The sequence below is a fragment of the Nicotiana attenuata genome, unplaced genomic scaffold (assembly GCF_001879085.1).
Source record: "Nicotiana attenuata strain UT unplaced genomic scaffold, NIATTr2, whole genome shotgun sequence".
NCBI lineage: Eukaryota > Viridiplantae > Streptophyta > Magnoliopsida > Solanales > Solanaceae > Nicotiana > Nicotiana attenuata.
This window is the reverse complement of record NW_017672070.1, coordinates 48,786-120,394: the sequence shown is the minus strand read 5'-3', so window position 1 is coordinate 120,394 and position 71,609 is coordinate 48,786. Positions and strand designations below refer to the sequence as shown.

Sequence of the window (71,609 nt, the reverse complement as noted above, 5' to 3'; positions counted from 1 at the left end):
CAGGTTTTTTCCCTTGTACACAGATGCAAGCTTTTCCTATTTCTTCCTGTAGTTCTTTCCACTTTTTATGATATTGGCTGCCTATTTTTCAGTTCAATGATGAATCACGTTCGCCTTTTATAAAGAAGTACAATACTACTATTGATCCTGCCGAGGTACATCTTTCTTTGCCCTATCTTATTATAGGATCCAAACTTGAATTTTTCCAAACTTAGGTTATATTGTTAAGAGTTTGTGTAACTTTTATATAATGCAAACGGAGGACCACCGCTGTTCAGTTAGTAGAAACTAAAATAACCTATCAGTAGATAACTTCATCTAACTGACTATGTTCCAGGAAGTTTAATATGGATAAAAACTTCATGTAGCTTTGTTTGGCTAATTTGAATTAAACATGGGAAGTTAAAATTGAGGTCCTCTACTCTTCCTTTTCGTTTCAAGTCTGTTGAAGCATCAAATAAACTGGAACAACTGTGGGTGTTTATTAAGTGTTAATTCTTCCAATATTGAACCTTACTCTGTCGCACAANTTTGTTATAATGGAACTTCTTTTGGCCTACTTACTACAAACTGAATTATCTATAAAAATTATGAAGTTCCATACTTGCAATTAGAAGATTGGGTCCTGTACTTAATAAAACATTTTAATAACAGTACCTATACACACATACATACATATATATATATATATATATATAATGGCTTTTGCTTTTCTTTTACTTTGTTCTTCCAGTTATATATCCTTTCATATAAGCAAATGTGTTGGGCAAAGTGAAAAATTTGCTACATTTGTACCCAACCTATCTGGGAGGAAGCAATGATAATAGAAGTATTTCAAAATTCTAATTTCAATGTCAAAGTAGAATCCTAATACTTAATGGAACGAGACTTCTAGCACTTTTGTGATTCGTAAACGACTTCGACGCTTTCTTTTTGTACGAACAAACATGATGATTTACAAAATTTGTTGTTGCCACAAAGTTTTCCTGCTTATGTTATAGCTCCCTTATCTTCCATACATGACATAGAGGGAATTAATGGTATATGTTGATGCCTGAGATACTATTACAAGATGGAGAATATATACTGTTACTGGAATGTTGAGTATAGGTAAAACAGATTACATTATTGCAGCATAATGTTTGCATGTGTTATTCTGAAATTTTTTGCTTTCTCTTTGGACAACTAAAATATATATGTGATGATGATTGCAACATTTAGAAAAGTATGTTTCATTTCTTCCGCTGCATGCTACGTCCTAAATTTGACTGATTCTTTCTGTCCTAGCTCTGTTATTGTTGTTCATTCACTAAGATATGGTTCCAAGTACTTCTGTTGTCTGCTTTTTCTTTCTCTATGCTTTTCTGTTCTTGTGTGCTTAGAGTTATTTACAACGTCTGTACTATAGGTGTTTGACTATGGTTATGTATCTTTCGCCAACCAGTTTTATGAAATGTTGCATTGTCTATGAAGGCAACTTTCCTCAAATATCGTTATTTACGCTTTAGTTATTTCACTGATTCTATAAAATTTAAGTTTTCTTTGTCATATCTAAAGTGCCTTCCCTGGTGCTTCTGCAAGTTGTGGTCTTGCAGGCTTTGTTTTTGTCTACAGTTTCTGATCTTGTTCTTCTTCTCGGTATATACAAAAGGAAAAAAAAGTGTATCTTCGTGCATCTTCTAAAGTCAATCTTGGGGAATATGAGTGGATGTATAAACTTGATTACAAAGATAAAATAAAGGATACTAGGTGCAATTTTGTGGGTTTTGAAGAAAGATGCCATCTTTTGTTCTATTGCACCATTAGAGTAATCTACAGGTGTGGGAAACTATTGCGGAGATGTTAATCGTGATGACTAATCATATAAAAAAATGCAGAATTTTATTGATATTATGAATCTTAAAGACATGATCACCAAAAGAAAGGGAATTGGATCCTTGAATGGGTAACTTGTAACTTCTTTTAGAATATTACATGCTTTGTAAAGAAGAAAAGAGAATACTTTATACTTAATTATCTTATTATTCTTCCTCCAAGCCATTAGTGAAACGGTCAATATATGAACCTCTATGCGAGATTTATTTGTTAATGCAGTTGTTGAAGTTCATTATCTTCTGCATTCTCTGATGAGAGGTTGTTGTTCATCTGTTGGACGTTGTATCTATCTTTTCAGTTGGTATGAAGTTTTGTTAGGACCAATCAGTTTTTGGTAAAAAGATGAAGTACTACGCTTCTTTTTATTTTTATTTTTTTATTCTTATCTTTTTCACCTTTTCATAACTCTGTTTAATTCATTGGTCCACGTTGATTCTCTGTAGAGTTTGGCGGTACATGCTTAAAATCGTTTTAAGTTCTTATGAAACATCTTATTGCCTTGATTTGTGAAGCGCAAGGTGCTCTCCTAATTTGGTCGCGCACCTTTGCTTACTAACTTGACTTGCTGTTGGCACTAAATTGCAACATACCACTTACATTCCATTACATTTACCAAAATGACTACACTGCCGGCCCACGCCAATAGAAAGGAGGAGGATTTACTGTTTATTAGAAATTAGTTCTGTAACTGCTTTAATTTCATTTCTTCGTTCGATTCTACTCTCATAAATTTGTCCTTCTCTGCTGTAATAACACAGCTTCTTATCCACCAAAGTGCTTTCCTATTTAGTAGTGATAAATTTACTACAAACTTTCCTAATTGCTTCTATTTCCTTTAGCGACTTCCGTTTTTTTACTATTTATTTTTTCAAGTGCAGTTACGTAGAAATCACCTGGAACAATCAGAATATCTCTTACAATTCTAAATAGCACTTTAGGTGGAAGTAGACTTTGATCTAAAGCAAATATATTTTGCATTGATATTGCATTTTGCCCTCCCTTTGTCAATTTAATATACTTTTATGTTTCACAGCTACTAACTCTTATAGTTCCTCATCTGCGTATGACATCTTTTCTAGACGTGCTCATTTTGTATAGGCTTTTCGTCGATGATTCTTCAAGGTTTTAAACAACAATGAAGCCTAAAGTTCTGGTGTACTCAAGAGAACTGAACCATGATATACAAATTAGATAAAGATTGCTCATATAGAGTTGGGCCCGGGCAATAGCCTGGGCATACCCTCACTAGTAGTATATATAAGTAACAAATTTAATCTCGTATAACTCAGAGGCGGATCCAGGAATTTAGGAGGATGGGCACTATTATGAAGCGGTGGATCCAGAATATAAATTTTAGGAATTCAACCTTTAGTTCTATTATTGCATCCACTATACTTTTGGAATTATAAGGTCAAATTTAATATTAATATAGTAATTTTCTTACATCTATATATGTCTTCTTTACTCCCTATCGAAAATGTTGGGATCAGTTGAATCCATTGACTATATGCTACATCATTCACTACTACTAGTTTTAATATGCACATTTCGTTTAATCATATAAAATTTTATGGTAACAAAAGAATAATAGGAATTTCAATGCGTGAAATTTTAAAAGAATAAATCAAACAGAGAAAGAAAGAAAAAGAAGAAGTACTTAATTAATATGCAAAAAGTGACACCTGATATGTCCATCTCCCTTGGATGCCTAGTACTAAAAAAATAAAATTTGATTGACATGAAATTTGATAATCCACTCAGAGAGGTGCATCCTATAATCATCGCATCATATGATACGTTGAGCTTGGTGCACACACATATTTAACATTAAAAAAAATATAATATTACTATACATGATTTAGGGAGGGGAGCATGGGTACACGTGCCCCATGGAACCCCCCCAGATACGCCCCTGGTATGACTTATGCAGGTATTTTTGTGCAGAGTTCTTTTTACCTAAAAGGCTAAAACCAAATGCTGTATTAGTAACGCTGTATTGTATTAGAAATGTTTTGTACCTGAAGACAGACACAGTAGTATTAATGCCGAGTATTATATTTTCCTTAGCCCTTAGTTTCTTGCAGATGTAGACATTAAAGAGAGAAAGCTAGGAAGCACCATATTAAGTATCATTAAAGATAACATGTAAATGCTTAATAATAACAACTTCTAACTTGTACTCACAACACAGGCTACGTTCAGAGCATTTTGGATGTTTGTAATGTAATAAAAAAGAAACTCTATTGAAAAGAATTATCTGAAAACAATAAAAATAATTTTAAAAAAAAGGAGTTTGTGTTGGATTGGCACAACAAATCTATGCACAATGCTCGACTTATAGATTGAAGAATTATGAGTCAGTTTACTTACGGGTTGTTTGTTTCACACTTTTCATTTGTTTCTCGGCTGGTGTTTAGCCTCAGTTGGGAACTGTAGTTTATCTTGTAAACTCTGCTCTAGATGTGAATATATCATCTCTCCTTTAAAAGAAGAGAACTCACATCTTCTACATCAATTTGGTGCGACAGAATGGTGTTTAACTTTGCTGTTTTATTTCTGGATATTTATTATTGGTGAAGCATTAACAGCGTTATCAGATAGGTTAATTTTTGTCTTTATTCAGTTTCCTTCTTCTCCAGATATTGTATTTTCCAGAAATTGCCTTTTAAGTAAAAATATTACATGATCAATGTCTTATGTCCAGACCCCACTTGTGGGATTACACTGGGTTGTTGTTGTTGATCAATGTCTTATCTGATTATCTTGTTTGTTTTACAGGTGACAAAGAGATGAAGTTTCTCTGAATTGGTCTTGTACATGGAGGAGAGCCATGGCATTTGCAAGCTTTAATGGCTCTCTTTGAAAGAGATGAGGAGGTGTTCTATTTTTGGTTTTTCGTACCATTGTCAACTCTTATCTTATCATCGATACTTGGGTTCTGTGATAAAACACACCTCATTCTCTTGCTTTTCAACTAATTGTGCAGCTGAAAAGCTTTCTTTCTTTCCTTTAACTGATGCGAGACCCTTTCCAGATTATTCGCCTAAAAAAGCCTCCATTAGAGACTCTGAACTCGTGCATCGCGTAGCAACTTCTATTAAGCAACGTTACTCTGAGCACATTCGCCGTGTTTTAAAGCCCTTTGAATCAAAAATCAGACCTGACCACATCATTTGGGTTCTCATGACTGTGAAGAATGATTACAAACTAGTTCTGGATTTCTTTGACTGGTGGTGTCAACGGAGGGACCCGTCAATTGAAGTCCGTTGTATTGTCGTGCATATTGCCGCTGCTCAAAAAGATGCAAGGACAGCACATAGGCTTATCCATGATTTCTGGACAAGACCCAGTGTAGATGTGACAGTTTCCTTCTCACAGTTTCTTGAAAAATTAATATACACTTATAAGGATTGGGGTTCTAATCCATATGTTTTTGATATTTTCTTCCAAGTGCTTGTTGAGTTGGGAATTCTAGATTATGCAAGAAAACTTTTTGATAAGATGTTGCACTATGGCTTGGTTTTATCTGTCTCTTCATGTAACTTATTTCTTTCTCGTCTCTCGCATGATATTGAGGGGCACAAAATGATGCTTAAGGTATTTAATGAATTTTCGGAAGTGGGTGTTTGCTGGGATAATGAATCTCATAATATAATGATCCATTCTCTTTGTCAGATAGGAAAAGTTAAAGAAGCTCATAACTTACTCCTGCAAATGGAGCTGAGGGGCTGTATGCCTGAAATTGTAAGTTACAGCACCGTGATTAATGGATACTGTGCTACTGGACAGCTTGAACAAGTCTTGAAGATCATCAAAGAAATGCAAGTAAAAGGATTGAAGCCAAATGCTTTTACTTTTAACAGTATAATTCTTCTTTTGTCTAAGACTGGGAAAGTGCTTGACGCCGAGAAAATCCTGAGGGAGATGACTTCCCAGGGAGTCGCTCCAGATAATGTTGTTTACACAACTCTTATAGATGGCTTCTGCAAAACTGGGAACATAAGTGCTGCATACAGACTGTTCAATGAGATGCAGTATTTTAACATTACTTCTGATTTGGTAACATATACTGTCCTTATTTCTGGTCTGTGTCAAACTGGAAAAATTGGTGAAGCAAATACGCTCTTAAATGATATGCTTGGCCGGGGATTAGAACCTGATGAATTCATTTATACTGCGCTTATTGATGGTTATTGCAAGGCAGGGGAGATAAGGGCAGCCTTTTCTCTTCACAACAAAATGGTTCAGATGCAGTTGGCGCCAAATATTGTGACTTACACTGCACTGGTAGATGGGCTCTGTAAACTAGGGGAACTTGATACAGCGCACGAACTTCTCCATGAGATGTGTGGAAAGGGTCTTGAACTGAATATCTACACATACAACTCACTTGTTAATGGTCTTTGTAAAGCTGGAGATGTAGAGCAAGTAGTAAAGTTAATGAAAGATATGGAAGCTGCAGGGATCCATCCTGATACTTTTACTTATACTACTCTAATGGATGCATATTGCAAATCTGGAGAGATGGGCGAGGCTCATGGACTACTACGCCAGATGTTGGTCAGAGGACTTCAACCAACAATAGTTACATTCAATGTTCTGATGAATGGTTTTTGTATGTCAGGGATGCTAGAAGAGGGTGATAAACTGTTGAAGTGGATGTTGGAGAAGAGCATAATACCAAATGCTACCACCTACAATTCTCTTCTGAAGCAATACTGCATTCGAAATAATATGCGTATGACGTCAGAAATTTATAAGGGGATGCTGGGCCAAGGAGTTGTACCAGATGCCAATACCTTTAACATATTGATACGAGGACATTGCAAAGCTAGAAATATGAAAGAGGCTTGGTTTTTGCACAAGGAAATGATCAAGAAGGGATTTACTCCCACGGTAGATACTTATCATGCACTCATCAAAGGTTTTTTAAGGAGGAAAAAGTATTCTGAGGCCAAAGAAATGTTTGAAGAGATGAGAAGGGAAGGTTTGTTGGCAGATAAAGAACTTTACTCCATCTTTGCGGATATGAACTATGAATTAGGGAACTTTGATTTGGCGCTTGAGCTTTGTGATGAAGCATTAGAAAAGTGTGTTTCAGACAAGACTGATAACAGGAATACATGATAGTTCTCTGTGATTTAAATCTTCTGATAAAAGAGTTTCAGCTGTATTTGTGCTGCTACAGAAAGCAGGAACCTGAAATTGTAGTCATCATCCAAGAACCTTGGTAAATCTTCCACACCATAGAAGAATAAGCTTCCATAAGAATTATGCTAAAGTTTGACTAGCTTACTGCTAGACATTCTTCTTTAGTTAGCATACCAAATACTTCAGCACGTAGTCTTTTTCTTTTTCGGGGATAAATCAGTTTCAAATTTGTTGTTTCAGGTCTCTTGAGCTACAGCAATACATAGTTTGGCTGACTGTTGGTCAAAAATTGGTACCAGCATATGGGAAAACCACTAGTCATTGAAGCATCCAGGAACTAGTGCCTCGAGAGACTTCAAATTGTGGAAAAGAATGATGGTACTTAGCTGCCCAGAAATATGCATGTTCTTCAAATTTCCGAGCAGTCCCAAAAATTTGACAGCTTCATGGCTTTCTTTCATGGCTTGCATGTATCAGATAAGAAGGTCTCTAGCAGCTTTGCTGGAGGTTTGATTCATTGAGCTAAGAGCATGAACACCGATATGCTCAAGAACAGAGTCCTTGGATGGCCAGAGGGATCTTGCTTATAGCTGCTTCAAAGGTTTTGCTTATTGTCAGAATTGTGTCAATCTGGAGGAAGAAAACATAGAGGCTGCAGGTTTTGAAAAATTCCAGGAATTTTCTGTTATTATTAGACCATGTTACATTAAATCTCGGACCTTTGATCTCCTTTGCTAGTAGATTCACCGGTGTCAAAGCTTCATGAAGCTAAGCACTCTCAGACTTTTTCATTTGAGGAACCTAGAGCCTGAGAGAAATGTGGCTTTTTAAGTCTGGATTAGCATTTCGAGCATTTTCAGAAGCAAAATGCTCTCAGAGATGTTTCTGCATCGTGTTAGTGGTGATCCTGTAGCTGATTTTGAAACTAGCCATAATAAATCAGGTGCCTTGCTCCTCATGATGATAAGTCTTTTTGTGCGGTCAAGCCAATTCAAGTTGTTACTCTTTTAAATCATCAGATGATTATTTGAAACAGCTGAGTTCATTATACTTGGTAATTGCGTATTGTTAGTCATTTCCATTTCTTCAAGGAACTAAAACTGAATACAATTTTTGAATGCATGCTGCAATTTAGCACTGTACTGCACTTTTGCTTCTTTTTTTCCCCCTTCACTTAGATCCGTAGCATGCGATGCAGGGAGGTGAAAGGAGGACTGATGGTCAGCTTTAAGAAATTCCTGCTTGGATAGGAAAAGAAGCATGAAAGCTAGGTAAAAGTTGCAAATTGAATTGACTGTCAGTTCCTCCTGTAGTTTAGTATGGAAAACAGATAACTCTAGAATGGACTTCCTTTTTCAGTTTCCTCCGGTGATTTGAAGTGGAAAGCGGATAACTTTGGAATGGACTTCTTTTATAAGGGTACAAAGTTAGAGTGGAGAGTGGACTTTTACGTGGCTGCTGTATCCTTTTTTTTGTGGGGGGGTTTTTTTTGGGGGATGGGGGTGAGGGGGGGGGGGGGGAGCCGTGGGGGGTTTCTTGGGCGTTGAGGATGTAAAGTCAGAAGTTCCAAGGGGCAGCATTATTTTAACCTATATTCGATTTCCATAGCTGCAGAAGTGGTAGTGAGTGATCTAACATTCATCTTTCTTCGTGTATCAGGTGTTGTGGGCCTGGAGTTCTACTGCAATGCAGTAAATTACAACATACCATCAAAGATTGCCATCCATCTGTGTATTGAATAAAGATCCCAGTTGGTTGTGCTTTTCTAAGCTTGGAATAGATGTAAAAAGAACACCGGAAGACTAGGATAAGATTCTGGAGAGGCTGTTGTTTCGGTAGATGGAAGTAGTAGTTCAATGAATAAATGCATGATCGTTTAACCTGGTTAAAACTGTTGGAGGAGGTTATATGATAATCAATGGCTGTCTTGATATGTATGGAAGTTTTAATTGACTCACGGTTTGCTAGCTATGCCATAGACGTGTGGCATCAGTTTCAGGAGAGGTAAATTTGTAAATCACGCATTGCAAACTTCGAAAGCCAAAGCAGTATTAATCAAGTACCTGTTCCGTTCTTTTTTTCTTGTATCTCACACTTCCGCCGAAGCTAAGGTAGCTTTGCTGTTTTATTCTTTTTCTTAATGTTTTTATTTAATTAAAACCTTGTAGATCATGGGTTCAAGCTGTGGAAACAGGCTCTTGCAAGAAACAAGGTAAAACAACATATAATAAACCCATTGTGGTTCATCCTTTCCCTTGGCGGGAGTTTAATGCACCGGACTGCCTTTTCTTAGGCCTTGTATTGTTGTCTACATTATTTGATATGCCGTGTCTTCTGTGGTCGAAGTATTCGGTATTTAAGAGAGAAGACGATCATAACGCTTTTAGGGTTGGTCATGGTTTTAATCTTACAGTTGATTTCTCTTCTGCAACAAGATGTACAGTTGCTCCGCCACAAACTATAGCTTGTGTATTATAACTGATGTCATAGTCACAGTGAAATTTCTACAAGATAAAGCTAGTCAAATGCAGCAGGCAGTAAAGAACAAGGACCAAGCAGAAATCTGGTTTAGCAATGTGACCATCTGAAGGTGCAGAGGGACCTGGGCTCTCAGCAGCCCTCACTGTCTCCTTTGAGCAGGTGTAGTTGCAGCGACTTGGACGAACCACTCTGTATATGCCGGTGCTTGTTAAAACATGGGTATCCTTTCTGTTATCCTGTCCAAATGAGAATATGTAACCTAAAGCAGGCAATGGACTATTGGGTACTGAGCTGCAGTTGAGAGGGGAATCATGAGCACAACTAAATGGTATGCCTCTTGTTGTAAAGTTCCCACTATTGTATGGATTTTCTTGAGCTGCCCAGAAATTCTTAGCATACAAATCTCCATATAGGTAACTGCAAATTTAGCCATCCTTCTGTTAAGTTTGGTTTGTAAAATTTGAAGTTGCTTCAATTATATATCTAAATGGGTGTTCATATTTACCTTCCATATATGCAGGGATCAGTCTTGGAGCGATAAACATAGCCACCTGAGATAGCTGCAGATCCAACCTCTTTATTTATATCAGAATGGTTGTATCCTAATACTGGGAAGATGGGATCCATAGAATCATCAGCTGAAGCATTTTTAAAGCGGAAAGGGCCTTCGTACATGCTCCATCCATAGTTTCCCCCTCTCGTGATGATGTCAACTTCTTCATATTGATCCTGCATGATTCAAATGATTGTCAGAAAGTCATCATCAAGTTACAAGTCAGCATGGTGCAGAGGTCTGTAGAAATGAAATTTAACAAAAGTGAGACCATCATATTTACCTGCCCAACATCTGCACAGATGAAGTAAGAAGGCCTTTCTGAATCGAAGCTACAGCGCCAAGGATCTCTCAATCCTAGAGCCCAAATTTCAGGCTGCAAATCCTTGTCTTGTGAATAAGGATTATCTCGAGGAACTGAATAGTTACCCCAATGTCCAAGGTCTGATATTTCTTCTTGACCTGATGAAAAAAAATCACCCAGTATCTCATGACATAACTCAAGAAAGTTCAAGGCAGGCTAATTAGGCTTCTAGTTTTGGTGTCAATTTTTGTAATAAATCGAAATGCTCACTTGGTATGTTATCGATATCAACCCTCATAATTTTTCCTAGCAAGGACTTCTTATTTTGAGCAAAATTGAAAGAATCACCCTTGCTTCCACCATCTCCCATCATAATGTAGAGATATCCATCTTCAGGGCCAAAGAGTATTTGTCCTCCATGGTTAGCTGTAAATGGGAGCCCCATTGTAAATATTCTTCTCACTTCCGATGGTTTCGCCTTCTCCGCCTACAAAATGTATGAAATGTCAATTAACAAAGTCAAAACACAGTGCCTAGAGACGCAGCAAAGAAACCTTTGAAATGGAATTGGAGAAAATTCCATTTCAAGGTAGAATTGTAATGTTGAGTTTAACTTCTATAAACTGATAGAGTAAAGAATTTTACACCATCAGCAGAAGTGGATCCAGAAGTTACAGTTGATAGGTTCAACCTTTAAGTTCTTATCATTGAATCCAATGTATATATGTCGGTATATAGAAGTTCGCTGTCCCAATTTAAAGGTTTAGCTGAACTCCATCATTGATACAGCTGCTGTTTTAGAGCATATTGAGAGTGAAAAACTTACCTTGGATGGATTTGGTGCAGTCCCATTAACACTGAACTCTGCAACAACAGTATGATATTGACATGGCTGCTTATTATCATCTGAGTTTATCTTTGAAGGGTCACAACCAACATCTGAATTACAAGCACATCTTCCAGCACATCTGGGAGACTTAGCTTTATCACAGTTAAATGATGCAAAGAACCTTCCATTCTTGTCAAAGTTTGGATGAAAAGCCATTCCCATCATCCCAAATCTTGCATCTAAATAAACATCATCTGTTAAATCAGCAAATGGACTTGATTCATCAAGTTCCATTGCTTCTCCTGAGTCTTGTTCTGGTATAGTTGCTAACCAAATTTTTCCAGGCTGATTGGAGAAGAATACGCGGTTGGATCCATCAGGATGAGGAACCATATTGAGGTAAGCTCCATCAGCAATCTTCTCTAAACACATACCATTGGGAGGTTGTAAAGTTTCATTTTTCTTGAGTGAAACCTGTTTTCCATTGAAACATAATGAATCTTTATCAGAGTTTCCACCAAATGCTTCACAGAAATCGGTTTTCGATTGCCAGAAGTCTGTTAACAAGGAGGAGTTTGAGTTTTGGCTCTCTCCTGCTTTGGTTTTCAAGGATGGAGCAAAAGGAGAATTTGTTATTGGTATGTTTTGACAAGTATCCCAAACAGATGAACAAAAACTATTCTCTGATGTAGCAGTTGAATTGCAAAGAACAGGAACTGGTCTTGGCCCTGATTTCACCTTAAACAACTCTGCTGAAAACTGATCACAAGTCTGCAAATGTTGGAAATCTTTTTAATTAGCTTTAAAGCAAAGTTTATTCATTAGATGTTGAAACTATTCTTATGTAAGTTCTCAAATATCATATTCTTTCTACAAGAATTTGGCAAAAAAAGCAAATTAGCTAACCAACAACTACAACATCAATAGTCCCTGTGTAGTGTGTACGCACACCTTACCCCTACCTTGTTAAGGTAAAGCGGCTGAATGAAATTAGGAAACTTACTGAGCAGAGTATTGACTTCACAGCAGAACTACATGCAGTGTCAGTTATATTCATACCCTCAAAAAGCTTCTGCAATTGCAGATCTTTTGAAGAGTCACAACAGACTCTTCCATTATATGGACAAAAGGCCAAAGGCTTCTGTGGAATAGCAGGTGCTCCTACATATGTACAATGAATAATCAGCAAAAGAAAACAAAAACTTATGTAAAAATGACAGTTCGATAGTGATTGAACTGCCCCCATAAAAATCTTGAAAAAACTTACTCAAGTCTGTGCATAAAGGGAGTGAAGAAGATGGATTGAAGAAGCTATACAGAAGAAGACAAATGAATGAGAACAGCAGATTGAAGTGGTTATTCATTTCTGGAAAGATGAAGCAGAGAGGACAAGAACAAACATGCAGCAGCAAATCTGGTATTACTCCCTTATTATTCTTATCATGATGGAGATATAAGTAACAAGATATATAAAAAAAAAAGGAAAAATAGCTTTGTTACAAAAGATGTCATTATTCAAAGAATTTTTTTTTTTTGGAAAATATTTTTTGGTGTTTGGCTGGCGAGCAAAAAATATTTCAGAAAAAATATTGTATATATTAAAGATCAATAATAATAATAATAATAATAATAATAGCAAATCAGAAACGATTCTGGTGAATTTTGGAGTATTACTAATAATGCCTATATATTAGCTGAAACAAATAATATGAAGTTAAGAGGTAAAATTATTATAAGAAAAACGATTTATGTCTATAAGCGAGGGAAATTATTTTTATTCTTTTGGTGAAAATAGTGTTCTCCCTTGGAAAACATTTTCTGGTTACCAAAAAAGAAATATTTTTCAGGATGACTTTCGTCTTACCAAACATAAAATTGTTTCCATTAATAAAATATAATGATTTTTCAGAAGAAGTTGAATTTTTTTTCGAACTCTTTTAACTTTAAGGTATGATATATTATCTCTACCAGAAAGGTTCCAAGTTGGTAAAAGGAGAATTGGAAATTGGCACCCACGTTTGAGCAATAATTCTAGAGTTTAGATTGACTATTAGCCTCTACGAAATCTCAGTGGATAGGTAGTGGTTGAAAAGGGCAGTAATGATAAAGGACAAAAATAGATATTTTATTGTTACCTAGAAAAAAAACAAAAAAGAATAAAAAGTTAAAATTTACTAAAAGTTGGATTGGATGTTCATTTTCATTGATATTACTAGTGGGTACAAACCGAACCGGAAAATCGCACCAAATCAAAAAGTCAAACTAAACAGATTAAAAAACCCGAATAAGTTTTGTTTGATTTGGTTTGATATTGAGTTTAAAAAAATCGAACCAAACCGACATATAAATATAATATATAATATAAAAATTTTATATATACTTTTAAGACTTTTTATAAAATTTTCTTTAAAAAATATCTAAAAATATATGCAATTCTCTTATGAGATGTAATACTTAGTTAAATATGAAGTGCTCCATATTTATTAACTTTAAATAATGGATTGTATGATCACTTTCTTGTTAAGTGTTAGTGAAATGCATCAATCTTTTTGTTCTTCCATATTTATATACCAAGATCTATTAAATTCTTATATCTTTTTCGAGTTTGAAATGCTATTTCGATAATGTAAAAGAGTTTTAAATGGTATTTCGATAATTTAAAATTAAATAGAACATATCATTATATAGGTTCATATTTATTTTTATGTTTAATTATTAAATTCGGTTAATCTCGAAAGTGTACATCAATATAAAATTTTTGTTAGACGACTAAAAAGCAACTATCATGTGTTACTAAGAAAATTCTTCCATAAGAATGTTTTAATAGATCACATATTTGTCATTTTTTTTTAATTTTTTTACTAAACATATATTTACTTAATAAAATTTAACAAAGTAAGATTGAAATAATATTCACATAATAAAAAAAATTCGAAATACCCAACAAAACCGAACCAATCCAAACCAATATAGTTGGTCGGTTTGGTTTTGATAAAAATCAAACCAATCACGTCCGTGTACACCCTTAGTTATTACCTTAGTGATGTGTACATTTGCATTGATTGCTTATACTTCTACCCGGTATAAATTTAAATTAATAAAATTTTAATAATATCGAATACCGAACGAAAAGCCAAACAAAAAAACATACGGCGTGTACTTGCCTACAATTCAAAAAGTGGTATAGTGGGTTCACACTTCAGCCACTAAATGGTCATTTTCTTGAATGCGATTTATCACTATTTGTACCAATCGACATTTATTTTATTATCCTTTTTTATACTTTTTGCTTATATAGTCGTTGAATGTACTGATAAACTTTTCTGATCCTATAAACAAATCTGAAGTTTTAAGAACAATTACATACACTTCATAAATGCAGTAGAAAACTCTGGTGTTCCTATTAGAAAGTACCAAGGAATTGTGAGAAAAGGAGAAGAAATTTTTTAATATACAATAATAAATGGATTAACGGACTGAGTTCCGAGCTGGATATTTTTATACATTTAATAATTTTTTCAATACAAATACTGAATCTAAACAAAAGTTATTGAGTTCCCGAAAACCCGTAACTAATACACTAGATCTGCCCCTGCCTTGAAAATTTATCTGTTTCATTATTGACCGTATTTTGTTTAAGCATAAAGGTACTTGACGGTTATTTAGAGTAGAAGGTAGGAGATAAGATATGGGGTCGCATTAATTTGGTAGGGAACGCTTTTTTCGAAAGTGAATTTTTTTTGCACCAATTCAAGTTAATCGAGTTCCAAACCGAATATCGAATATCAGACGAGAAACAAAGAAAAAATTTAGAAGATAGGATATGTTGGATGGCGTTTCGAGTTATCACTTTGAGTAATTAACAGTTAACAACAATATTGTTAATTGATACTTCAAATTATTTCATGTCGCTTATAAATGGCATCATCATTATATATGTAAGTGGTTTTCTTCCATGTAGTGTGTATCTTCACTGAAATAAAAAATTTCAGAAATTTAAGATAACCAAACACTACACAGTAATTCTTGCAAGAAAACATCATCAAAAAATTATTTTCGACATACCAAACACAACTAACGATTCGATTATTAATACTTATTAGCACAAATCAAGGTTTCTTGGGTTATTATATGTGAAATATCGATGTATTTCCTCTCCAACCGGACACCAAGATCCTAGAAACAAAGCAAAATCAAATTAAAATGATGGTCACTTTGTCAGACGATCATATTCTTGCCAATATTAATGGTATCATTATCTCATATGGTTAAACAAATAATACAAAATAACAAAGAGATCTCTGGCTATATTTTAGTATTAATAATCTGATCAATGCTATATTACTTAACATTAAACGCATGTTCGTCGTCGTATAAACTCCGTGTCTGGTCCAATAACTAAATTGGAACTCTAAATTATTCAATATGATTACTACATTAAGGTAGGTCCATAATCTTCATAGTTTCCTATATATTTCAATATGTAATCCCTCATAACAAGATGATCCTTGAAAATAACTGCACAATCTTAAATGTTTTATTATTAAAATATATATACTTCTCAAAAAATTCTTTATTGTTACGAATAGAATTGTACTTAGAGTGAATATCTATCTTTTAGAGAGTTTGTTACTTTGTGGCTAAGTCATTTTCCCCTATAAATAAAGGGCTCTTACCCCATTGTAATTCATCCCAAAATTCAATAAGAATTACCTCTCTCTTTTCCTTGCAATATTATTCTTTTCCTTATTATTTTATTTCACGTTATCAGGAGACTCTACCGTCTCAAGAAACTCTTTGAGGAGACTAAGGTATAACTTTGCTCCTCTTTTAATTATGACTGATATTATGAAAAGAAAGTTCATTGCCCTTGAAATTTCGGGCAAGAACTATATGACATGGGTGTTGGATGCTGAAATCCATTTAGATGCAATGGGTCCTGGAGGCGCCATTAAAGATAAAAATAAAGCATCTACCTAAGACTGTGCTAAGGCCTTGATTTTCTTGCGCCATCACCTTGATGAAGGGTTGAAAATTAAATAGAATATCTCACAGTCAAAGATCCACTTATTTGTGGAATGACTTAAAGGAAAGATATGACAACTTAAAGTTGGTCACTCTTCCACAAGCACGATATGATTGGGCTCATTTGACGCTCCAAGACTTTAAGTCTATTTCTGAATATAATTCTGCGATGTTCAGAATTACTTCTGAATTGAAACTTTGTGGAGATAGTATCACTAACTATGATATGCTTGAAAAAACATTCACAACGTTTCATGCCTCCAATATGGTCTTGCAACAGCAGTACCAAGAGAAAGGTTTCAACAAGTATTCTGAGTTGATTTCTTTTCTCCTTGTGGCTAAACGAAACAATGACTTGCTCATGAGAAATCACGATAATCAACCCACTGGGTCTACACTATTGCCTGAAATGGATGAGGTGTATTCCCACTATTGTGGAAAAAGCCGTGGTCGTGGCCTTGGACGAGGCAGAAATTTTTCTGGTGTTAATCATCCCCCAAAGAAAAATAATCACCAAAAGTGAAAAGGGAAAGATAAGAAGCCAAAGGCAAATGGTTCAGAAACTGAATATTATCGTTGCAGTGGAAAAGGGCATTGAGCAAATATTTATCGTCCACCAAGATATTTGGTTGAGCTTTATCAAGCATCTCTAAAGAATAAAGACCCTGAAGCTAATTTTGTCTAAGACAATGAATTTGACATTACCCACTTGGATGTGGCAGACTTCTTTGAGCGCCCTGACGGAAAAATAGACCACTTGATCGGTGATGGATCCGTGGTTAAAGATGATTAAGTAGTTTGATTTTTATTTTTGCTTATTCGTAGTAGCTAGTGAATAAATATCATGTAATCACAGTTCTTTACATGAGTAATAGTCATTAATATCAATTAGTATTAATACAAACATACACAATCATAAATTACGTGTGATGTTGGAAACAATCTTGTCTTTTGTTTATTAGTATACACGTAGATTATGCGTATGATATTTTATGTTGCTTCCTTATTAGTGACTAAAGTTTTTATTATCATTACAATAACTATAGTTGCACATGATACAAAATTAGTTAGTATTAGTAAGAACTATAGTCAGAACCATGCGAGTCTACATGTTACGAACACATAGAATCACTACGTAGTTTCATGAGTGTTCTAGTTAATGTGACGTAACAACATGCACATTATGACAAAATAACGAATAAACATGATTTGTAATTTACATTCAATATTGAAACTGTAACGGCATTAGAATTATTGGGTATAAATAATGCAACCTTGAGATCTAATGGCTGAAACAATTTTTTTTACTGTAATTGGATGAGGAAGACGAAATCATGATTTAATTGAAAAACCTTGTTTTCTTTCTTAAAAAAAACTTCATTATATTTAAACTTTGTTTCCTTTCCATTTTCTCTGAAAATACTAATCTTTATTCGTATATTTCTTTTGTATGTCAAACCACAGGAAGCATATATGGATATCTCACAAAGCAAACTTGGATCAAAGTTTAATTGTAAAAATATTTGTTTAATTGATTCATGTACGAAACATACAATATTCAAACAGAAGAAATATTTCTCTCATTTAAGTATGTGTAATGCATATGTTACTACAATTTTTGATAGTAGTAATTTAATTGAAGGCTCTGGAAGAGCTACTATAACTCTGCCTAGGAGAACAATACCTATCGTAGATAATGCAATGTTCTCCTCCATGTCCAAGAAGAACTTGTTGAGTTTTAAAGATATCCGCCGAAATGTATATCATATTGAGACAATAGATGAGAATAATCTTGAATATCTCATCATTACCAAGAATGCCTCTGGCCAGAAAAGGGTTATTGAGAAATTCCCATCTTTATCTTGTGGCCTATATTGGACAAGAATTAGTGCAAGTGAGGCACATTCTATCGTAAATCAAAAGGTTACTGACTCCAATACTTTTGTACTTTGGCATGATCGATTGGGACATCCTAGATCAATTATGATGTGACAGATTATAGAAAACTCAAATAGGAATCCACTAAAGAATTGGAAGATTCTTTTAAATAATGAATTTTCTTGCACTTCTTGTTATCAAGGCAAGTTATATTAGACCATCACCAACAAAGGTTGGGTTTGAGTCCCCTGCGTTTTTGGAACATATACAAGGGGACATTTGTAGACCTATTCACCCACCTAGCGGGTCGTTTAGATATTTTGTGGTCTTAATAGATGCATCTTCTAGATGGTCTCATGTGTGCCTACTGTCATCTTGCAACCTGGCATTTGCAAAATTAATGGAACAAATAATCCGATTACGGGCACAGTTTTCCGATAATCCAATTAAGTCTATTAGACTTGATAATGCTGTTGAGTTTTCATCCCAAGCATTTAATGATTATTGCTTATTAATTGGGATAAAAGTGGAACATCCTGTAGCTTATGTTCACACTCAAAATGACCTTGCAAAGTCTTTGATTAAACGTCTGCAATTGATAGCAAGACCGTTACTCATGAAAACGAGATTACCCACTTCTGTTTGGGGTCACACCATTTTGCATGCAGCAATGCTAGTTTGTCTCAGACCAATAAATTATCATAAATATTTCCCTTTGCAATTAGTTTTGGGTCATGAACCTAATATATCTCATTTAAGAATTTTTGGATGCGCAGTTGGTGATAGGCTATAATTGCGTATTTTAGTCGCTTATTACACTCTAATGTACTGCACTCTAATTGAGTTTGAGCTTTAATCGCTAGTGTTTTGCACTAATTGTGTATTTTATGCCTTGTAGGAATGATTCCGAGCTATGTAGATATTATGGAATGAATTCAAGTGATTTGGAGCTTTGAAATCTGAGTAAAAGCCCAAGGAATTAAGCTGGGATCATGTTCGGGGATCAACGGATGATAGTTAAGAACGAAACGAAGAATCGAGCGAGCGTACGACGCATTGTCTAGTAAAATGCACATAACTTCTCGCTCAGAACTCCATTTGGGCTCCACAATATATTTTTGGAAAGCTATTTGAAAGGGCTACAACTTTCATGTTTTGCATTTTCGCCAATTCCCACTACCGCGGCGCATAGAGCGGCGCGGGACGCGCCGTGCCTGTGGAAAATTCCTGCAGCCTGTCAGAATCAGCTCTCTGAACTTCCCCACAAGCACACCGCATGGCGCGTCGCCCCATGCAGCGCGCCTGTGCAAATTTTACAGAGCCAGAGTCCTATTTTGCGCAGAAAAAGGTATTTCGTCTGGGCCCGACCCTATTTGGTATAAATACATGTAAAAACGCTATTTTGAGCAAGGGAGACAGACTTTTGACACACTTTAGACCTAGGGAGAGCACGGAGCCGCCGTGGAGACCAGGGATTCGACCTAAGGAGGCAAGAACACAGTAGGAGCAAGGCGGAGAATTCTTCTACGAGTTTTTCACTTCCTTCTTCCTATTTTCTTATTGGTTATGAATTCTAGTATTATAGTTATACATACTATTATGAATATCTAATTTGTTATCTAGAGTTTTGATAGAACCTTTTGTTGGATAAATTTTTGTTATGTTTTTATATAATTGAGCCGTAGCTTTTCTCAATTTGTTCAACTACGTTTATATTGTGGTTGGTTGAAGAGCTCTCAATCGACCGTGCTTATTTAGTGTGTATTACTCGGGAGAGAGTGCATATTTAGGTAGTTGTTGAACAACATCACTCCTAACGTATATGAGGGATCAATACAGAGGGTTTAAAGGTGGGATTAGGGATAACGAAACCTTAATGCGATCCGAGTGAGCCTTACTTAATGCCAGCTAGCGTAATTCGGGAAAATATGTCTAGTAAATTGTGGTAGTTACTCGGGAGAGAATTACGACACTCAGAGCGCTCATGATCGGTAGAGAAGACTTAGGCAAATTTATAGAAAACGTAGCGGAAAGGATTCCGACAATAGGGGAAATCATAACTCTAGACCTCCTTAATCTTGTCTCCAATCCTTATCCTAGTTAATTGATAGTTTTACTGCTTTCTGGTATTTGTTAGTTAATTAGATAAAAATAAGCATTATAATATTTATAATTAGAAAATTTTTGGACTTATGTTTCTTAGCGATATTGAGCAACTATAATTAAGCCTTAGTTCTCTACCGAGGACTTACTATTCTCGTCACCTTCGCTTAGTCCTTTTTATAAGGCATAGTTGGGCGTGATCAGCAGTATACATGCATGTAGCACCTCCATATCGCACCAAATGGGTCCTCAAAGAAGGCTAGGAATATATGTTGGTTTTGAATCGTCCTCCATTATTCGCTACCTCAAAATATTAACGGGAGATTTGTTCATTGCACGACTTGCAGACTGTCGATTCGATTAGACACTTTTCCCAAAATTTGAGGGAGAAACTGGTGAAACCAAACGGAAAATTTTGTGAAAAAATTCATCATTGTCTCATCTTGATCCACGTGCCTCTATTAGTGAAAAAGAGGTGAAAAAAATCATTCAGTTGCAGAAAATAGCAAATCAAATGCCAGATGCATTTATGGATCTGAAAAGGATAACAAAATCACATATCCCTGCAAAGAATGTTCCAATCGGTATTGATGTCTCTGTTGGACAATCTTCTAGTGTCATAGCTAATGAGTCAAAAACACGCGTAAAGCGTGGCAGACCATTGGTTTCTAAGGATCGAAATCCTAGAAAAAGAAAAACAAATTCTCAAGATGACACTACGAAAGAGCCTCATGCAGAAATCCACGATTTGCCCAATCCTGATATTCATGAGGAAATCAATGAGCTTGAGACTCAAGAAAATAAGGAACTATCAATAAACCCAATCGATATTGAGACAAATTTGAATCGAGTGGATATAGTGGTGGATTATGTCTTTCCATATAATGTTACATCTAGCATTATGCAAGATAGTGAGAATCTTGTACCTCAATCTGTTGGAGAATGCCGACAAATAGGTGATTGGCCAAAATTGCAAGAAGCAATCCAATCCGAGTTGGATTCACTTGCAAAACGTGAAGTTTTTGGGCCTGTAGTCCAAACACCAAATGGTGTTAAGTCTATTGGCTATAAATGGGTCTTTGTACGTAAGAGAAATGAGGTACAAAGATATAAGGCACGCCTTGTTGCACATGGATTTTCACAAAATCCTGGTGTCGATTATGAAGAGACATATTCACGTGTTATGGATGCAATAGCATTTCGTTACCTCATTAGTTTTGCTATCCATAAAAAGCTTGATATGCATTTAATGGATGTGTTTAAAGACTACCTTTATGGTTCACTTGGTAATGAGATATAAACGAAAATTTCCGAAGGATTTAAAATGCCTGACGCACATAATTCAAAGTCTCCGAAAATATTTTCAATCAAATTGCAAAGATCTTTGTATGGTCTAAAGCAATCAGGACGAATATGGTATAAGTGTCTTAATGAGTATTTAGTAAAGGGAAGTTATATAAATGATGCCATTTGTCCATGTATTTTTATAAAGAAAACAACATCGGAATTTGTTGTACTTGCCGTATATGTTGATGACATAAACCTTAATGGAACTCCTATAGAACTCCAAAAGGAAATTGATTATTTAAAGAAGGAATTCGAGATGAAAATCTCAAAAAGACAAAATTATGTCTCGGTTTGCAAATTGAACATTTGGCAAACGGGATTTTTGTTCATCAATCTTCCTACACAAAAAAGGTATTGAAACGGTTTTACATGGATGGAGCACATCCATTAAGTACTCCGATGATTGTTTGATCACTTGATGTGAATAAGGATCCGTTCCGACCTCAAGAAAAGAATGAAGAGCTACTTGGTCCTGAAGTACCATATCTTAGTGCAATTGGTGCACTAATATATCTTGCCAATATAACAAGGCCTGACATTACTTTTTCAGTTAATGACTTATCAAGATATAGCTCTGCTCCTACAAGGAGACATTGGAATGGAATCAAACACATATTGCGGTATATAAAAGGAACTACCGATATTGGCTTATTTTGTGGCAATAATTGCAGTCCCGATCTTGTCGATTATGCTGATGCTGGGTATTTATCCGATCCACACAAGGCTCGATCTCAAACAAGCTATGTGTTTACCTGTGGAGGCATTGCCATATCTTGGCGATCAACTAAGCAATCAATCGTGGCTACTTCATCTAATCATGCTAAGATAATTGCTATTCATAAAGCAAGTCGAGAATGTGTGTTGTTGAGGTCTATATACATCTTATTCGAGACAAACGTGGTTTGAAATGTGACAAACTACCCACAATTTTGTATGAAGACAATGCATCATGCGTAGCTCAATTGAAGGGAGGATTCATAAAAGGAGATAGGACAAAGCACATTTCACCAAAGTTATTTTTCACACATGAGATTCAAAAGAATGGTGATATCAATATGCAACAGATTCATTCAAGTGACAATATGGCTGATTTGTTCACCAAATCTCTACCGACGTCAACCTTCAAGAAGCTGGTGTACAAGATTGGGATGCGAAGGCTCAAAGATGTGAATTGATGCACTTATCAGGGGGAGTTAATATGCGGTGTACTCTTTTTCCCTTACAAGGTTTTGTCCCACTGAATTTTCCTTGCAAGGTTTTTATTGAGCCAACTAAAAGGCGTATTTCTAAATATGTGTACTCTTTTTCCTTTACTAGAACTTTTTCCACTGGGCTTTATTTTAGTTAAGCTTTTAACGAGGCAGATTATTTATTGAATAGACATTCAAAGGGGAGTGTTATGAATAGAATTGTACTTAGAGTGAATGTCTATCTTTTAGAGAGTTTGTTACTTTGTGGCTAAGTCATTTTCCCCCTATAAATAGAGGGGTCTTACCCCATTGTAATTTATCCCAAAATTCAATAAGAATTACCTATCTCTTTTCCTTGCAATGCGATTCTTTTCCTTATTGTTTATTTCATTTATAGCGTTTAAATAATTCGGTGTTTTATTCTAGATCCTTCTCCAGTTATAATAATGGATTCTAATATTCTTTAAGCATTTAAATCAATATATTTTGATTTGTGCTTGAATTAGAGTGATGCTTGTATTCCAAATTTATTGTATTCATTTTGGTAGCTATTAATGGAGTCTTTTTTGCACTCATGTTACATCCAAGAGGTATTGAGAGAGATCTCTATAACTTGCTTTCACACAATATTATTCTCCAAAAACTAAGGTGGTTAATTTATATAGACATTTACAAAACTTGTGCTCTAATTAACATAACATCTTGGTAAAAATTAATAGATTCAGGAGGGAGTATTACAATCTCTTATGGATAAAACATCTCATACCCCCCTTAAATTTCCTATGGTTTAGGAATATAATTAATTGAGATCTTAATCAGATTTAATGTTCTTTTATCATTTGACATTCTTTCATTAAGCTGAGAGAAACAAGGAAGAAGATGCAAAGGACCTATGAGGATTTGTTGTGATCTTACGAGATTGAAGTGCAATAAAGAATTTGATAAGGATAACAATAAATAAATGATCCCTGTACATTTCTCAGTATTGCCAAATCATGCATAAAAAGCTACATTTTTCAATCATCTCATTATATATTTCCTACTTGTTTCATTTGCATAAGGCTGCAAATCTTTTATGAATTTATTCAGAAATAGGATTAAGATTTTATTTAATTAAATTATACTACTTGCTTGCAGATTGCATTTGAAGATGCCATAACTCAAGCAAAACTTGGTTGGACATTTATTGGGTGGCCCACTCTAAATAAAATGGGCTGAGATGATCCAAATTGAAATTGGGGCATTCCATATATACTCATTTCTGGGTCCACCATTAAAGTAATATGAATTACACAAATTTTTATAAAGTGTACCCGCTCGAATCTGAAGTAGTTCAATCTCTTCATTGTATCTTCAGAAATCAAATCTAAACTTCTTCTTTCTTTTAAATGCAACTTCAAAATTTTGAATCTTAATTAGTTCAATCTCTTCAATGCAACTTCAAAAATCAAATCTTAAGTTCTTCTATCATTCAAATACAACTTTAGAAATTCGAATCTTAAGTAGTTCAATCTTTTCAATGCAGAGATTTCGAATCTTAAGTTCTGAAACACAAACTTGTTCTTTTAACAATCTAACATAGGATTCCACGCTCAAATCTACTCCAAATGAGCTAACATTTAAAACATAGCTTTCAAACATCATAAAGAATAAACCCCAATCATTAAATCGTCAAAATAACAACAAATTTAACAACTTCATTTTGAAATTAAGAAGAAGAAGAAGAAGAAAACTCTAAGCACAAAAAAAAAAAGTTGCAACGAAGTAGAAGAGAAAAGTCTATGTATGTGAAGTTACCTAAAAATTGGATATTAATTAAAAAAATTTAAAAGTGTGTACAAATTCAATGGGTAGCGCAAAACTGGGCGCCACATAATTTACTTTAAGTGTTTTGCTACTTAATCATGATTAGATATATATTCTCATTAGAGTTTTGATTCTTTTGGTTTCGTTGATTAGTTTGATGTGAACACAAAATGAATTAAGTACTTTCGTGTGGCCGTGTCAAACTCTTTCCTTTTTTTTTTTTTTTTTTTGTTCTTTTGATATATCCAAGATTCAATTTTATTGAGCAGAATATATCCTATTTTATGATATAGTAAGGTTCCACTTCTTCTAGAAAAACATCACAGGCACAGTGGGGAAGAAGCTAACGTGGTCAGTTCTTGGCCATAAAGCTTAACAACCTCCATTTTTCTACAATACATTTGCTTGTACTCCCTCCATCCTAATTAATGTGACGGTATTTGATTCGACATAAATTTTTAAAATACAATTTTTTCAAATGTAATTAAAATAAAATATAAATATTTGTGTGATTATAAATTAAATCACTAAAATAAAGTAAAAATTTTAAAGATAAATTATTTTTAAAAGTAAGGGTTTTTTGGAAATTGACTAAAAAGAAAAGAGTGCCACATAAATTGCGATGGAGAGAATATCTTTTTATTATATAACTGTGGTTCCTAGACCGGTATATCTCAATTATTTTATTAAGTACACATGCTATTTTCAAATTGAGGATTTAAAATTTTAATTTAATGGGTTTATTTCAATGAACCTATTATACTTTTAAAATTAGGTTTATAATGTAAGTTTTTTTTTTTTTAAAAATTTGTTGACTTTTTACATACATATTATTTATATTTTGTATCAAAAAATATTGGATACACTCAAATATATCTTTACACTACATCCACCCAGTGTCTCGTAACCTTTACTTATCAAAACTTTGATAAATGAAAAGAAAATTACTTAGGAATAATAATTTTCTCTCTATTGATCACTAAGAATTAATACAGCTCTCCTAATAACTTTCGCCGCCAAAAATTTAGGCTAACGCAAAAGTCACTTAACATTTTTATCGTTATTAAAATTCGAATAATGATAATAATCTCGCTGGCCAAATAGACAATACTCTTTAGTTCCTAGTGTGAAAAGTAGTGTCGACAATTTTGCATGGTCAGACAGAATCTAACAACAAATAGAGAAACAATATTGTACTTAATTTCGAGAAACTAAAGTCCTCTCCTAACTTTTACCTCCTACCTACACCTCTTAATAGTGTTCTAATTACCCACACATTCGAGGCGGAGCCAATATTTTAACTTTATGTGTTCTAAATATTAGACCGACGATAATTTTGTTGTTTTTGAATTTAGTATTTCTATATATTTAATAAATTTCTTAACACAAATATATTATTGAAGAAAAACTATTTTGTTCGGCCGAACTCGTACCCGGGCTTCTAGCTCTGCCCCGGTTCCCACCATATTTTAAAGACTTTAATTTCTCATCTACCCTTAGCTGTTACTCCCACCCACCATTATTTATATCCCAAACACTTACTCAATACTGTTAAGAAACACCATTGTAGCTTCTTTATTTCTGTCATTCAACTGAATTCTGTTTCTGATATTTTGCTTTGATATATCATGGCTGGAAATGATGTGAAAGTATTAGGAGCATGGCCTAGTCCATATGTTATGAGGCCACGTATTGCTCTTAACATAAAATCTGTGGCCTATGATTTTTTGGAGGAACAATTTGGTGCTAAAAGTGAACTTCTCCTTAAATCAAACCCAGTTTACAAGAAAATCCCAGTTCTAATTCATGATGGGAAGCCCATTTGTGAATCTCTCATTATTGTTCAGTATATTGATGAAGTTTGGAATTCTGGTCCCTCTATTCTCCCTTCTGATCCTTATGATCGTGCTATTGCCCGATTTTGGGCTACTTATATCGACGATAAGGTGTGCTCAATTTTCTCTACTTGATAATTATACTTTGATCTTTATTTTGGAAAAATTTCCATTATGTAGTTGTTTTTATGGTGGTTGGTTACCGGGGAGACATGGTGTAACGGGTAATGTTGTTGCCATGTGACCAGTGAGTCATGGGTTCAAGCCGTGGAAACAGTCTCTTGTAGAAATATAGTGTAAGATTGCGTACAATAGACCCTTTTGGTCCGGCTCTTCCAGGATCCCGTGCATAGCGCGAGCTTAGTGTACCGGGTTACCCTTTATTTGCTCTAATTAATACAAACACTGTCATGTAACACCCTAGGCAAATCGCAATCAGCCAAAACATAGGAGAGATAGTGTTGTGTTGGATGTAAGGAAGTTAACCTTAGATCTTAGTGTTGCGTATTAAAGCCGTACAGAACTAGGCTTAAAGCGGATAATATCACTAGTTCTGGACGTTTAGTGTCTTAGCTTGTCATTTTCAGTGTGGTAAAGTTTCTGTCTTTATGTGTGTGTAATAGTTGTGACTCTTGAACCATTATCATGATAATAACATCTACTGTATAATTAATGTAAGTACCTTATGGACTATTAGGTTGTTAATCACGAGTCTTGAGCAATTAGTATGATAATGATTTCCAAATTGTAAATATTTTGTGGATTGGTAGGCTGTAAATCCATTCTAGCCTGTCATATTTTCTTTTAGGTGTAGTTTAGAAGGAGGAAAGTGTTATTCATATGAAATATTTTATAATGGAAAATATCTGTGGTAATTGTACAAGGGCGAAGGACAGGGTACAAGGATAGTGTTTAGGAGATATTTTTAGGTATCAAAACTTGAAAATATTCTCTAACTGTTGACTGAACCAAGTAAAAGTTAACATTTTGTAAGGGAAAGAGGTTGTGAGTTCGAGTCAGCCCAAGAGCAAGGTGGGGAGTTCTTGGAGAGAGGGATGCCGAGGTTCTATCGGAAACAACCTCTCTACTCCAGGGTAGGGGTAAGGTCTGCGTGCACACTACCCTCCCCAGACCCCACTGGTGGGATTATAGTGGGTTGTCCTTGTTGTAAAGGAAAATGTCTTCTGTGCATAAATGTGACCTTAAAGAAAAGAAATTACCAAACAATAGAAAATGATTTTACCACAAATAATATTTCTCTGTACAAAATAATTTCGGTTTCTTCTGTGAGATCTCTTCTTCTGAAGGCTCTTGAGATACAAGATCTAAGCTAGTCTCCTAGTCTTATTAAGTTGTTTGCTTTCTGTCCTTTTGGCATAATGGAGATAAAAAATATTGTGAAAAGAGGAAAAGAAAAAATTGTACACCTTTTTATGGATCAGAATTTTGTTGTTCCAGTAATCTTATTATTATTATTATAGCTCTTTTGAAACTGTTAAATTGAACTAGTAACCACTATAATGAGAGAATTCAGTAAAAACTAGTTGCATCTAATGGGTTGTTAAGTTTATGTACCATATTCAAGGACAACAACAACAACAACAACCCTGTGTACGCAGACCTTACCCCTACCCTGGGGTAGAGAGGCTGTTTCCAAATAGACCCCCGACATCCTTCCCTCCAAGAACTTCCCACCGTGCTTTTGGGGAGACTCGAATTCACAACCTCTTGGTTGGAAGTGGAGGCTGCTTACCATCAGAGCAACCCCTCTTGTATGTACCATATTCAAGGACATTTTTGCAAAAGAGCAAAAACAAAGAGCACTTGTAATAGTGTTTTGCATTTCATTTAGATAGGCTAAATATTCATTCTCTGTGGGGTTCATGTTTTCCTTATCAGTTGCAGTACTATTCAGGGGTGGGACTACATGCATTGAAGGGGCGGAGTTCAATTTAATGTCCTTCGTTAAATAGATTTCCATTAGAATTCCTGATCCCGCCATGGGTAGTACTGACATTTTCATTGATGCTGCAGTGGTTTCCAGCAATGCGTGGCATAGCGGCGGCCCAAGGGGAGGATGCACAAAAGGCAGCAATGGAACCGGTGGTCGAAGGGCTGGTGTTATTGGAAGGTGCCTTCAAGAATTGCAGCAAAGGCAAGAAGTTCTTTGGTGGAGACAAGATCGGATACTTGGACATTGCCCTTGGCTGCTTTTTGGGCTGGATGAGGGTGACTGAGAAGTTGAACAATGTAAAGCTGCTTGATGAAGCCAAGACTCCAGGTTTATACAAATGGGCTGAAGACTTTTGTGCAGATAGTTCTGTCAAAGATGTCATGCCTTCAACTGATAAGCTTGCTGAGGCTGCTAAGGTCATTCTGGCCAAAATTAGAGCCCAAGCATCTAGCTAAATTTGTATGGTTGTCTTCTTCCAAGATTTGTTTAGACTTTCAAGTCTTGGTAATTATTTTCGATCTCTAGCTAAGAGGATATATGATGAGAACAACATTTTGATATTCGAAGGAGCCTAAAATATGTAATAAATTAACTATTCAGAAATGAGTGCATGAAAGCCAAGAACTTGTGTGCGTTGATTAATTCTAAACGGTGCCTATTTGATGTTTATTTCAGTTTTTTGAAACTGAAAATGTTGTTTATCGAACTGTATTCAGAAATTGACGAACAATAACAGAGCTGAAATGTATGGAAAATCTTGATGGGGTGCCTTAAGCAGCAGTGAACATTAAGAGCCCGTTTGGATTGGCTTAAAAAGGAGTGGCTTTTCAGCAGAAATAGCTTTTAAGCCAAAAAATAATAAGTTGGGATTGCCCAGCTTACTGCTTTTGGCTTGTTTTAAGCAGTTTTTAGCTTTCCAAACACTAGAAAAAGCTAAAAAGAACTTAAAAGTTGATTTGACCAGCTCAAAAGCCAATCCAAACACCCTCTAAGTTAGGACAAGGAATTAACTCTTGTGGTGCTGGTAAAAAGTGATTTCGTTCTTTCTCTTATATACGTGTATAATGTCCGACTCTAATTGAAGATTCAGATTATAGTATACTAGCTTATTATCCGACTATAATTGAAGATTCAGATTCCACTCATCTTGTGATTCAGTAAAATTATGAAAAACTATAGGCCAAAAATGAAAAAGAACTAGATTCATGACACATATAGCGATACATCTTGCCGTCTTTATGATTACTTTGTTTGACATACATGCTTAATATTGCTTTCGCCGGCAAAGAGAATCTTGTTGATTCCTGCATTGTTTATCTGAAGAGGTCTAAGGGGGCATATTTAACTCCAAAACTGTCCATGACCTTTAGACCATCATAAAAGAGTACCTAATTCTGTGTTAAATTGATTTACTTCCTAGTTCATAGTTGGCTATGGCAACCAACAATGTAAAGCTTTTGGGAAAACACGGATGTCCTTTTGTGAATCGGGTTCAAATGGCTCTTGGCTTGAAGTCCATCGACCATGAATTCATGGAAGAGGATCCGTTCAAGAAAAGTGAGCTTCTCCTCAAATCAAACCCTGTTAATAAGAAAGTCCCAGTTCTCTTCCATGCTGAAAAGCCTATATGTGAGTCTCTCCTCATCGTGCAATACATCGATGAAGCTTGGCCTAATAACCCCTCCATCCTTCCTTCTGATCCTTATGAACGTGCCACTGCCCGGTTTTGGGCAGCCTATATTGATGAAAAAGTAAGTTTTCATTATACAATCAGCCTCTTATTGCACCCCCTTCTCTTTTTTTTTTCCCTTTTTGATTTTGCTGTTTGAATCCAAGCAGAGTTTTCATCTACAAGTATGCCTAATTTTCCTGCTTACTATACAACAGAAGAATATTTAATATCGTAAATTTTGATGTGAAATTGCAACCAGGACCTTAGATGTATAGTTTTTTTCCTATTCATGTTGATAATTATCTTATCATCTAAATCAAGAAAGTTGTATGCAGTGGTTTCCTTTAACAGCAGAGTATAGAAAGTCAGAAGGAGAAGAAGCAAAGGCAGCGGCAAGAGACAAATTGGTTGAAGGGACATTGCTGCTAGAGGAAGCTTTTATCAGTTGTAGCAAAGCCAAATCTTTTTCTAGTGGAGATAACATTGGTTACCTTGACATTATTCTTGGGAGTTTATTGGGATGGCTTAAAGCTGAAGAGATTTTGACTTCCACCAAAATATTTGATGAAACCAAGATTCCTCAATTAGTGGCATGGACTGAAAGATTTTGTGCAAACAAAGCAGTAAAGGATTTCATACCAGAATCTGAGAAACTTGCTGAAGGTTTCAAGAAGTTTGAAATGCTAAAAGCTGCCTCAAACACAAATTAAGAGCCCATTTGGCCATGAATTTCTTTTCACTTTTTTTTTTAAAAAAAAAAATCAGTGTTTGGCCATAAATTTCTAATTTCACTTGAAGATGAATTTTGGAATAATATGTGTAGAAACTTGATCCTGCTTCTATGAATGTACTTGAAAATGATCAAAAGGCTTTACAAGATCTAATTCGACAAATTGGGAATGATTGTTACTCCTATGAATGAACTGAATAAGATTGTGTTTTAATCATCTAGAACTGACATGTGTAGAACAACTTGATCAAGCCCCGGAACAATATCTTGGTAATTTTACAGTTACAAAGTACAAACACCAAAGCATTATGCAAGATAGCAATAACATAGATATTTGATTATCATAGTATAAGATTAAAACAAAAAGTACTAAAATACTAACTTCATGGTAGGATTATGCTGGATGTGTAGGAGAAGGAAACAAAAGAAAAAAAAAAGGATGAAAGAAAAACTAAACTGATGTTACAGAAGGATGTAGTTTTTGAGTTTTATGGTCTATAAGATGCCTTTACAAACTGGCATATTTTGCAAGATAGCTCTTATGATCAAGAATCATCAAATACTGAAGAATGGTCCCTCCATTATTCCCTCTGATCCCATAAATAGATGAAAAGGCAAGGACATGTTGTTTGGACTATACATAAGCTAGCGTCTATTGAAGGTAGCAGAGATGAGGATGCTGAGGTGGATGTGCGGGCACACTAGGATAGACAAGATTAGGAATGAAGATATTCGGAAGAAGGTGGGCGTGGCCCCTGTGGATGACAAGATGCGGGAAGCTAGGCTCAGATGGTTCGGGCACGTGCAGAGGAGAAGCCTTGAGGCACCGGTAAGGAGGTGTGAGCAGTTGGCCGTGGTGGGTACGAGAAGAGGTAGAGGGAGGCCTAAGAAGTATTGGGGAGAGGTGATCAGGCAGGACATGGTACGACTGCAGATTTCCGAGAACATGGCCCTTGATAGGAAGGTCTGGAGGTCAAACATTAGGGTTCTAGGTTAGGAGGTAGTAGAACTTTCCTTACTTCATACCGGGGGTGAGGCGGGGTTGGATTAGGGTTGATCTTAGATGGCTTGAAGTTTATGTTGAATACACACTATACTTGCTGTTTATCTTAGCCCCGGGCCTTAGATACTGGTTACTGTTATTGCATGTCATTCATCTTTTGGTTGTTATGCTTCTGTTACTATTACGGTTTCTCCTGGAGTTACTAATGAGTTGTCTTTTCTTGTTTTCTATTTCCGTCTTTCTGAGCCGAGGGTCTATCGAAAACAGCCTCTCTGCCCTATCGGGTAGGGGTAAGGTCTGCGTACACATTACCCTCCCCATACCTCACTTAGTGGGATTTTACTGGGTAGTTGTTGTTGTTATCTTCTTGAAATCATTGTATTGGAATTTTCCTTTGAAGGAAAGGAAGCAAAGGGGATCAATGCTAGAGAAACTAAGAAGAAGATTTGCTGCTGGAGGAAGTTTTTATCAAGATCAGCAAAGGTAAACCTTTTTTATGTGGAGATAGAATTGGTTACCTTGACATTATTCTAGGGAGTTTCCTGTGTTGCGTGAAAGCAGAAGACATAATGGCTGAAATGAAGATACTAGACAAAACCAAGACGCCTAGCCTAGTAGAATGGTATGAGGAATTTTGCTAATACCATGTTGTAGAGGATATCAATCCAGAACCTGAGGAACTTGTGGAAATTTATTGGAAGTATCAGGAGATGAATAAAGAAAGCTACTTCAAGTGTGTCTGAGAAAAGTGAGCTGCTCCTAGAAAGACATAGAGCCCGTTTGGATTGGCTAAAAAAGTGGTTTTTCAGCAGAAATAACTTTGGGGTTCACCAACTTATTGCTTTTGGCCTGTTTTAAGCATCTTTTGACTTTGCCAAACACCGAAAAAAGCTAAAAAGAGCTTAAAAGCTGATTTGACCAGCTTAAAAATCCAATCTAAACACCCTCGTAATGTAATCGTAGTCCTTTATAGTAGTCCTTTATAGGCCCCATTTCCAATAGAAGCAGTTCTAAAGTATACTTACCAAAAGATGGCTGTACAAATGGTATGATTCTAGGAAAGCTTCAATTGAATAATGTATCAGTCTTTCTTATCCCCCACTTGCTACAGTCGTAGCTTTAACATGTGTGAAAAATGGCTCATCTTCTGCGACATGTGAAAATGCACCTATGACATTTTATAACATCTGTGAAATGTAGTACTCTATTTCTCCAACAAGATAAAACTAACTTAACGGAATGAAAAGTTAAACAAACCCCACCCTCCTCCCATTTTGGCAGCATTTGTGACCGTTAGCTAAATCAATTGAGAGGTAATTTGGAATATCTAATGGATGTTTCTGATTCCATGAAAAATCTAGATTGCACTATAGTTGAATATTGTAGCCATATTTGAAGCATCTTTATGTATCAGGTTGTGGAGATGTTGAGACCATGAGAAGAATAAGACTTTTAACTTGAAGTTTGTTACCCTCGATTACTTCTCTCTTTCTCTTGGTGACTAGTGGTTTCCTATCTTGCATAGTATCATACAAAGGCTGAGGAATCAAAATAGGCAGCAATATAGAAAGCGGCTGAAGAAGTTTTAAGTTTATGGCCTATAAGATCCCTTTTACAAAGAAGAAGATGCCAAAAGTGTTCTTGATATTTTACATCAATATGAAAACCTTGTACCACATGTTGTGTCAACCTACATTGTTTATTTGGTGGCAAGGACAAACCGGCATAATTTACTGGAAAGCACTTATGTGCAAAAGGCATCAAATGCTGACTGATATCTGTTATAAGAGTGATGTATTCTGCTCATTAGTCATTCCTTCAATATTAGTTGTTGAGGAAGTCAGTCATGGCAGCAGGTAATGTAAAGCTACTAAGAGTATGGGCAAGCCCTCTCGTGAACCGGGTTGAAATAGCCCTCAAAATAAAGTCTATTGATCCTGTGTTTATACAAGAAATTTTGTTACCCAAAAGTGAGCTGCTCCTCAAATCCAACCCTGTTTACAAGAAAATCCCCATCTTATTCCATGATGAAAAGCCTATCTGTGAGTCCCTTGTCATCCTTCAATACATCGATGAAGCTTGGCCGAATGGTCCATCTATTCTTCCTTCTGATTCCTATGATCGTGTGCTATAGCACGGTTTTGGGCAGCCTATATTGATGAAAAGGTAAGACTTATTTTATAATAGATACCACATCCTAAAGGGAAAACTTTTTAATTTGTTTGGACTCGTATTTAAACTCTATGATATTTCACTAATAATCACTGACTTTTACTACTTGTAACAGTAATGACACTGAACTATTCATGTCATATTAAAGTAGCTGAACTTTACCATACTCGAAAAGTTGTTTGGACTAATAGTTAAGTTCATCAAAGTTTGTTCTTGGTTTCCCCCTTTCCGTTTCTTGATAATCAGTTTGTGTACTGGATTCTCAATTAAACCCTGAGATTATGGGTGCAGTGGTTTCCATTGGCGCTGGAGTTTAGGAAAGCGGAAGGAAAAGAAGCAAAGGCAGCAATGCTGGAGAAAATATCTGAAGGGAATTTGATGCTGGAGGAAGCTTTTGTCAAGATCAGCAAAGGCTAACCTTTCTTTGGTGGCGATAGCATCGGTTACATTGACATTGTTCTTGGGAGTTTACTAGGATGGGTAAAGGCACAAGAGATAATCGATGAAATGAAGATACTAGATGAAACCAAGATGCCTAGCCTAGCAGAATGGGATGATAGATTTTGCTCAGACAAAGTTGTAAAGGATTTCATTCCAGAGCCTGAGAAACTTGCAGAAGTTTATCGGAAGTATTATAATTTGAATAAAGCTACTTCAAATTAATAATGTTGCTGATTTCTTTGCCTGTGCCTATTAAGTAAAGGGTGTCTTAGGTCCCCTCCATAGGAAGGGAGGATTTGGTCCTAGATCTTGTTTAAAATTTGTGAGAATAAAAACTGTTTGATCTTATTAATGAATGGAACAAACATTCCTTGTTTGACATTCCTACATGTTGATCTACATTATAAATAAATGCTGCAGATCTGCACTCTCTATTTGCACTCAACGGCTGCACCTATATCCGAGCAACGTAGATTTTAGTTATGTCTCTTTATATTCAACAAGATGAAAGATGATGTGTCTTGTAGTTAAAATCGCTTCGTTGTATGTTATATCTGATGAAACCATATGCCATAGGCCAGCAATGATGTGTGACCATGTCAAAGTCATCTTAGTACTAACCAGTCCAAATCAATTGCTTCCTTGTTTGCAAAACAAAAACAAAGTCATATTAGTATTCTTCTTATGCTAAGTTATTGGAATATGCCAAGTTAAACAAGTATTTAGCATTAGTTATACCAACCTCAGCGTGAATTGCTATGTTTCCAAAGCATATAAGTACTTGATTAGCTGTGTGCATCATTTCATATGAAGCCACCAAGTAAATAAGTAATTATCAAGAACATTTACTCATGGCAGCAAATAATGTTAAGGTTCTAGGTATACAGGCAAGTCCAGTTGTGATTAGAGTTCTAATTGCCCTCAATGTTAAGTCTGTGGCCTATGAGTTTATTCAAGAGGATATGTCTAATAAAAGTGAGCTTCTCCTTAAATCAAACCCTGTTCATAAAAAAATCCCAGTTCTCATTCATGGTGACAAGCCTATCTCTGAGTCCCTAGTCATCGTCCAATACATCGACGAGACATGGACTAATGGCCCCTCCATTCTCCCTTCTGATCCATACGATCGTGCTATTGCCAGGTTTTGGGCTGCCTACATTGATGAAAAGGTATTGGGTTTCATTTACTGTTGCATTGGTTGAGAATCTATTCATTCAAGCTAACAAAAGTTAATGAATAACTTTCAGTGGTTTCCTTTGATGTCGGAGCTCGGAAAAGCACAAGGAGATGAAGCAAAGAGAGAAGTGAAAGAGAAACTAAAAGAAGCATTGGTGCCTTTAGAAGAGGCATTTGTTAAGTGTAGCAAAGGGAAAGCTTTCTTTGGTGGAGACAATATTGGTTATTTAGACATTGCTTTGGGTTGAATTTTGGGATGGATAAAGACAATAAGGTTGATTTTAGGAGCGGAAATATTCGATGGAGCGAAAACCCCCGGCTTGGTTGGATGGGCTGATAGGTTCTTGGCAGAGAAAGCTGTTAAGGATGCCATTTTGGGACCAGAGAAACTTTTTGAAATCGCCAAGTTACGCTGGCCAGAAGAGATGCTGCTAACGCAAACTAAGGCATGATGTTCTTCATTTCTCGTTTCTTTCTGGTTTAATAAGGAATAAGGATTGCCTGTTGAATTCACCTTGGCTATAGACAATCTTTGCTGTATAAAACAGCAACTTTCTGCCTGTAACTCTTGATGGTCAATAAAGAAACTTGTTTACTTGGCTTCAATGTGCTTAACTTTTTGACAAATTAAATCTGTGAATACGCAAAGTTGGTAACGTCCAATTGCAATCACAAACTAAAGCGAAAGTAAAACCTTGTTATCTATTGATAATTTGGCTAATAATTGCTAAGAATCGAGTTAACTGTCCGGAAAGTTGAGTCCTTCACCGAGGACTCGACAACACAATAAACTACAGATGTATGATTGATGAGACCATAAATCTATTGGAAACTACTATATGAGGTCCTTACCTTGATAACATTGTTGACTGTGTTGGATGAAGGCAGAAGAGATAATGGCTAAAAAGAGTATACTAGAAGAGACCAAGACGCTTAGTCTAGTTGAATGGTACGATAGAGATTTTGCTCAGAGAAAGCTGTAAAGGATTTTACTTCAGAACCTGAGAAACTTGTGGAATTTATGGGAAGTATCAGGAGATGAAAAAAGCTACTTCAAACTAATAATTTTGCTGATTTCTTTGCCTGTGCTTATTAAGTAAAGTATGTCTTAGGCCCCTCATTAGGCATGGAGAATTGGTCTGGATCTTGTTTAAAAGAATTGAGAATAAAAGAAGTTTGTTCTTATTAATGAGCTAAACAAACTATCCTTGTTTGAATTCCAAGATGTTGATCGACATTATACATATATGTTGCATATAGCTTTTCTCATTTTAAGGGGAGCCTTGACGTAACTAGTAAAGTTGTTGCCATGTGGCCAGAAGGTCACGGGTTTGAGCCGTGGAAACAGCCTCTTGCAGAAATGCAGGGTAAGGCTGCGTACAATAGACCTTTGTGGTCCGGTCCTTCCCTGGATCCGTGCATAGCGGGAGTTTAGTGCCACCGGGCTCCCCTTTTTATAGCTTTTCTCGTTTAAGAACTAAAATTACATACTTAATAGATTAAGAGGCAGAGAATAGAAAATGCATCCTTATTAACAGGAAACTAAAAATGATGGTCTATGTAATATTCCTAGAAAGACTTCAATGAAATAATGTAATTTAAGTCTTTATTAACCTCCACTTGCAATAGTTGCAAATAAGGAAATTCTGTACAAATGGTGAGTTTTTAGAAAAACATCAATGAAGTAAATGTGACTTAGTCCTGTTTAGCCCCCATTTGCAATTGATGCAGTTTTAAAAATTATTACAAAATGGCTATACAAAATGGTAAGATTCCTAGAAAGATTTCACTGGAATAATGTAATCATATTCTTTCTTTAACCCCCATTTGAAATAGTTACAGTAATAAAATATGATGAATGTCTCATCTTCTACAACATGCAAGTAAATTATACTTAAACTATCACCATGCTAGGTAGATCAATTGCAGATCAACTCAATCAGGCTCATTGAACTATGATTAGTTGTGGGTTCAAAATATAATATTTGTTTCTATAGAAAGCCTGCGCAGTATAGACCCTTGTGGTACGGCCCTTTCCCGGACCCCGCGCATAGTGGGAGCTTAGTGCACCGGGCTGCCCTTTTTTTTCTATAGAAAATCTCCATTCTCTCCGGATATATCTCTGATTATAAGTTTGCTTCTATATACAGGTATTCCATATGCCATATGCCTGCTATGTTGTGTGACCATTTCAAAGTCATCTTAGTATTTTCTGAAACCAGTTCCAATCTGTTGCTTTCTTGTTTCACAATAAATATCAAAGTCATCTTAGTATTCTACATGCTAAATTATTAGTATATGCCAAGTTAAAAGATCAGTTAGCATTACCGATACATTAAGTTATCACTATATGCCAAGTTAAATATTTTTTAACATTGAAAACACCACCATCAACGTGAATCGCAATGTTGCATGTGCATATAAGTCTTTGATTAGCTGTATGCTTCATTAACATTTGCAGCCACCAAGTAAATTATCAAGAATAATTTTGTCATGGCAGAAAGTACAGTGAAGGTTCTAGGTACACAGGCAAGTCCATTTGCAAATCGAGTTCTAATTGCCCTCAGTGTTAAGTCTGTCGACTATGAGTTTATTCAAGAGGACATGTCCAATAAAAGTGAGCTTCTTCTTAAATCCAACCCTGTTCATAAGAAAATTCCAGTCCTTATCCATGGTGACAAGCCTATCTCTGAGTCATTAGTCATCGTCCAATACATCGATGAGACATGGACTAATGCCCCCTCCATTCTACCTTCTGACCCACACGACCGTGCTGTTGCCAGATTTTGGGCTGCGTACGTTGATGACAAGGTATTTGTTTCATCTACTGTTGCTTTTTTTATCAAAAAAATCTTTCTGTACTTTAATTCAGTGACATACGCCCAAAATTTTTCGAGGGCGCATCTACCCTGTAACAGGGTAGCTCCCTAGTGATATTGTCTGCTCTGGACCTAGGCTTTCACGGTTTAAAACGCGTCATTAGGGTCTAAGACTTGTCAACTTATATAGCCAATATCCCTCTCTTGTGTTTCGCCGATGTGGGACTCTGTCTAAAGTCTGGAGTATTACATGCCAATGCTTGGACTATTTCATATAGGCTAACACAAGTTAATGAATACTAACTTGCAGTGGTTACCTTTGATGTCGGATCTTGGAAAAGCACAAGGAGAGGAGGCAAAGGCAGAAGTGCAAGAGAAACTTCAACATGCATTGGTGCCTTTAGAAGAGGCATTTGTTAAGTGTAGTAAGGAGAAAGCTTTCTTTGGTGGAGACAATATTGGTTACATAGACATTGCTTTGGGGTGCATTTTGGGTTGGATAAAGGCAATAAAGATAATGTTAGGAGTGGAAATATTTGATGTAACAAAGACCCCTGGCTTGGTTAAATGGGCTGATAGATTCTTGGCAGACAAAGATGTTAAAGATGTTATTTTGGAGCCAGAGAAACTTGTTGAAATCCTTAAGTTACATTTGGCCAAAAGAGAAGCTGCTAATGCAAACTAAAGCATGGTGTTTGTTATTTGTTCGTTTTCTTTTTGGGTAATAAAGATTGTCTAATGAAGCATCTTAGCAATTATGCTATGGACAATTTCTTTGTAGTAGAAGAAAACAACTTTCTACCTGCTTCTTGCCTTTGATTCCCTTCCCTACCCCCCCCCCCCCCCCTTTGTACTTATTGATGGATATTCAAGAAGGAACTTGTTTACGAGCTACAATTATATCCTTGTCATGATCCAAATCACCACCGGTCGTAATAGCGCCTAATCCCACTTGCTAGGGCAAGTCAATCATAACATTTACAGAAAATAATAGCAATGACAGAATTAATGAAACTGAAAGTCAAATAAGGATGGATAATACTAAATCATTACACAAATCCCCAGAAATTGGAAACACTGAGTCATAAGCTCTACAATACGAATACAAGTCTGCTAAGAGAAAATAATGTCTGAAACAACAACAGTAATAAAAGGTAAGAAGAGATGACAGGGACTCCGATCAGAAAGCAGCTCTACCTCAGTCTCACAGCTCAGATCACAATGCTCAACTGGTCCAACTCCTGATATGCACAACTAGGTGCAGCATAAAATATGAATACAACCAATGTACTCAGTAAGTATTATGACTAACCTCGGCGAGGTAGTGGCGAGAATTGCCAATGATACTCACCTAACAACCTGCTCAATTCGTAGATATGCAAGTACAGAGCAACAATACTGAAACTAAGCATGAAATATAGGTACGACCAATCAGTACACATAGAGAAAATGGGCGCAAGTGTTGTGGCAGTTTAACATCTCAGCATATAGAGAAAATATGCGCCTCACACCAATGAATCATCAACATTTGCATATAGAGAAGATATGCGTAAATAATCAAGTCAATGTGCACAAATTAACATATAGAGAAGATATATACCGTGATTCCATTCTTCAATCAAGCAGCATATAGAGAAGAAATGCATAAAGAGGTATGTATACATCCAGAACTAGCATACAGAAAAGATATGCGATAAAATCATGTATACATCCAAGGTGTTTGTATATAGAGAAGATACGCAATAATCAAACACTGGTCAGTTTTCTTATACCACATGTATGTCATCAAGAGAGAAACATAAGAGGATGACCCTAGGAGATGTATCTTTATCCACATGTTGCACATACAACTCACGTACCATAACATCACAATCACACGGACCACACACATGCTATGATAACTCAACTTGCACAGACCACCCACATGTTGTCAATCAAGTCCATCATACATAAAGCATATACAAGAACACATGTATAAGAACAACGAATATCAAATCACATGCTCATGGAATGATGAAAAGTAGCATGCTAAGGTGTATGGATGTGCAAAGTGTGCTACTGTAGCTCAGATTAGGCGAATATGCCATAAAATAACTATTATCATGCTTGAACAGGAAATCAACCTACACATGATCTCTAGTATGATTCAAAAAGTTCATGAGGTCATACAAACATAAAAGCATGATAACTGTTGAGTTGTCCCACATCGGAGGGATTTGAGGTCCTTGGTCTCCTTATATGGCTTGGGCAATCCTCACCTCACAAGCTAGCTTTTGGGGTTGAGTTAGGATCAATGTCCATTCTTATCAATAACAAGAAGCATAGTATTCAAACAAGGCATAACACAGCCTAAGGACTACACCAGACATGGATAAAATCTCGGAGGCATACATGCTCATCGCCCCCGCATGTACGTCACCCTCGCATGCAGCCATCATCAACAAATCAAGCAACTAGACCGTCAACCAAAGCTAGACAAGATACCTACCTCAAGCGAGCAAAATTCAATACTCCAAAAATGCCATCCCTCGCGAATCGACCTCCGAACGGCTCAAATCTAGTCAAATAACTCACGGTAATGTCAAATAACTTTATTCCAAATCTTATTTCTCTTGGTATGCCCTCATATCCATCCCAACACCCTCATTTATAATACTTTTATCTTTTGAATATGGGAGTTCTTGACTGGCCAACACTCAACCAGGGCCGGACATAGAATGGGGTAAGGCAAGTGCCTTAGGCCCCTAATTTTGGGGGCCCCCATTTTTTAGGAATAAGGACTATATTTTATAGATTTGTAGATTTTTCTTTTAAAATATAAATTTATGTATAAATTTTGTACTTTTCATATAAAAAGAAAGAAAAACTTTGGATATATTAATAAATTAAAGTTTAAAATAGTAGAAAAATAGATGTCACTTTGATTTGATTTGACAACTCTACTTTTTATTCTTCCAAATAATCCCTAGCCATCGTTTCAATTCTAGTGCTAGTATCTACTCATTCTTCATATTCCAGAAGACAAATCTTCTTCCTTCCTCTTTATTCATGACTCATGCTTATTTTTTTTTTTGGTAATTATAAATTTTCATTACCAAGTAAATATTTACACAGCATTTCAAACAAGCTCTGAAGTTGGACAGATGCCCCAAACTTCATTACACTACTGTATCATCTAACTATACTATTATCAGCCTATACATGATGTTATATTCTCTATTCCTATAAACTAGGATAGTAGTCTTGCTGCTTCAACATTGGCATCAACTTCTTGCTCCTTCTCCCCTTGCAATGTATCTCTTGGATGATCTGCTTTACTATAATTGCTGCTTGTCTCATTTTCTGTTGGAATATTTTGCTGTTCCTCGCTAGCCATATGTAATACACACTTCCTGCTAGGGCCATACGATAGATTTCTGCACATGCACTGTTTTCAGAAGCATTCTTCCCAGCCCATTCCACTTCTTCCTTCCATCCCATAGCTTGCCTTTGGACTCCTTGCCAATTCAGTAGCTTTTGCCAGATTTGAGAAGTAACTGGACACTTAAAAAACAAGTGTTGGATGTCTTCTTCCTCATTGTCACATAATGCACATGTTGTATCATATCCCAAATTCCACTTTTTCAGTCTCATCTTAGTGTAAAGCCTGTCATGTAGTGTAAGATACAAAATGAAAATCCATTTTGGGCAGCCCTGGTTATTACATATCAGTCTCCTCCATTGCACTTTGGGGTGTTCTTCTCTCATCTTGTTGTACATTTGATTTATTGAGTATTTGTCATCTTCCAGGAACTCCTCATTTGTTACCCCTGCTTCCTCCAAATACTGTTTAGCTCTTAGGATCTTCTGTATTAGCCATGAAGCTTGTGTAGGCTGACTGTCCCATACTTGTGCTCCTTTTATGTAATAGCTGTGCACCCTGTGAGCACGTTATTTTTGCCCTAAGCAATAATTCCTAAAATTTCAAACGAAACAATGTTTTCTAGTATTCTATAAATTTTTGTGAATTTTGTGGCATGCTTTGGTAATTGTTGCATTTTTATTTGTGCATTTTGATCCATATGAAAATACCAAAAATATGCATTGGCATTTAGGGATTTAATTTCACAATTTTAGTATTAATTAGTTTTAGAATAAAATGTAAAGAAAATTGCAAGAAAATAGTTCTATGCATTGCTAATTATTGCATTTGTCTTCAAATAGAGTTATAAGTAATTTTAAGAGTTAAATAAGGTAATTAGGTCTTTGCTTTGTTTTAGCATTTTATAAAATCAAAAAATAAATAAATACAAAATACAAAAAGGAAAAAAAAAAAGAAAAATTAAAAGTGGTCTTAATTGGAGACCAAAATCTGGGCCAAAACCAGTTAGCCCAAACACAATGCTCACGTCCAGGCCCAACCCGTCCCCTGCCCGGTCCAGCCCCCCCATAACCAAAAACGACGTCGTTTGGCAAATCGATCGTAACCGTCCATACCCCCAAATCTGACGGTCTGGATCCGATCTTCCATTTCTAATAAAATTGTAATAATCTTTATACAAAATCAACGACAATCCCCATCCTCCTCGTACAAACCTTAACCCCGCCTGCCTCCGCCGTCCTCCACCCTCCTCCGCCCTAGCCCCACCGCCCCTCTGCCGTCCGCCGCCGGCCGGAAATCGTCTCCGGCGGCGGCGATGCTCCGATGACCACCAAAAATACACCACTGACTCCCCTCGCCCTCCCCTGTCCAACCATGCCCTCAGTTCCCCTCGAATCATAGCCGATCTTGTCGAATATGCCATCGAAGATTTTCCGGCCAAGACCTAAAGTATGCCAAATGGTCCCAAATTGATACCCTAGGTTCATCTGAGTCTCCTCTACCCAACCCCCATAGCCACTAGTCTCGAATCTGCCCGGAACATTACAGATTTTAAATCTCAATTCCGGCAGAACCCTAACTCAGAAAATCTTGGGGATTTTGGACCGTAATTTCCCTAATCATGTGTGTTCTTTTGGAAAACACACGATTGGGGATGTTACGTGTCAAGAATCCCGGAGGATTCACAACAAAAGCTGGTCAGAATTCGCCCCATAGTCAGTCGAGTGCTCAAAATTGGTAAGTTCTGTTCAATGCTGTTCTGATTCTGCATGCTTGTTCAAATTTGTTTTGATAATCGTTAACTCTTTAGGGCACTTTTGATTTCAATTTTTCTTTTCTTCAGTAATTGAGCCTCTACTGTTGTTATTGTTTAATGGTAATCAATTAGTTTAGTTTAGATTAATTACCTTAGTAAGTCCATGTTCAGGATCTAGCTTAAATTTCGTCCTTCATTCTCAGTAGGCATACACGTTTAAGTGGTTTGATTTTAGGTTTAGTTAGTCGACTCCTAATTGTTTACTGCAATTTGATTTTAATTGTTTCAACCCCTGGATTAGCTGATTTGTCTAGTTTGATCAGCCTTAGGAACAGATTGCTTGGTTGTAGTTAATGGACTGGTTTAACTTGGTCAGTAATTTCATGGGATTCAAAGGGTAGTTTAGGCATGGGAAAAGGGTACTTTTATCAGATTTGGTAATTTTAGAAAGGGGGTAAGGATAGAATAGGGATTGTAATAGGCATAGAACCTTCTAGGATGGACTATAGTGTAGGTTCTAATAAACTTAAGGTAGTTACTTGTGTAACAAGTCAGAAAAAAAGGGGTAAGCACTGAAATTAGAATAGGGACTAAGGGGTAAAAGGAAAATCTGAAATTGGACCTTAAGCTCACCTATAAATAGGCACTCATTTGCCTTGAGAAGGAAGTTCTTTTTTTTGGGGGGGGGGCAGTCCTCTAAATCCCTTCTAAAAGGCATAAAACAGAGTGTCTAAAAATCATAAAAATTCCTTCAAAGCAATACTGATCTTAGCATTGGAATCAGAAATAAGCTGGTTGTCGAGTATACTGTTCTATATGTGGAAGTAGCTGCCAAGAGAGTCGTTAAGGTCTATTTGAATTGCTGTAAACTGAGTCTGGGTAATCGATTTGGTTTTGGACTGCATTGGTGCTTGAAATTGTTAATGTTTTGGTTCATTGCTGGAGTTTCAATCCTATTCCTGAACTTGCTGTGTTGATTGAGTTAATACTGGATTTCAACTTCTTCCTGGGCTGCTGTTGCAAACTGTCACTGCTACTGATCTTTTCCTTTTCTTATTTGCCATTACCAGGTACACATTTGAATCTGCCCTGCTGTAACATTAAGCTTGAAATGGAATACAAATGTTCATCTGTTTGATCTTGAAGTGTGCTGTTTGGACTGTGGTATATTGATAGTTAAATAGGTGTATTGAAGTGTTGAATCAATTTTGTAGTATGTGTGTAAATACTAGACTGTTAACTGGACTGTATAACTGGACCATTCGTATGGACTGTCTCGAACTGATATGGACTGTTATATATTGATAGTTCAATAGTAGCTTAATTCCGATTTAGGTGTGATTGTGTAATTAGAACTGTGTGAGACTAACAGGCTTGAATTGATTGTTCAGTGATAGTGAGGTAAATGTTAATATCCTGTTAATTAGATTTCGTTCTATAAAAGGGAAGCATGATTGTAAAAACGATTTAGGTCATAAGCCTCTCCTGTACTTGATGAACTTCTTCTGTGATTAATAAGTTGTCCAGGAAGTTAATAGTCTTCAATTGATTCAAGTCTAGTTAGAAATTAAACTATTAGCATAAATTAAATCCAAAACAGATTATGAGTTGATATTAGCACAGAGGCAGAGTCCAGCATCGAGCATGCTGCTTCGTTTAGTCTTTCTCTAATGGTTTAATTCAATTTCAAATACATTGGTTAATTAGTTCAATCTGCCTGGGTAATCAAGTTAATAAGTCACAATTGTCATGGAGAAATGTCGACCTTGTTCTGCACAGGCTGAAGATAAAATAATCTGGGCCATGTTGAAGGCCCAAAACATGATTGTTCCCTTTAAAGTCATATCTGGGCCTGGATCCGTTTGGGGCCCAGTGTTAATTGACGTTTTCCTCACTCGTTTAGGCCTAAGTGCAGGCCAATCACCAAGCTGGCTGAGATTTCTTTTGTTGGGCCAAGTTCAGGCCCGAAAGAAAAATTGTTAAAAGGTCTTAGTAAGATGTTTTACTAACAATAATTAATCAGACTTTGTTAGGGACAAATTAAATAGAAACCCCAGTTTGCTTTAGGTTGGCTTTTAAATAATAAAGTGAGATGAGCCTCGCCAAATAGAACACACAAATTGCGGGGCCCTCATTAATTGCTTATATCAAAATGATTAGAATCCGAGGCGTGCCATTTAGCAAAATTTTATGGCCCTCGCAAAGCCAAAGGCGTAGGTGGTTTAGGCGCATACTTTAATAATATTACTTCCCTAAATTCGGGTGCACATTGATGTGACCCAAATCCAAATCTCAACGAAGTCGAAATGTGCTAACAATCACGGGTGCACTGGTGCGACGTGATTTGAGGCACATTTTCACGACGTTGCAATTCGTTTAAAAATCAAATAAAAATAAAAGTAAAAGCGGTTTACTAATAAAAGCACATAAGCTAGAACATATTTCGAAATCAGATAAAATCAAATACAACAGTTGAGCGACCGTGCTAGAACCACGGAACCCGGGATGCCTAACACCTTCTCCCGGGTTAACAGAATTCCTTACTCGGAGTTCTGGTTCGCGGACTGTTAACAGAGTCATAATTTCCTCGGGTCGGGATTGAACTGGTGACTTGGGACGCCATAAATCTCCCAAGTGGCGACTCTGATTTTTAATTAAATAATCCCGTTTCGATTGTCACTTCAAGTTGGAAATAACTCCCTCTATTATACCTTTGCGGGTGTAGTAAGTAAAAAGGAGGTGTGACACACCCATTGAACCCACAATCTGTCCTTCTTCTTGCATAAATTCCAGTAGTGTTTAAGTATAGCAGCTTTGTTCCAAATGCATATATCTGTTATGTTGAGCCCCCCTGGTGTTTTTGGCAAACATAGTTTATCCCATGCTATTAAGGCCTTCTTGGAGCATTCATTATTCCCATTCCACAAGACTCCATGCTCATTTTCTTAATTCTTTCTACTGGATTTCCTTCTTTCTCCAAGATTCCAACAAGCCAACAACTAGATATTTTGGAATCAATGTCTCCAAACTTTTTGAATCAGTCAGTCATTAGGTAATATCATTCTAACTTTCTAGTATTACTTTTATTTGTTATTTATTATTTTATTAATTTTACTCTGTACATATTGTTTAATTTTTTTTTAGAATATAAATATGTCAACAAGAAAATATGCATTTGGTTATTCAAAAATACAAAAGAAAAGAAAAGTTGAAATTTAATAAAATCTCAAAAGGGAGCTCTTGACAAAATTTTGACAAACAATAAAAAATAAGGCCTCCTATTAAACTTTCGCCTTAGGCCCCATATACGCTTGAACCGCCCCTGAATCTAACCACCACTCTTAGAGCTATACAATTGCAACAAAATAACTATGACCTCTTCGACGCGCGAATAGCTTAGTTGAATTTTGTTCTTGATCTAATTCACAAAGGACAAAGTTAGGCATGGCAAATAGTGCGGGTTGGTGCGATTGTGGGGTAAATCGCATAAACTTACGAAAATTTTAAACCACTTACGCTGCCCCACATAATAAAATTTGCTATTTTCAATCAGCCTCGCATAAACTCGCCCCGCCCCAAAGTTTTTTTTCTACTTAAAAGTATTTTTCTTTCTTTTTTCTACTTTATTGTTTAAAAATTTATCATAAGAAAGGAAACATTATTTTGGTACAAACTAAATTATAATGTGGGTCTTCTATTTAAGAGATGAGCAGACTTTGTCTTCAGTGGAAAAAATTTGAGGATAAAATTGAACTTTAGACAAACTTAGGTTTAACCTATTTTTATTTATGCCATTTAATGATAAAATTTAGAAAAATATGATCAAAACATCAGAGAAGAAGATAATTCAAATATTCTATGCGCCCTTCATTTTGTCATAAATGCATTAATTTGTGAATCATTGTGAAAATTAGAAAAGAGTTGAAAATTCAAATTATTAATTAATGAGGAAACTTAGGAAACTTGTGGTAACATATCAATTTTGTGCTATTTTCTTAACTAAAAATAGGGAGGAAATCTACGAACAAAAGCGGTTTGCTGAATCCATCAATATGTCTGAAGTTGGTTTGAGTTTTCAAAACCATACTTCAATTATGATTGTTGACTTATAACAATTTTTAAATTAGCTGAAAATATATAATTTAAAAACTGTAATGTAATGTTTAAAACGATTTTTTCTCAAATGTAAGAATTTAATCAAGAGAAAATATCACTTTATACCCATCAATTCCAAACTATTTATCCTTTAATGCCTAGGCCTAAAGTATTTACTACTCCTACCCATGTGCCCAAACTATTTACCCGGTTATTAACTTTGTATAAACTCTTCCAGTAGACATCTATGACCTGCTTGAGATTTGAATGGCAACTTTTCTGAAAGCAATCGAGCATAAACTTTTACCATTTTAAAAAAAGAAAAGAAAAGAAAACACAATCGAGCATATTCTTGTCTCCTTCACCCTTTTGAATTTTTTATGTAACTAAGTGAAATGACAATGTTCTCTCCTCATGACTGCTTTCTCGAACTGAGGTTGAATCACTGAAACTACAGTCTCTCTTCTGTATTTTTTTCTAATATAGTAATATCTACTTATGGTAATATCACCTATCTGGAATTTCTCACTAAATAGTTAGTAAACACCCAAATGATAGTATTTGTCTAACTGTATTTTTTGTGTTCGAGGAACCAAACGGTAGATCATAGGAAGAACATATCAATTTTTGAAACTCCATATGAATGAGTTCAAAATGTTAGATCTAATTTTTTTATAGTGTTTTACTGTTGAAATTCGTTAGTTATTGTTCTTTGATGTGTAGATGTACCTTTGATGCTGGTTTTTGGAGATTTATTGTACAAAAATTTAAATCCACCATTGACGGACCTTGAAGCTTGAAACTCATTTCTAGGTTTGTTTGAGTTTTTAATTGTTTTGATCCGATCCTGTATTGGTTAGTTTGAAAAGTTGATTGGAGGCTGTAGCTAAAGTTTTAGTCAATTTGGTGGAGATTTTGTAGTAAATTTTAGAAATTTGGGTTGAAATATAGTTGAACCAGAGAAGAAGACGAATTTGTATTGTGTACCCAAATAGTATACAAATATACCATTTTATTATACAATTCATTCCAACTATATACCCTATTAGTATAGCTATATACTATATTGGTATCATATGCTAGTTGAATCATTTTTTGGTTGTATTAGCCGCATTTAATCATTCTCGCAACGTTCACTTTTCACGCCTCCCTTCAGTTTCCCGTCCAGACCCATCATCGGCGTAGAGCAGCCCAGGTAAGTCTCTCTCTCTTTTCTTGCTTTCTCTCTCCTTCTGCCTTCTCTCCCCCCCCCCCCCCTTCCTGCGATCTCTCTCTCTCTCTCTCTCTGTTTCTTCCCCCCTTTTTCTAGATCTGGTCTTCCAGCAAACACCCAAACACCATAGACCAGTCTCCAACAATCACGACCCACACTAGTAACGACACTCAGTCCTCAACCAGCGGCACCAAAAACTCGAGGCAGCCATTTTTTCGGACCCTTTCAGATTTCCAAGGGCAGTAGTGGTCAGTCATCATCGCCGGGACATTAGGAAGACAGCAGAGGCACCAGGAACAAGGGCAGAACTTTGGTTTTTCAAAGCATCAGGAATATACCAAGACGAAAGTTCAGGTTGTATTTGTGGGAATTGGTACCTCCCGCCTCCTACTTCTCTCCTTCTTCTGTTTGTTGATTTGTAGCGGTAGTAGTACGTAATTAGTATAGTCATTTTGGTAGTGGAGCTATATTCCTATTTTTTCATAGACTCCGACAGGTATAGCGGCTGTGGTCTGTAATGGCAGTGTAGGGTCATGTCCTCGGGGAGGGAGGGTGGCGGGGTGGGGTTAAGTCAAGGGTCAGGGGGTGGGACGGGGCACATAGGGGGTAAGGGGAGCAAGGTGGTCCATATAGGCTGAGAATTGGATCGTGGAATATAGGGACTTTAACAGGTAAGTCTATAGAGCTGGCGAAGATTCTCCAGAAAAGGAAGGTTAGTATAGCTTGTGTTCAGGAGACTAGGCGGGCAGGATCGAAGGCGAGGAGTGCCGACGGGTACAAGTTGTGGTACTCCGGAGCCGTGAAGGGCAAGAACGGAGTGGGTATTTTATAAGGATCTTAGAGAGTTAGTGGTAGAGGTTAGGCGGGTGAGTGACAAATTGATGGCAATTAAGTTAGTAGTTGAAGGAAGCACTGTGAATGTCATTAGCGCTTACGCGCCGCAAGCGGGCTTGGACGAGGAGGTAAAAAGGCGATTTTGGGAGGCGTTGGATGAGGTGGTGCGGGGTATTTCGCCTACGGAGAAGTTATTTATATGAGGGGATTTCAATGGGCATATTGGGTCGTCTGCTGATGGCTATGGTGAGGTGCATGGTGGCTTTTGCTTTGGGGTTAGGAACGGAGGAGGTGCGTCACTGTTGGATTTGCTAGAACTTTTGAGTTGGTGATCGTGAACTCTATTTATCCGAACAAGGAGGAGCATTTGATTACTTTCTAGAGTATGGTGGCCAAGACTCAAATTGATTATCTTCTCCTCAGGAGGTGTGATAAGGGGTTATGCAAGGACTGTAAGGTGATCCCGAGTGAGAACCTCGCGACACATCATAGGCTTCTGGTGATGGACGTCGGTATCTTGATAAAGAGGAAGAAGAGGTTTGTACGGGGGCAATCGAGGATCAGGTGGGGAGTCTTAACTAAGGAAAATGCGCAGGAGTTGGAGGGAAGGTTGGCGACTATGGAGCCTGGAAGAGTGGTGGGGATGCTAGCGTTATGTGGACGGCGACATCGGACTGTATAAGGGAGGTAACGAGAGAGGTGTTAGGGGTCTCGAAGGGATACTCAAGCGGGCACCGAGACGACTGGTGGTGGAACGACGTGGTCCAGAGTAAAGTGGAAGCAAAGAAAGCGGCTTACCTTAAGTTATTGGAGAGCACTAACGAGGAGCAGAGGAGAGTGAACAGAGAAAGATATAAGGAAGTTAGGAGGGAAGCGAAGCTAGCGGTCATAGAGGCTAAGACTGCTGCGTTTGGGCGGTTGTATGAGGAACTGGGGGGTAAAGGTGGGGACTAGAAGTTATTTCGGCTAGCTAAAGTGAGAGAGAGGAAGGATCGTGATATGGATCAAGTGAGGTGCATCAAAGACGATGAAGGTCGGGTATTGATGGAAGAGGCCCAAATTAAGCAGAGGTGGCTGTCCTACTTTCATAGACTTCTAAATGAAGAGGGGGATAGAAACATCGTGTTAGGGGAGTTGGGGCACTCCGAGAGTCACCAAGACTTTAGGTAATGTAGGCGTATTAAGGTGTAGGAGGTCGTGGGAGCAATGCGTAAGATGAGTCGGGCAAAGCGATCGAACCAGGCGTGATTCCAGTTGAATTTTGGAGGTATGTGGGTAAAGCAGGCTTGGAGTGGCTGACTGAGCTGTTTAATGTTATTTTCAAGACGAAGAGGATGCCAGATGAGTGGAGGCGGGTATGACGATTCCGTTGTACAAAAACAAAGGGGACATCCAGAATTGTAACAACTATAGGGTATAAAGTTACTAAGTCATACCATGAAAGTTTGGGAGAGGGTGGTGGAAGGGAGGGTAAGGAGGGCGGTGTCTATATCAGAAAACCAGTTCGGGTTCATGCCTGGTCGCTCTACTACAGAAGCTATCCATCTTATCAGGAGGTTGGTGGAACAGTACAGAGATAGGAAGAGGGATCTGCACATGGTGTTCATTGATCTAGAGAAGGCGTATGACAAGGTCCCTAGGGACGTTCTTTGGAGATGCCTAGAGGTGAAGGGTGTGCCAGTAGCTTATATTATGGCGATAAAGGATTTATATGATGGAGCTAAGACTCGGGTTAGGACTATAGGAGGCGATTCAGAGCCCTTTCCAGTAGTTATGGGGTTACACCAAGGATCTGCGCTCAGCCCATTCTTATTTGCCTAGTAATGGACGCATTGACACACCATATTCAAGGGGAGGTGCCATGGTGTATGTTGTTCGCTGATGATATAGTTCTGCTTGATGAGATGAGAGGCGGTGTTAGTGAAAGGCTGGAGGTATGGAGGCAGGTCCTGGAGTCTGAAGGTTTCAAGTTGAGTAGGACCAAGACGGAATATTTGGAGTGCAAATTCAGCGATGTGTCGGGGAAAGCGGACGGGGAGGTGAGGCTTGACTCGCAAGTCATCCCTAAGAGAGAGAGTTTCAAGTACCTAGGGTCTATTATCCAAGGAGATGGGGAGATCGACGGAGATGTCATGTACCGTATCGGGGTGGGATGGATGAAATGGAGGTTAGCGTCTGGAGTCTTGTGTGACAAGAAGGTTCCACTGAAACTTAAAGGTAAGTTATATAGAGCGGTGATTAGACCGGCCATGCTGTATGTGGCGAAGTGTTGTCCAGTCAAGAATTCTCATATCCAGAAGATGAAAAGTAGCCGAAATGAGGATGCTGAGATGGATGTGCAGGCACACTAGGCTGGATAAGATTAGAAATGAAGATATTCGGGAGAAGGTGGGCGTGGCTCCCATAGAGGACAAGATGCGGGAAGCGAGACTTGGATGGTTCGGGCATGTGCGGAGGAGGAGCCCAGATGACCCGGTTAGGAGGTGTGAACGGTTGGCTTTGACATGTACCAGGAGAGGTAGAGGGCGGCCTAAGAAATATTGGGGCGAGGTGATAAGGCAAGACATGGCGCAACTTCAGATTTCTGAGAACATGGCCCTGGATAGGGAGGTGTGGAGATCGAGCATTAGGGTTGTAGGTTAGGGGGTAGTTGAGCATTTTTCTTCACTGTTCTGGCTAGTCTGATAGTGTTTTATATAGGACTGCTAGCAGTTATTATTCCATCACACTTTCTATTTCTTGTTTATTATTATTATTATTAGTTTTTTTAATTTTTTTTTATATTTTTTCCAATTTTTATTATTGCATAGTTATTGTCCTTCCCACTTATTTGTTGTCACTTACGGTGCTGATCTTATTTGTATGTTTTCTGCTGTTGTTACAGATCTTTCGTTTTTGAGCCGAGGGTCTCCGGGAAACAGCCTCTCTACCCTCATGGGTAGGGGTAAGGTCTGCGTATACTCTACCCTCCCCAGACCCCGCTAGTGGAATTATTACTAGGTTGTTGTTGTTGTTGTACCTTATTATATTAATATGTGGTACACTATTTTTTATTTTTCTCTTTATGCATGTGTGTTATGTAATAGTAGTATAGTCATATAGTTGAATTAACTAGTAAAACTGTATACCATGTTGGTATAGTTATATGTCATATTGGTATCATATGGTAGTTTGAACATTGTTTTGGTTGTTTTAGCTGCATTTTAAGTGAATTCCATTATGAAATTATTTATATCAACATGAGTTGCAATGCTGGAATTTTTGTGTGCCGATGGACATAAATTATACGTATTATGTAATAGTTTTTATAGTTATAGGCAATTGTTGGAACGACCCCATACAACTATATACCCTCTTAGTATACGGAATGAGCAAGTTGTTTTGCGAATATTAGCTTGCAATACGAGCATGTAATTTTCTCATACTTTTATTGCGTCCTTTAATATTTTGGTACAGTAGTATAGTCACATATAGTTGTAGCAATATTCTAGAGAAATCATATGCTCTGTTGGTATACATATATACCATATTGGTATCACATGGTACTAGAAGTCTTTTTTGCTACTTAGAGGGTGTTTGGCTAAGCTTTGGTCAAACTGGCTTATAAGCACTTTTTGGCTTATCTACGCGTTTGGTAAAATTAAAAATGCTTATAAGTGTTTATAAGCCAAAAATAAGCCAAAAGCCATAAGTTGGTTTCCCCCCAACTTATCAAATTTCAGCTTATAAGTACTTTAAGTTTGACCAAAATATTTACTATTCTATCCCTAAAATACTTCTTTTTAAAACAAAACTCTTCGTATACCCAGTTCTTCAGCTGCATATTATTAATTCCAGCTATTTTATCCAAACACGTAACTGCTTATTTTTTAAATCAGTTTCAGCACTTAAAAGTGCTTATCAGCACCTAATGCTTATCAGCTACTCTAAATCATCTAAGCCAAACAGGCTCTTATAGTTATGTTGCATTTTTTAATATTTTATTATCATTTTTATTCTAACTAGTATATATAGAGATTTGGTTGCCTTAGATTATGTTTTCTTGCTCTATAACTGGTTGTATTAATGCTAATAGTAGAGTGTGTATTGATATTTATAGGGAAGGAGATTAAGGTTTGCATGGCAATCACGTGTTGATTCTTATAATCTGATTATGTAATTTATGGTGCTCAACAACAGTCAATGTGATATTAAGTGAATTAGATCAAATGACAACTAATATTATTTCAGTTTTAATAATTGAATTTAGAAAATGAGAAGAAAAAAAACAAAAGGCATATTGTACTAGTTATATTAAGAAAAGGTGAACAAATATTTACTATATCAATTATTTTTCTTATTGTATAAAAAAAAATACTAAAAATAGTGAAAACGGTAAATGAAAGTAGATTAAGAAGAGAAAAAGAATATATAAAAAAAAGTTAAATAAAATTAGAAAAGGAAAAAAGAAAAGACAAAATAAGAAGAAAACGAGAAAAAAGAAAAGCAGAAAAGAAAAAAAGAAAAAGAAAGACATAGAAATAAAAAAGAAATTAGGAGAATAAANGAATAAAGAAAAAATTCCCCACAAAAACTGCTATGGGTAGGAAATGTAATTAGTTTATGGGTAGAAAAATAAATGAGTAGACAAGAGTAAATAGTTTTATTTTTGTGGGTAACTGTGTCAAAACCCCTTTAATCAAATGGGTCGTTCGAGAGCCCAAACAAGTCAGCAGCAAAATTCCCTCCATCAACAGTAAAATTTCGGTAAAATAGCACGGGCTAGCCAGTTTTCAGACTGGTCATTCAAAAATAGTCAGCGTTTGCAAAGTCATTGAAAAATAGCCACTATTTTGCTGCAACACAGAAAGTTCCAGCATAATATACTGGAGATCGATGTACCTGTGTATGAACTTACAGCATATTATGCTAGAACTCCAACACACGGAAAGTTCCAGCATAATATATTGGAGATTGAAGCACCTGTGTATGAACTTCCAGCATATTATGCTGGAACGGTATATTATACTGAAAGTCCAGTATATTATGCTGGAAGTCTAGTATATTATTATGGAACTCCAATATAATATACTAGAGTTCAAGTATCCTTATGCTGGAACTTCCAGTATATTATACTGGAGTATTTTCCGAATTTTGAACAGTGTTTTTGTTCAGATTTATCTTTACATGAAAAGTGGCTAAATTTCGATTACTTTTGAAATTGTGGCTAATTTTGAATGACCACTTATAAATCTGGCTATTTTTGAATTTCTCCTTAAAATTTCAGCAAATTGTTTCAAACTCACGACCTGCTCCACCGCGCTTTAGATTATTAAAAGTAGGGATGTTCATGGTTCGATTTGGATCGTTTTTTCCCTAAAAAGAAACCAAACCAAGTAAGTCGGTTTTTCAAATATTAAAACCAAACCAAACCAATTAAGTCGGTTCTTTCTCGATTCGGTTTATGTCGGCTTTTCGGTTTTTTCGATTATTTGTCGGTTTTTTCTTAAATTGTCACGACCCGGATTTCCCACCATTGGGAATCGTGATGGCGCCTACTCGTGAAAGCTAGGCAAGCTAAGTATTATAGATTCGCTAACTCTTTTATTTAACCATTTTTAACAGTTTAAATCATCATGCGATCAACAGTGAAATATTAACATTAATTAAATACACGCGGAAGACATAATCTAATAACTAAGCCAAAAACAAGTACGACAACATCAAGTGCATCTCTACCCGGAACCGGTGTCACAATACTACGGACCGTCTATGAATACTACAAACAGTTGTCTGGAAAGAAAGATACAGTATGTCTCTGAAGTAAATGAAAACAGAATATATAGATAGAATAGAATGCCGGGGCCTGCGGATGCCTGCAGGACTACCTCGGGATCTCTGGACTGAAGGCAGCCACCCAAAGCTATAGTCCAAAAGCTGCCACTCCGGGATCTGCACATAGTGCAGAGTGTAGTATCAGCACAATCGACCCCATGTGCTGGTAAGTGCCTGGCCTAACCCCGGCGAAGTAGTGACGAGGCTAGGACCAGGCCACCAGATAAACCTGTGCTGTTATATAATATACAGCGGAAAATAAAACGAAATAAACAATTAAAGGTGGGAGAGGGATATGCTGTGGGGGAATATCACTCATCAATAGTAGTCCAAGAGAAAAGCACAAAGGCAATTTAGAATTTACAGCAAAAGAATAAGGAAATCGTAATCAACCGATAAACACTTTTATCATCAACTGCGCGCAACCCCATCCAATATAATGAAAACACTGTTGCGGTGTGCAACCCGATTAATATCATTTATCACTGTTGCGGTGTGCAACCCGATCCAATTATATTATTGTCGCGGCGTGCAACCTGATCCTATTATATTATTGGTGCGGCGTGCAACCCGATCCAGATATAACATTGTTGCGGCGTGCAACCCGATCCATATATAATATTGTTGCTGCGTGCAACCTGATCCATATATACAGTTCATTAATCACAAGGAGAGTCCCGGCAAGGGATCAATAAAGAAATCTACACTATCCCGGCAAGGGAATCGATAGAATAGTTAAATACGTCCTGGCAAGGGAAAGTTAGCTATAACCAAACTTGTTCTAACATCTAACTTCCTCACTATTACTAATTCCCAATCATAAGTAATTTCCACGTGTAAAATCATAATCCTTGCTCAACACAGAGAATCAACAACTTAAGCATTTGTAACATTTGCTAAGATCACAACAATTTTAATTTAAGACTCACGGTCATGCTTGACACTAACATATAGACACTCGTCACCATGCCTATACGTCGTACTCAACAAGTAACACGTAGAAAATAGGACACAACTCCTAATCCCTCAAGCTAAGGTTAGACCAAACACTTACCTCACACTTTCACGGTCAACTCAAGCCTCAAACACCGCATTTCCTTTTGAATTTGCCTCCAAATCAATTCTATCTAAACATAATCGACTTAATAACATCAATAAACGCTAAACAATTCGATTCCAAGGCTTAATTATAGATTTCCTATCATTCTTCCCAAAAAGTCAAAAATCGACCCCGGGCTCGCTTGTTCAAAACAACGAGGTTCGGACCAAAACCCGATCATCCATTCACCCACGAGCTCGAATATGTAATTAGTTCCAAAATCCGACCCCAAAATGAGGTCTAAATACCAATTATACAAAAAGCCCTAACTCTACCCAAATTCCTAATTTTCTACCCTTAAGAACATGATTTAGGCCTAGAAATGATGGGTGTTAATGGAAATTGAAGAAAATGAGTCTAAGATTACATACCTATGGATTTGTGGTGAAGCGCTCTTTCAAAAATCACCCAATTTGGAGTTTGGAAGAAGAAGTTATGAAATTTTTTTTTGTTGAATCCCGTATGTTCTGTTACTGTTTAAAAATCACTGAGCAGGCCTTCATCGCGTTCACGATAGGCCTGTCGCGTTCGCGCTGGGTCAGGCCCAGCAGACCATCGCGTTCGCGATTGACGGCTCGCGCTCGCGGACCTTCAACTCCTAGAGCCTTCGCGTTAGCGGTAAGATGGTCGCGTTTGCGTAGAACAAATGTGAAACCCCTCCCCAAAGGCTTTTAACCTTATGCGTTCGCGAAGGGTACTCCCCCCACAGCCTTGCGTTTGAGTCCCAAGCTCCGCGTTCGCGAAGAGCAAACTGGCACCTGAGGAAATTTCCTTACGCGTTCGCGAGTGGAACCACGCGAACGCGAAGAACAAAACCTCTGTGCACTGAGACAGCAAAAACCTGCAATTTTTCCTAAGTTCAAATCCTTCTGAAACCCATCCGAAACTCACCAATTTTCGGATAACCTCTTAACATCATATAAACTTATCCGTGCGATCAAATCGCCAAAATAACCTCTTAAACAACGAATTTAGCATAGAAATCTAAGAAAAATCTCAAAACTTTCATAGTATTTCACAACTACGGGTCCGAATCACCTCAAACGACTTCCGTTTCTTACCAATTTTCACGGACTCATCTTAATTCACATATATGACCTGTTCTGGGCTCCGAAACCAGAATACGGGCCCGATACCATAAGATTTTAAACTCATTTTATTTCCAAAGCTCATAAATAATTCCAGAAAATAATTTTCTTTAAAAAATTCATTTCACGGGCTTGGGACCTCGGAAATCGATTCCGGGCATACGCCCAAGTTTCATATTTTCTTATGGACCCTCCGGGACCGTCAAATCACGGGTCCGGGTCCGTTTACTCAAAATGTTGACCGAAGTCAACTAAAGCTCATTTTAAAGTCAAAATTCATCATTTTTCACAGATTTTCACATAATGGATTTCCGGCTACGCGCCCGAACCGCGCACGCAAATCGAGGTGATGCTGAAAGAGGTTTTAAGGCCTCGGAATGCAGAATTTATTTCTAAAACAAGTGATGACCATAAATATAAGAGACACACTACAAAACACATATTTCAGCGACCACTTTTTCAACGTAACACTATCAAAACAATTGCCCTTTGAGAAATCTATTATTTACAACGATATTTTGAGGATAATTGAATCAAATAGTGATGAATAATTTAAGGACTCATTTAAAAATATATTATTTTTAACATGAAATAGATTCTTACACTTAACCAAAAAAAACTACCAATCAAACTAGAATGTAAAGGTAACGAACTGTACTAAAAGCGCAAACGATTAACATTTACTATAAAAAATTTGAAACTTTGTATAAAAGTATACATATATATATATAGGTGTAATAATAGATTTAAAATAGCTACTCCTATATTCGGTTTGGTTCGGTTTTTTTTAATTAAAACCAAAACCAAACCAAAGTTGATTGGAAATTTCAAAACCAAAACCAAACCAAACCAAAACGTATCGGTGTTTTTGGTCGGTTTGGTTTGATTTTCGATTTGGTTCGGTTTTTCAGATTATTATGAACACCCCTAATTACAAGTTTTGTTTGAACCCGTCCCACATAGTCCGGCACCCACAAAGGCCCAAACCCGTGCCGCACTGCATAAGTTCAAACTCGTAACGCACCGCCCATTACCATCCATAGACATAGTTGTTCCACCTCATCAATTTCTGATGGAAGTGAGATATTTTTACTATCCTAATGTCACGACCCCAGTTCGCCCTCCGTGAACATGTCGTGACGGCACCTAGTCCCTACGACTAGGTAAGCCTAACAATGCGGAAGATGAACAATAATTGCGGAAGAAAGTAAATAAAACTGAACTAGTAAAATAAAATGGTGTTTAAGGTGCCGCTCGGCACATACCACAACAGTTCTCGTAGCTAACAAAATTCCCAAAACCCGGAAACTCACAAATCACAAGCTAAGGGATACATAAGAGGCTCTGACTCAAAAAATATTTGTACAACGGAGAAATACTGAAGGAGCAATACTTATTACAGAAAGCTGGAAAGGGACTCCTCGGTCTGCGGACGTAGCAGATATACCTCGAAGTCTCTACCGATACGCCTCCTTCCAAGGCTGACAGAACTGAGTGGGAGTACCTGTATCTGCACAACAAAAATGTGCAGAAGAGTAGCATGAGCACACCACGGCGGTGCCCAGTAAGTATCAAGACTAACCTCGGTGGAGTAGTGACGAGAAACAGTCAAGAGACCTACCGGTCAAATAAATAGTATAATCATAGGAATAATGGAAACAATATATAAATATGTAAAGACTGCATGAATGACCAAGAATGCTACAATTCACACTAAGGGAAAAGGACAACAAGTAACAACGAGAATATAATAAATGATGATACGAAATGACGGCAGAATCACAATCCAAATCCTATGGTCACAACACAGCAAGGGGAAAACAAGTCAATAACTCATATCCTACAATGATGTTCACATAAGGTCTTATCCAATTCTTTCCACAATTTTACCAAGTCCCAGACAAACCACAACTCACGAAGACCCAGCATCTGAAATCTAACAATTGGCATCCTGTGCCCCATCAATCTCATGGTCATGTTGACAACTAACTGGCTAACTAGCCACTCTCACATATATAATGGATAAACGAGGGCGTATCTCCACCCTTAGCAAAATCGGAAGGAATTCACCTCTAATGGGGGTGTTCAACTACGTGTATGCTTGCGCAAGTGTTTCTAACAAGAATTCTACCAACTAGAAAACATGAAAAGGAGAACGGACCGCACGTACGATGTTTCCTCACAACTTCCAAGCAAATAAGCTCATACAGGTAAGCAACCCACAATCACAATATTAAACAAATAGGAATGCCTCCACAGGCCGTCACAATTCCTTACAATCAACCCCTGACATAGCCCACCTTATTTCACCACGCGTGCAATTAATAATATAATAGGCACCGCCTTATTTCGCCACACGTGCATCACAATGTTCCCACCTTATTCCGCCACATGCGCAATCCACATATAAGCATATAACATATCCTGCCTTATTACGCCGCATGTGCAAAACATCAATAGCAACAATAGCACGACAAAGACCTCGTGCAACCCTTCAGCAACAACCGCACGGCAGAGACCTCGTGCATCACAGTACCAATAGCCGCACGGTAGAAACCTCGTGCATCATAGTAGCAACGACAGCACGGCAGAAACCTCGTGCATCACAGTCTCAAGTACCACACAACAAATGACAATATATACAGGAACAAAGCAAGAGAATCAACTCAGGTATTTCCGTTCACCAAAAGACGGTACAACTAACTCATAAGGAGTTACCGTAACAGAGAGATACTTAGCGCAATAAGAACAACTCAACAAGGGAGAAATAATACGACACAACAATCCCATAATACTTAGTTCAACAATAAGGAAGTTAACATGAATCAAATAATTACAATTAAGGAAATATCGACTAAACATAGGATAGCTAGCTTCTTTCCAATTAAGACCAATTAATTACACGAGAGATAGAAATAATGCTTTCCAGATAAAGACGAGCAGTTAGGAATGATAATGTGACTATAGAAGGGTAAATGTCTACAGTTAAACAAGTAAAAGCCAATTTAGCAACAAGAATAACCAAAAAGGGCAGATAAATTCCAAGTAAGTCATGTAGAGGTGAAACTAATAACAGGGAACTCAAACGTATCAAGAACAACTTCATATTCGGTGATTACAAGGATCTAAGAGTCTAAAAGGGGCAATTTTTCACAAATAAATCCGAGCACACACTCGTCACCTCGCGTACAAGGAATACAATCAACAAAGAAGACTCAAATCCTAAGGGGAAGTCCCCCACACAAGGTTAGGCAAGATACTTACCTCGAACCGGCTAAAATCAACTAGCAACCACGTTCTTGCCACGAGTACTCGACTCCAAATGGCCCAAATCTATTCAATTAAATCACACATTGTAATTAACATCTCAAGCAACTGATTCTACTATTTAATTCAAAGCTAAGACGCGAATTTAGGTAAAATAACCAAAACGCCCCTCAGGCCAACGTGGTCAAAACCCGAGGTTCGAACCAAAACCCGGTTACCCATTCCCCCACGAACCCAAATATATGATTTGTTTTGAAATCGGACCTCAAATTGAGGTCCAAATCCCCAATTTTACAAAAACCTAGGTTCTACCCAAAACCCCCCAATTTCACCCATGAAATTCATTGATTTTAAGTGGAAAACATGTTAAATGATGTAAATGATTGAAAGAATTAAGTAAAAATCGACTTACAAATGATTTGGAATGAAACTTGTTCTTGAAAAATCGCCTAAGGGGTTTGGGTTTTGAAAGAATGGTGAAAAATGATGAAAATTCGACTAAGTATAAAATTTGCTGGGCCTCAGATGTGGGAAATGCGAACATGGGTTCGCATTTGCGAACCCTGCAAGTATGGGAATTGCGAAGGAGAAGTTCGCATTTGCGAACTCTGCCAGGAATTAAGGACTTCGCATTTGCGAGCCCAAAGTCGCATTTGCAACGGTTAACATTCGCATTTGCGATCATAATCGTCGCATTTGCGACTGACTTCATTCGCATTTGCGAACAAATTGTTCGCATTTGAGACCAAGCTACACTTTTCCCTTCCTCGCAATTGCGATGCAAAGCTCGATTTTGCGAGCTCGCAATTGCGATGCAAAGCTCGCTTTTGCGAGCTCGCAATTGCGAGAGGCATTTCGCAAATGCGAAGATCACAGAAGAGGCATACCAGATTTTAATTAGTTCAAAAATGCAATCCGTGGCCTATCCAAAATTCACCCGAGCCCTCGGGGCTCCAAATCAAATATGCACACAACCTCAAAAACATCCCACGGACTTATCCGTGCGATCAATCACCAAAATAACATCATATACATCGAATCAAGCTTCAAAACTCATGATTTCTTCCAAATTTTCATAAAATATCAAATTTCCATTTTAAGTCCGAAACACGTCAAACGACGTCCGTTTTCAACCAAACTTTACAGAAAGCGCTTAAACCATATATAAGACTTGTACCGGGCGCCGAAACCAAAATACGGGCCCGATACCATAGTCTTTTAATCAAATTTCATTTCCAATTTCCTTAATTATTTCCAGAAAACAATTTCACACAAAAATTCATTTCTCGGGCTTGGAACTTCGGAATTCCATTCCAGGCATACGCCCAACTCCCATATTTTCCTACGGACCCTCTGGGACCGTCAAATCACGGGTCCGGGTCCGTTTACCAAAAATATTGACCGAAGTCAAATTTATTCAATTTAATATCAAAAATTAGCATTTTTCTCATAGAATCCATATTTGAGCTTTCCGGCTACGCGCCCGGACTGCGCACGCAAATTGAGGCAACCCTAGATGAGGTTTTGAAGGCCTCGGAAGTACAAAATGGGTAAAAAAACAAGTGATGACCTCTTTGGGTTGTCACATCCTCCACCACTATAACAACCGTTCGTCCTCGAACGGACAAAAGAAAGAAGTACCTGAGTCGGGAAAAAGGTGAGGATAACGACTCCGCATATCAGACTCGGAATCCCAAACGGACATCGATATCACTGAAAGTGCACTTCAATCAAAACTTATGAAATTTCTTTCAAAATGCTACTTTCCAAATCAACTTTGAACTTCCCGAAACTTAATTCCGACCACGCGTACAAGTCATAATACCTGAAATGAAGCTATTCATGGCCTCAGACTGCTGAACAATGCGCTAGAGCTCAAAACGACCGGTCGGGTCATTACACCTAAGATTTAGTTGGCGTTCGGATATAAGAAATGTAAAATTTCGGAAGAAAAGTGATATCTTTTTTCAAATAAAAATGATATTTAAAAATTAAAGTTGTGTTATGACATAATTATAATTTTGGGTTGTTTTAACATTTTTATGAGTGATTTGAAGTGAAAATTTTGAAAAATAATTTTTTTTGAAGTTTTTCAAATTTTTGAAAATTTTCGAAATTCGTCTTCAAGTGAAAATCGACAATTTCATGGCAAACACCGATTTCACAAAAAAAGTGAAAAAAACTTCGAAAAAAGAAATCTTTTTTATGACCTAATGGGCCTTAGCTTTTTGAAATGTTGAGTACTTGCATCGTGGCATATTAGGGAAGTTACATGATATATCCGTTTATAAAATTCACTTTCATGATATACTTAAGTTTTGAAATTACATCAAATATCCCAAAATATTACACAGTTTACCTTCATATATTCTAAAACATATCACGATATACTACTTTGGAATACAATCCAAACCTAACTTACCATATATTCTAAATTGGACTACAATATTCTAATTAAACAACCATAATATTTTAATTTGGAATATATTATGCAAACTAAAGATACCACAATATTCTAATTTGAAAAATTCAAACCTAGCTTATCCTTATATTCTAATGAAAATACAATATCCAAACTAAACATACCATAATATTCTAACAAGACATACTACAGTATTCTAATATAGAATACAGTATCCAAACCAAATATACAACGCTTTAATTTGGAATACAATATCCAATGTAAATATACAATAATATTTAATTTGGAATACAATATTCAAAGTAAACATGCTACAATATTCTAATTTGGAATACAATATCCAAATTAAATATATTCTAACAAAACATACTATAGTATTCTAATTTGGACTAAAGTATCCAAACCAAATATACTACAACGTTTTAATTTGGAATACAATATCCAATGCAAATATAATATAATTTTAATTTGGAAGACAATATTCAAATTAAACATGCTACAGTATTCTAAATTGGCATACATTATCCAAATTACATATCACAATATTCTAATTTGGAATATACAGTATTATATTTTAGAATACAGTAGGTATACATGGTAAAATAATTTTATAAAGTAGGTATACAGAGAAAAAAAAAGTATTTTAATTGTATATGGTGTTAATTGATGTTTTCAATGGGCATACCGCGTAGATTATCCCATATAACAATGGGAGAATGACATAGTTCCCCAAAAAATAAAACTATTTACCCTTGTCTATCCATTTATTTTTCTACCATAAACTAATTACATTTTCTATCCATAGTAGTTTTTGTGGGGAATTTTTTCTTTATTCTCTAATTCTTTTTTATTTATATGCTTCTTTACTTCTTCTTTCTTTCTTTCTTTTTTCTTTTCTCCTTTTCTTTTTTCTCGTTTTCTTCTTATTTTTTTCTTTTCCCCTGTTCTAGTTTAATTTAAATTCTTTTGCTCTTCATAATCTAGTTTCATTTACTGTTTTTACTATTTTTTATTATTTTTTTTTATACTATTACTAAAAAAAATTAAATTGTGTACCAATTAAATGTAGCTAATACAATCAAAAAATACTAACTAACATATGATACCAGTATAGTATATAGCTATACCAACAAGGTATACAATTGTACGCAGAGTTAAAAAAAATCTTGTTTTGAGTTTCAAAATAACCACAAACTCAACAAAACCAATTTATGAGTTTCAAAGCTTCAAGGTCCTCCAATAGTAGATTAATGTTTTGCAGAAGTCAGAAGTCTTGGAATTCAAGTCATAGAATAAAGGAAAAAAGGTCAAAATTGTTCCTATACTATCGAAAATTAGTTATGTTTATACCCGTTTTTACACGGTGGACTCCATGTCACTATTTATTTTCCATCTGTAATAATAAATAACTAAATTCACTAAATTAGTCTTCTCCTTCTCTAATTTTCTAGATTCAAGGCACAAAAATTTGACCAATTCTAATTTAAATAACAAGCTGCAGCTTTGAATAGTTTTAGTATTCCAATGTCAGATTCTTTGTTCTATTCAGTCCAAAACAGATCAAAAATTCCCTAAACGATTCTCACCGATTGAGAATCGGGTGGGGCTGTTTTTTTTTCTCTTTATCTGTGTCCCTCTTTCTGTTTCTTTTTTTTTTTCAAAGAAAAATTTTGCTTACATCAAAAATTTTAACTGGTCTATTAGGCAATTGTATATAAGTGACAAACTGACAATTGCTATAGCATTTTTATATTTCTTTAAGAAATTAACTTGTTTAATTTGAGAAAATGCAGTACCCTTCATTTATTTGGGTTTCGATTTGGCTTTCATGGTCGACTCTTCAGTTATACTTCATATTTATAATTCTTTTCTTTTCCGTCGAAAGTTATTTTTTTCAAAAATTTATTGGGTAATTTGGATTTATTAAGAAAAAATGATTGTTCTAGTTTATTCAGAATTGTCCGTAGTTTCTAGTTAAGGGAAGAAAGATGAAGGTGACAGTAAATAGGCCAATATATACTGTAATTGCTTTGTCGGTAAAACTCAATTTTGACTAGTGCATGGGTTATGTGATACACTCAAGTCATACTGGTTACAAAATCATTATTCCAACTAAAATAATTTAGAGGGTTTAGTTATTTATTATTACAAATGAAAAATAAATAGTGACATGGAGTCCACCATGTCATTTTAGTTGCTGAGTCATGGACAGCCGTTAGGGTTAGGGACGATTTTGTCTACTTTCTTAACGGCAGGCATATATTTGGACCGAAAGTAGAAACGGGTATAAACGTGACTAATTTTCGACAGTATAGGGACAATTTTGGCCTTTTTCCTTAGAATAAATCAAAACGAAAAAAAGATTTGACTTTTCACTTTGCCCCTCACGCTGGGTAAAAGCTTAGAGCAAACTAAAAGGGAAAAGGAAAGTGAATTTAAAGGTAATAAGTATACTATTATGGTATATTGTACACTATTACAACATATTGTTACAATATATTGCATATTATTACAGTATACTATAACAATATATTGTATACTATAATAGTATGTTGTTGCAGTATAACTATATACTCCTATAGTATATTGTGTACTGTAGCGGTATACTGTTAGATAACAATATTCTTCTTCGATTATTACAATATACCGTTGCAGTATATTGTAAACTATAATAGTATACTGTTGCAGTATAGCTATATACTCCTACAACATATTGTATACCATAACAATATACTATTGGGTAGCTGTGTTCTTCTTCGATTTTCAGCTGAAAATTTCTATCTCAATCGCCTCAAATGAGCTCCAGATGCTATCAAATTTCAGTATGAACTTCCAGAAGGTATTATAAGCAATATTTAACAGCACCCACTTTGAATCAAACAAGAAATCTTCAAAATAAAATTTTGAATTCAAGAGCTTCAAAACAAATCTCAATATATGTTCTCCCTCCATTTATCAACTCCCAGCAATTAAATACAGTAAATTTTATTTTATTCAATTTTCAGGCGCACATAAATAAAAATAAACAATTTTCCCATAAACTTCCATAGATCTCTCCAGAGATACATTGATACTTGTTGCCCCCACTCATATGGGCGGTCCAGATTCATTCCCTCTATTTCAAAGGTTAGATTTTTCCCCTTTTTTTTTTGCTTTTACTTTTACTACTAGTTGCCAAATATAAACTCATTGAATTCCCTTTTCACTTGGGATTTGGGATTTCTGCGTTTTTTTTTTCCTTTCCTTTTCACAATACAATTTTGCAAACAGGTAAAGAGATGATCGGAGGCGGTGGAGACATACACGAAACAGTTACAGTGAAAAAATCGGTAATAATTATAGGAGCTACTTTTTGGCTTAAGGACTGCGTACAGTGAAAACAACAGGGGTGTTTGCAGTTGAGTTGTTTTTGACAGAAGACGATCAGGTTGTTAGTGCGAATAGAATAAAGACCGGATAAATAGTTTGGACCGCATGGACAGGAGAAGTAAATAATTTGGGCCTGGGCATTAAAGGATAAATAGTTTAGAATTAATGAGTATAAAGTGAAATTTTTCCATTTACAAATGCAGTAAGTACAACTACCAATCATTTTTGATGGAACAGGAATTATTTATATCCACTTTTTGAGTCACCCCAAATTTAATAATAATGAATTTTGCTAACCTACTATATAGTTATAGCATATTAGCATTGTATACTTATTTTACTTCACAAAAATACTCTTATTATTATTTAAGAGCCATCATATTAAGCTAAAGGGCTTTTTGTCCTTCTCCAAACTCATAATTTCCCTAAAAGTGCTCCCTGCAGCGTATGTCTTTATAATTAAAAAGGTCTATTTTTGACCCACCACCGTGACACTAAAACTTTTCTATGAATTGAAAAATTCACTGTGAACTTATCTTTAATGATCGTGAGACAAGTGCAAATCTGAGTAGTGCTTACATCGACCCAGTACCAGAACTTTGTGGTACCACTACCAATGTTGATAACACTATCTTTGTTCCTAATCAATTTTACTTGCATAATATCTAAATCCCGAAACATGGATAAACTTGCAAGGAAATTTGGAAAAAGATAATATTATGTTTAAAAGAAGAGGAAATAATTGGGGGAATATATATATTTATATAAGGCTTACAAAATTGATATTGAAAATCGAAGTTGAAGCTTATTTTATCAATGAATTCATCTCTACAATTTGATAAAAATGAGAAGAGGAGAAAGGTGAAGGGGTTTGGGAACGTAGAGATCAGAATTGATTTGGGTTTTATTTTCTAGGGAAATTGTGGGTTTGGAAAAGGACCAAAAAGCCCTTAAGCTTATTCTGGTGGCTCTTAAATAATAAGGGCATTTTCTGAAGTGAAATATGCATACAACGCTAACCTACTACAACTATGTAGTAGGTTAGCAATATATATATATATATATATATATATATATATATATACACACACAACAACAACAATAACAAACTCAGTATAATCCCACATGTGAGGTGTGGGGAGAGTAATGTGTACGCAGACCTTACCCCTACCTGGAGAGATAGAGAGGTTGTTTCCAATAGACCCTCGGCTCAAGAAAAGGTGGCAAGGAAGAAAAGTGATGGATAAGAAGAAACATGGGGAAGAAAGAAAGAGGGGAAAGAAGAAGACAAAAGACAATAAGAAAAAAGGAAGAAAAGGTAGCATCAAAAAGTAACAATGGAGGATCAACAGTTTTTCAAAAAACAACAATGGGCGTGGTAGTTAAGTACCAGATACACTAACAATCTAAACGAAAGTATATCTCAACCAACCCCAAGAATACTACTACTACTGGTAAACCTAGGAGAAAGTCACCACTACCTGTCAACCGACCACCTTAATCCTCGACCTCCATACCTTCATATCGCTAGTCATGTCCTCGGTTAGGTGAAGCGCCAACATGTCCTGCCTAATCACCTCTCCCCAATATTTCTTTGGCATACCCCTGCCTTTCCTCAAGCCCACCATGTTCAACCTCTCATGCCTCCTGACCTGGGCATCCATGTCTCTCCTCCTCACATGTCCAAACCATCGCAGCCTCGATTCCCATAACTTGTCTTCCATGGATGTCACTCCCACATTGTCTCTAATAACTTCATTCCTAAGCTTGTCTTTCTTGGTATGTCCATACATCCATCTCCACATTCTCATTTCAGCTACGCTTATTTTTTGGACATGTGACTTCTTGACGGGCCAACACTCAACCCCATATTAGCTGGTCTAACCACCACCCTGTAGAATTTGGCCTTAAGTCTAGGCGGCACATTCTTGTGCATAAAATCCCCGAAGCTAGTCTTCATCTCATTCAACCCACTCCAATGCGATGAGTAACATCCTCGTCAATCTCCCGGTCGCCTTGGATTATAGACCCAAGATACTTGAAACTATCTATTTTGGGGATGACTTGAGTATCAATATTTACTTCCACTTCGTCTTCATGCCTCTCGTCGCTGAACTTGCATTCCAATTATTCAGTTTTCGACCTACTGTTGAAATCTTTGGACTCCAGTGTCTGTCGCCACCCTTCCAACCTAGCGTTAATACCCCCTCGCGTCTCGTCAGTTAGTACTATGTCATCAACAAATAACATACACCATGGCATCCTCCCTCGTATGTGTCGCGTCAGCACATCCAACGCTAGGGAAAACAAAAACGGGCTAAGGACTGATCCCTGATGCAACCCCATCTCCATAGAGAAATATTTCGAGTCTCCTCCCGCAGTCCTCACCCGAGTCCTAGTACCTTCGTACATGTCCTTAATCACCCTAATATATGCTACCGGGACTCCGCTAACCTCCAAACATCTCCATAGCACCTCCATCGGGACTTTGTCATAAGTTTTCTCAAGGTCAATAAAAACCATGTGCAAGTCCTTTTTCCTCTCCCTATATTACTCCACCAATCGTCTCACAAGGTGAATAGCTTTTATAGTTGACCGTCCATATATATATATATATATATATATATATATATATATATATATATATATATATATATATATATATATATATATATATATATATATATATCATTATGAAACTTGTAATTTTTTGTTAATTTTACGTTATAACGCAAACATTCTTTGAATATATTATTTATGTTATTTTTTAAAAATTTATTTTCTTTAACACGAGGGATACGTACAACGCGCGTACGTTAAGATTAATAATAAAATATTAAAAGCAAGAAGTCCTTTAGCGTAATGTCATTCGCCTGTTTTACCCTTTAAAAATAGGCTTCACATTGAACAATTAAATTAATTCACTTTCCTAATATTAAGAACTTTGAAATTAATAAAATTTTAATTATTAAATATTTCCTTATTGAACTAGGTAAAAAGTCCTAATATTAGTACTTTAAAATTAATAACAAGTTTTTATATAAATTATTTTCTTATTTAAATTGTTAATATTTTAAATCTTATTTCTACTTATTTTGTTAACGAGGAATAAAGTGGTAGAAGTTCTAGAATTGCACCGAGAATAAGCATTTGTGTCGCACAAACTATTTTAGTTATTCAAATAGACAAGAAAAAGCTGGAAAGAAAAAAGAAATTTGCATCAAGTTATTTTATCTCTTTAATTTCATATTATTACGTCCAACATTTCATATTACATATTTTGGTCATCGATTTTTTTTTTTTTAAATAACGTTGAACAGGAATAATTTTTCTTGATATATTTAATATCTAAAAAAAGGTCAAAAGTTCTTTGATTTTTCTTTCTTTTTTGAGTGTGCATAAAAACGGTGTGGATGTCTATTCAAAATTTTGAATTACATTAAAGAAATTTTTTTCCACCTCAACCCCATATCCCTTTCTATTCTATTTACCATCTAGTTGTCACGACCCCAGTTCGTCCTCCGTGAACTATCGTGACGGCACCTAGTCTCTACGACTAGGTAAGCCTAAAAAATGCGGAAAAGAAACAATTCCGGAAAGAAAATAATTAAAATCGAGATAACAAAATGAAACAGTATTTAAGGTGCCGCCCGACATATAACAGTACAAGAATCTCAACCTAACACTCCCAAACTCCGGAACCCCGTGAATCACAAGCTAAGAGATACATAAAAAGCTCTAACTCCATAAATATCTATTAACGAGGAAAAATACAGAAGGGCTATACTAGTACAGAGAATAGAAAGGGACTCCTCGGTCTGCGGACGCGACAGATATACCTCGAAGTCTCTACAAAAGCGCCTCACCTCAAGGGTGATAAGACTGAGTGAAAGTACCTGGATCTGTACATCAAAAACATGCGCAGAAAGGGCATGAGTACACCACAGCGGTACTCAGTAAGTGCCAAGCCTAACCTCGGTCGAGTAGTGACGAGGAAGGTCAGGGTCGTACAGTTATAGCTGAAAAAATGAGATAAAGTAGTATAGAATACGACAATATAATTAAATGCTAACAGTATGAAATAATACAGGATAATAAGAATAATAACAACTATTACAGAGACAGAAGAAATCACGGAAAGAATACAACTCGGCATAGAGATAACAACCGGGGATCTCCCAGGATACCGTCCTGTATTCCAAATATAAATATCCAGTGCATCTCCCGGGATACCGTTCCCGTAGTCCAACTCATAGTGCGCGGGGATCTACTGGAATCCCAAAGTCCCAAATGTAAATACCCAGTACTGGGAGAATCTACCGGGTGCAGTCCCGTAGTTCCAATATAAAAGTGCAGGGGAATCCCCCGGAATACAAATTCGTAGTCCCAAAGTAAACATACAGGGGGATCTCCCGGGATACCGTCCCGTAGTCCCAAAGTAAATACACGGCAGCAACACGAAGAATACTCAATTCAATTCAAATTTCATATCAAGGTAAAACAGGTATTGCTAAACTAGCATGCTGCACATAATCCAAATAAGGCAGTTGAGCAAATAAGCAATTAAGTCAATTAGACATGCTTCCCTAAGCTAACAGCAAGCTTAAATTGCAAGTAGTATAAACAGGAAAGGAAACATTTTTTTTTACTTAATGAAAACCGAATTTTCAACCATTAGCACAAGTACGCACTCGCCACCTCACGTACAAGGCATTTCAAATATCAACAATACCAAATCCTAAGGGGAGTTCCCCCACACAAGGTTAGGCAAGCCACTTACCTCGAACCGGCGAAAAATCAACCCGAAACCGCGCTCTTGCCACGAGTACTCGGCTCCAAATTGCCAAAATATATTCAGAGCAATTGCATAATATAAATAACACTTCAAGCAACTGATTCCACTAATTAATTCTAAGCTAATATGCGAAATTAGGAAAAATGACCAAA

General features: G+C 36.5%; 7 protein-coding genes and 2 pseudogenes across 18 annotated transcripts in view; 8 read left to right on the top strand and 1 right to left on the bottom strand.

Moving 5' to 3' along the window:
- Nucleotides 1-8,983, top strand: part of LOC109211654 (pentatricopeptide repeat-containing protein At1g05670, mitochondrial) — a 10,962-nt gene extending 1,979 nt beyond the window's left edge. For 2 of the 12 annotated variants that reach the window (XM_019375202.1, XM_019375209.1), the window contains exons 2-6: nt 93-155; nt 4,654-7,105; nt 7,267-8,080; nt 8,225-8,297; nt 8,686-8,983. In XM_019375202.1, coding sequence (XP_019230747.1) covers nt 4,744-7,002 — 2,259 coding nt within the window. In that variant the 5' untranslated portion in view covers nt 93-155; nt 4,654-4,743 and the 3' untranslated portion in view covers nt 7,003-7,105; nt 7,267-8,080; nt 8,225-8,297; nt 8,686-8,983. Of the gene's footprint in view, nt 156-4,653; nt 7,106-7,266; nt 8,081-8,224; nt 8,298-8,385; nt 8,446-8,685 lie in introns of all 12 variants that reach the window. The other 10 variants (XM_019375214.1, XM_019375206.1, XM_019375205.1 and 7 more) reach the window with 10 other exon arrangements.
- LOC109211658 lies at nt 8,924-9,523 on the top strand. Its single transcript, XM_019375217.1, has 2 exons — nt 8,924-9,030; nt 9,195-9,523. The coding sequence occupies exons 1-2, from the start codon at nt 8,945-8,947 to the stop codon at nt 9,502-9,504; spliced, it is 396 nt and encodes a 131-aa protein (XP_019230762.1). The 5' UTR covers nt 8,924-8,944; the 3' UTR covers nt 9,505-9,523.
- Nucleotides 9,469-12,687, bottom strand: LOC109211656 (HIPL1 protein-like). The gene is made up of 7 exons (XM_019375215.1): nt 12,461-12,687; nt 12,197-12,354; nt 11,191-11,964; nt 10,635-10,851; nt 10,344-10,522; nt 10,013-10,236; nt 9,469-9,924 (listed from the first exon to the last, which is right to left on the bottom strand). The coding sequence occupies exons 1-7, from the start codon at nt 12,555-12,557 to the stop codon at nt 9,531-9,533; spliced, it is 2,043 nt and encodes a 680-aa protein (XP_019230760.1). The 5' UTR covers nt 12,558-12,687; the 3' UTR covers nt 9,469-9,530.
- A 13,376-nt stretch (nt 12,688-26,063) lies between these two features.
- Nucleotides 26,064-29,032, top strand: LOC109211657 (glutathione S-transferase U17-like). Its single transcript, XM_019375216.1, has 2 exons — nt 26,064-26,488; nt 28,412-29,032. The coding sequence occupies exons 1-2, from the start codon at nt 26,171-26,173 to the stop codon at nt 28,784-28,786; spliced, it is 693 nt and encodes a 230-aa protein (XP_019230761.1). The 5' UTR covers nt 26,064-26,170; the 3' UTR covers nt 28,787-29,032.
- Nucleotides 29,033-29,669: 637 nt separating this feature from the next.
- On the top strand, nt 29,670-30,713 carry LOC109211651 (glutathione S-transferase U17-like). Its single transcript, XM_019375199.1, has 2 exons — nt 29,670-30,082; nt 30,339-30,713. The coding sequence occupies exons 1-2, from the start codon at nt 29,765-29,767 to the stop codon at nt 30,711-30,713; spliced, it is 693 nt and encodes a 230-aa protein (XP_019230744.1). The 5' UTR covers nt 29,670-29,764.
- Nucleotides 30,714-33,582: 2,869 nt separating this feature from the next.
- LOC109211650 lies at nt 33,583-34,571 on the top strand (annotated as a pseudogene).
- A 629-nt stretch (nt 34,572-35,200) lies between these two features.
- On the top strand, nt 35,201-36,508 carry LOC109211649 (annotated as a pseudogene).
- A 1,436-nt stretch (nt 36,509-37,944) lies between these two features.
- On the top strand, nt 37,945-39,167 carry LOC109211660 (glutathione S-transferase U17-like). The gene is made up of 2 exons (XM_019375220.1): nt 37,945-38,336; nt 38,655-39,167. The coding sequence occupies exons 1-2, from the start codon at nt 38,019-38,021 to the stop codon at nt 39,027-39,029; spliced, it is 693 nt and encodes a 230-aa protein (XP_019230765.1). The 5' UTR covers nt 37,945-38,018; the 3' UTR covers nt 39,030-39,167.
- Nucleotides 39,168-49,650: 10,483 nt separating this feature from the next.
- Nucleotides 49,651-50,557, top strand: LOC109211648. The gene is made up of 2 exons (XM_019375198.1): nt 49,651-49,774; nt 50,199-50,557. The coding sequence occupies exons 1-2, from the start codon at nt 49,651-49,653 to the stop codon at nt 50,555-50,557; spliced, it is 483 nt and encodes a 160-aa protein (XP_019230743.1).
- Nucleotides 50,558-71,609: the final 21,052 nt, after the last annotated feature.

Coding starts and splice junctions, on each gene's coding strand:
- LOC109211658 (XM_019375217.1), top strand. CDS start 8,945: ATGGCTGTCTTGATATGTATGGAAGTTTTAATTGACTCACGGTTTGCT. Junction 9,031..9,194: donor TGGCATCAGTTTCAGGAGAG/GTAAATTTGTAA, acceptor AAAACCTTGTAG/ATCATGGGTTCAAGCTGTGG.
- LOC109211656 (XM_019375215.1), bottom strand. CDS start 12,557: ATGAATAACCACTTCAATCTGCTGTTCTCATTCATTTGTCTTCTTCTG. Junction 12,355..12,460: donor CCCTTTATGCACAGACTTGA/GTAAGTTTTTTC, acceptor GTACATATGTAG/GAGCACCTGCTATTCCACAG. Junction 10,237..10,343: donor TCTGTGCAGATGTTGGGCAG/GTAAATATGATG, acceptor TGAATCATGCAG/GATCAATATGAAGAAGTTGA.
- LOC109211657 (XM_019375216.1), top strand. CDS start 26,171: ATGGCTGGAAATGATGTGAAAGTATTAGGAGCATGGCCTAGTCCATAT. Junction 26,489..28,411: donor CTACTTATATCGACGATAAG/GTGTGCTCAATT, acceptor TTGATGCTGCAG/TGGTTTCCAGCAATGCGTGG.
- LOC109211651 (XM_019375199.1), top strand. CDS start 29,765: ATGGCAACCAACAATGTAAAGCTTTTGGGAAAACACGGATGTCCTTTT. Junction 30,083..30,338: donor CAGCCTATATTGATGAAAAA/GTAAGTTTTCAT, acceptor AGTTGTATGCAG/TGGTTTCCTTTAACAGCAGA.
- LOC109211660 (XM_019375220.1), top strand. CDS start 38,019: ATGGCAGAAAGTACAGTGAAGGTTCTAGGTACACAGGCAAGTCCATTT. Junction 38,337..38,654: donor CTGCGTACGTTGATGACAAG/GTATTTGTTTCA, acceptor ACTAACTTGCAG/TGGTTACCTTTGATGTCGGA.
- LOC109211648 (XM_019375198.1), top strand. CDS start 49,651: ATGGCAATTAAGTTAGTAGTTGAAGGAAGCACTGTGAATGTCATTAGC. Junction 49,775..50,198: donor GTTGGATGAGGTGGTGCGGG/GTATTTCGCCTA, acceptor GAAAATGCGCAG/GAGTTGGAGGGAAGGTTGGC.